The following is a 72,089-nucleotide window of genomic DNA, read 5'->3' as shown; positions in this document are numbered from 1 at the left end:
TATTATTTTGAAATCGTAACCACATTCGTGTTTCCAATTTGCAAAATCAAAAAATAACAAAAAGGCAAAACCTTTAGGCTTTCTATTTTAGTCTTTTGTTTCGGTGAACCTAAAGACCGGTGAGATTAATCAAGTTCTTTTTCTTTTTTGGATTATTCATCACAAGTTCTTTTTCTTGTTTCATATATGCTTTTTTTTTTATACTTATTGTAGCGTATCCCAACATGTCTGTATTACACTATACTTATTTACATGCTTTATTGCATTATACCGTTATATGTTTGTATTATAATATATCGCATTAATTTACACGTATTTACATGTTACATGTCTTTATGCTTGCATAGTATACTTATTTGTTTTATATTGCATATTATACCTACGTGCTTCATACCTACATGTCTACATATACATATTATACTTGCATGGTTTGTTATACTTGCATATTTGACACTTACTTATTTTACTTATATGTTCTATTACTTTACTTTGTTACATGCTATATTTATATATACTTTTCCCATGGTAATGTTTCTATATTATCTTTTCTACCTGCATTTAGCTACTTCACTTAACGGAATTCATGGTTCTTTCTGGCCGGAAGTCCTTAGGAAGCAGCCTCTCTGCCCTCTAGTATAGGGAGGGACGACTTCTTCTACCCGCGGACCGATAGGTATCCTTGGGTGGAGGAATGACTTCCCTTTTACTCTAGGGTAGAGGAAATACTGTCTACATCTAACCTTCCCCATACTCCACTTTGGTAGAATTGTGTATTGTTGTTGTTGTTATTGTTGTAAATATAGGACCTTTATTATTCACTACCCCTAATATATTTATTGTGTAATGTTTGTTACAAAAAGGATATTGTATTTAATAGGTTTGAATTGAATTACGGACTATTTCATACTTCTAGTGTGTTGGAAATTAAAAAAGTCAACCTATTGTACTTATCCTTTTCCGTACATCTATTTCTACATTTCATTTTCACTTTCTTTTTGTCAAACCAAAAGTAAATATATATTGGACCATCTGTATTTCATTTTCTTCATTTTTGTCCTTCAATTCACACAAAAAACCAAAAATTTTGTTTATCACATCTACAAGCCTTTATGTAATTTAAGTTAATTTCTGTATGCTGATGAATGGAGAACAAATGATGATGAAGGTTTGACTATTCAAAGTCAAGGCCTCAAGGGGCCGGAAAACATTTTGTTGAATGATTTCTGTTAGCCTAGAGATTTATATTAGTCCATATGTTTTGGTTATTGGGATCAGCCCACTTGTTCTAGTTAGGGTAATCAGCTATTTATGCCATCCCATTGTATGCATTACAAATCAATAAACTGTACCCTACTTTCCAATCTAACATGGTATCATTCGCCAGGAAGTTTACTACCTTACCCTAACCCTAATCCGTCGCCTGCCTCCTTCTTTCTCTCCTGCAACCTTCTTTAATCTTCATCCTCTACCATGTCTACTCCTAACTATGATAAAATCTATACCGTCACCTCCATCTCTCACATCATACCCATTAAACTTGATCTCACAAAACTAAATTATTCTCATTGGAAAAGGCTTTTCACCACTCATTGTGCCGGGTTTGACGTGTTAAAGTTCATCCTTGGTACTTCTACAGATGCAGAAAAAGCCAGTCCGGAATGGCTTAAAGCCGATGCTGTGGTCCTCACGTGGATCTTTAATACAATATCCGAAGCCCTGCTCGAACGGGTCTTGAACTCAGAACCCGCCACTTCAAATGACGCATAGGTTTTTTTGGCAAATCTTTTTCAAGACAACAAGCTGTAAATCCATGGAACTAAATGCTCAACTTCGTGCCTTAGACATCTGTGACCAAACAGTTGAGGAGTATTTTCGAACAGTAGATCGAATTGCCACGCACCTTCGCAATCTCGGTTCTACTGTAAAAGACAACGATCTAGTGATGTATGTTGTTAATGGTCTGAACGAAAAATATCATCACGCTAAACACATCATATTACATCGCGAACCTTTTCCGAATCTAGAAACGGTTCGGTCAATGCTTTCCATGGAAAAATTGACTCTAAATCGAACGCAAAGATCCACCAATGGCATGCTTCTTAACTCCTCTCATCCGGCTGCTCTTGTGGCTCAATCACAGCCATCATATTCGCCTACTAACACTGAGATATGTCGCAACTTTTCCAAAGGGTTTTGTAGATTTGAAAATAAGTGCAGGTACATCCATCAAGGTAACCCTCGCAAGACTCAGTCTCATTCATTTAATTCAAGCAACAATAAGTCCAATGGTGTTAGTCAGGCCCAACTGTTACAGATCATTGCGGCCCAACAACACCAATTAGCCCAGTATGCTCATCCTTGTCGAGCTCCCTTCAATCCATTGGCTGCCACTTTTTTCTACGGGTCAGGCACAAAGCAAACAGCCCAACCAGGCCTGTTACCCACCCCACCAGGTTTCAATCGGCATGCTTTATTACCTGGGCTGCAACAGCAGCAAAACAGTCTTGGGCCGCAGGCCTTTTACACGCAGAACAGCAGCATTGGGCCTGCTCCATCTGCTCAGCCCGTTAACAATACAACTGGTCAGCCTACTCCATTCGGTACTGCAGCTCAGACATGTACTCTTGGCCCGATTATTATTGATCCTTACACTCAAACATAAGAAACGGTTCTTCCAAGCGCATTTAATGCTATGACTTTACAGGATTACGGGGCTGTCGGATGGCACATGGACACTGGTGCGTCCTCACACCTTACTTCCTGCATTAATAATCTAAATACTGTTTTTAATAATTGCAAATATTCATCAATTGCCGTAGGTAATGGGAATACAATTCCCGTCACCAATACCGGCCATAGCTTGTTGCCTAACATTCACTGGCCCTTACACTTAAATAATGTCCTCGTAACTCCCAATATTGTTAAAAATATTATATCTGTCAGACAATTTACTCGTGATAATCTTGTCTCTGTTGAATTTGACCCTTTTGGTTTTTCTGTGAAGGATTATCTGACGCATCGTCTCCTTCTCCGTTGTGATAGCACCGGTGATCTTTACCCACTTACGTCACCAACTTCTTCTCAGCAAGCACTCCTCACTAGCCCCACCACTTGGCATCAACGTCTTGGCCACCCCGGACATGACGTGCTTCGAAGACTAGTTTCTAATAATGATATTAAATGTAATAAAGTGTCATCCCCATTGTTTTGTCACGCATGTCAGCTTGGCAAACATGTGCGACTCCCGTTTTCTGTTTCTAGTTCTGATGTTACTGCTACTTTTGATATTATTCATTCTGATCTATGGACTTCCCCCGTACCTAGTCTTAGTGGTTTAAAATATTACATAATCTTTCTTGATCATTATTCTCATTATGTTTGGGTTTTTCCTTTACGCAATAAATCTTATGTACTTGCTACCTTTATTAACTTTCGCACATTTGTTCGCACCCAATTTAAACGTGAAATAAAATCCTTCCAATGCGATAATGGGGGGAATTCGACAATAACGCTTTCCATAACCTCTTACAAACCAATGGTATTCAGTTCCATTTCTCTTGCCCCTACACATCCCAACAAAACGGGAAATCCGAGCGCATGCTTCGCACAATCAACAACCTCATTCGCACACTCCTCTTTCAAGCACACTTACCACCAACCTACTGGGTCAAGGCCCTGCATATGACCGCCCATCTTCTCAACATACTCCCTTCTTCTGCAATACTCAACGAAATACCACATACTCGCCTATTTCAACAAAAACCTGATTACACCACCCTACGTGTTTTTGATTACCTTTGTTACCCACACCTACCCACCAATTACAAATTAGAACCGCGCTCTACTCCCTGCATCTTCCTTGGGTACCCCTCCAATCATCGGGGTTACCGCTGTCTCGACCTCACCAACAACAGAATCATTCTCTCCCGACATGTCATCTTTTATGAGACCTATTTCCCTTTCGGCTCCATGACGCCTACTCAACCACCGTCTTATGACTTTCTGGATCCTCTACCCAGCCTTTTCTCTCGATCCTTCCATTTTTCATCACCGAAGACTCAGCCTCCTCCCACTGAGGCTACCCCCACCACCCCTAATCCCTCACTAGAGACTCAGATTCCACCCACTGAGGTTTCTGCCACCACATCTAATCCCTCATCAGAGACTCAGCCTCCTCCTACTGAGGTTACCGCACCCACTCCCTCTCAGCCTGCTCCTACCATCCCGGGGCCACAGCCTCCTCCCACTGAGGCTACATCCACCACGACATCCACACATCCCATGATCACTCGCTCACGCAACGTCACCACCAAACCGGTGCAACGCCTCAACCTTCACACCTCCGTCATATCTTCAGTTCCTCGCACTTACCCTGATGCCCTTCATGACCCAAACTGGAAACAAGCTATGACTGATGAATATAACGCTTTAATTACTAACAGTACTTGGACACTTGTGCCCCGCCCATCGGACATGAACATCGTTCGCTCAATATGGCTCTTTAAGCACAAGTATAATGCAGATGGTATCTTAAGCAGGTATAAGGCTCGACTTGTTGCAAATAGTCGCAGCCAACAGGTTGGTATTGATTATGATGAGACCTTTAGCCCGGTTGTTAAACCGGCATCAATACGCAATGTCCTTAGTCTGGAGGTCTCGATACACTGGCCCATTCATCAGCTAGATGTCAAGAACGCCTTTCTACATGGACAACTCTCAGAGACTGTTTATATGCATCAGCCACCAGGATTTCGAGATTACAGATATCCTGACCATGTCTGTCTATTGCAGAAATCCTTATATGGCCTTAAACAGGCCCCTCAAGCATGGTTCCAGCATTTTTCTGGCTACGCTCAGAGACTCGGGTTCCACCAGAGCCGATATGATACATCTCTCTTTATCTACAGACAGAGATCCGATACTGCGTATCTTCTATTATATGTTGATGACATTATTTTGACTGCTTCTTCCACAGGATTACTTCAGCAGATAATTTCTTCCTTACACAAGGAGTTTGCCATAACAGATTTAGGTCCGCTACACTATTTCCTTGGGATTCATGATACCCGTACTACCTCTGGCTTGTCTCTCTCTCAGCGACAATATGCCATTGAGATTATTGAGAGGGCTGGTATGTCCTCATGTCACCCATGTCGGACCCCGATTGAACCGGGAGCCAAACTTACTAGCCATGGCCCCCTTGTCAAGGATCCGACCCTCTATCAGAGCCTTGCCGGAGCATTACAGTATCTCACATTCACCAGACCTGATATTTCATATGCTGTCCAGCAGGTTTGTCTTTTCATGCATGACCCTCGTGAGCAACACATGCACGCCCTGCGACGGATCATTCGCTACATTCAGGGCACTACTAACTTACGTCTTCAGTTATATGCATCATCCACCACCACCTTAGTTGCGTACTCTGATGCTGATTGGGCCGGTCGCTCCACCACCAGACGGTCCACCTCAGGCTACTTCATTTTTCTCGGCAATAACCTTTTATCTTGGTCCTCTAAGCGGCAACTCACGCCCTCTCGCTCCAGTGCAGAAGCGGAATACCGTGGGGTTGCCAATGCTATTGCCGAGACCTGCTGGTTTCGTAACCTACTTCGCAAGTTACCGTGTCCTCTCACCTCTGCCACTATTGTGTACTGTGATAATGTCAGCTCTGGTATATCTCTCCAACAATCCTGTTCAGCACCAACGGACAAAACACATTGAGATTGATATCCACTTTGTCCGCAACCTTGTTGCTCAGGGACAGGTTCGCGTTTTACATGTTCCGTCCAGATATCAGTTTGCAGACATCTTCACCAAAGGTCTGCCGTTTGCGCTATTTGACGAGTTCATATCCAGTTTGAGCGTCCAGAGTACTCCCGCTCCAACTGTAGGGGGATGTTAGCCTAGAGATTTGAAATGTCCCGTTCATATTGATTATAAACGTTCCATATTAATTGATTTCATTGTGAGGTTTTGACGTCTATATGAGACGTTTTTCAAAGACTGCATTAGTTTTTAAAACAAACCATAACCTTTATTTTATCGACAAGGTTAAAAAGTCACCACCTAGATTATCCAGAAATGATAATCTAAAATATCACACTTACACACTACCAATACATATTGGTTTACAATATTAAAATGTTACAACAAAGTAAATCTCGAATGCAGTTTTAAACAATATTATATAAGCATGCTGACACCAAATCTTGTCCATATTTTAGCATGCAACAGCGGAAGCTCTTAATAATCACCTGAGAATAAACATGCTTTAAACGTCAACAAAAATGTTGGTGAGTTATAGGTTTAACCTATATATTTATCAAATCGTAATAGTAGACCACAAGATTTCATATTTCAATATACATCCCATACATAGAGATAAAAATCATTCGTATGGTGAACACCTGGTAACCGACCTTAACAAGATGCATATAGAATATCCCCTATCTTTCCGGGACTTCCTTCGGACATGATGAATTCGAAGTACTAAAGCATCTGGTACTTTGGATGGGGCTCGTTGGGCCCAATAGATCTATCTTTAGGATTCGCTTCAATTAGGGTGTCTGTTCCCTAATTCTTAGATTACCAGACTAAAAAGGGGCATATTCGGTTTAATAATCCAGCCATAGAATGTAGTTTCATTTACTTGTGTCTATTTTGTAAAACATTTATAAAACTGGATGTATTCTCATCCCAAAATATTAGATTTTAAAAGTGGGACGATAACTCACTTTCACAGATTTTTACTTTTTCGGGAAGTAAGACTTGGCCACTGCTCGATTCACGAACCTATAACAAATATGTACATATATATATCAAAGTATGTTCAAAATATATTTATAATATTTTTAATACGTTTTAATGTTTTAAGTTTATTAAGTCAGCTGTCCTCGTTAGTAACCTACAACTAGTTGTCCACAGTTAGATGTACAGAAAAATAAAGCAATATATATTATCTCGAATCAATCCACGACCTCGTGTATACAAGCCTCAGGCTATATCACAACTCAAAGTATATATAATATTTTGGAATCAACCTCAACCCTGTATAGCTAACTCCAACATTACTGCATATAGAGTGTCTATGGTTGTTCCGAAATATATATAGATGGGTCGATATGATATGTCAAAACATTGTATTCGTGTCTATGGTATCCCAAGATTACATAATATATTAGAATACATGTATAATACAATATGAGTTAGTTAGGATATGATTAATATAGATTTGTTACCAATTTTCACGTAGCTACAACAAGAAAAATTATCCAATCTTGTTTTACCCATAACTTCTTCGTTTTAAATCCGTTTTGAGTGATTCAAGTTGCTATGGTTTCATATTGAACTTAAGTTTATGAATCTAAACAGAAAAAGTATAAGTTTATAGTCAAAAATACTGATTACAAGTTGTTTTTGTAAAGATAGTCATTTCAGTCGAAAGAACGACGTCTAGATGACCATTTTGGAAAACATACTTCCACTTTGAGTTTAACCATGTTTTTTGGATATAGTTTCATGTTCATAAGAAAAATCATTTTCTCAGAAGAACAACTTTTAAATCAAAGTTTATCATAGTTTTTAATTAACTAACCCAAAACAGCCCGCGGTGTTACTACGACGGCGTATATCCGGTTTTACGGTGTTTTTCGTGTTTTCAGGTTTTAAATCATTAGCTTAGCATATCATATAGATATAGAACATGTGTTTAGTTGATTTTAAAAGTCAAGTTAGAAGGATTAACTTTATTTGCGAACAAGTTTAGAATTAACTAAACTATGTTCTAGTGATTACATGTTCAAATCTTCGAATAAGATAGTTATAGATATATGAATCGAATGATGTTATGAACATCATTACTATCTCAAGTTTAGTAGGTAAACCTAATGGAAATGATGAAAAAATAACTTGAGCTTCAAAGGATCTTTGATGGCTTGGAAGTTCTTGAAATAGAATCATGACACAAAAACAAGTTCAAGTAAGATTATTACTCGAATTAAGATAGTTATAGTTATAGAAATTGAATCAAGGCTTGAATATGAATATTACCTTGATTTAGAAAGATAAACTACTCTAAATAACAAAGGTCTCTTGATCTTAGATGATTGCTTGGAATAGATTAGGAAACTTGGAAGTAAACTTGTAAACTTGGAAGTGTTTTTGATGTGTTCTTGAGTAATTGTTTTTATGATGATTATAGGAAATAACCAAAGCTTGTATTTGATGATTTTTGCTGGAAAAATAATAACTTAGACGTTCATGGAAGAGCGTGTGTGTTTTGAGAGAGAATTGGGAAGAAAATTGGAAGTGAAATGGAGTAGGTGGTGAGTGGTGAAGGTGAGTGGGGTTAAAAGGAGTTCTTGTTTTTGTTTCCTTGCTCATAAGTCATGATAGTTGTCTAATTATTGGTTCCACATGTTCGTTGACAATCTAGGGCTGCTAAGAACTGAATTATTATGTATATATACCAATAGTATATACGTCTAGGAGCTGGTAGTGTACGAGTACGAATACGGTTGCATACGAGTAGAATTGTTGATGAAATTGAACGAGAATGTAATTGTAAGCATTTTTGTTAAATAGAAGTACTTTGATATGTGTCTTGAAGTCTTCCAAAAGTGTATTATTACAACATAATACACTACATGTATATACATTTAACTGAGTCGTTAAGTCATCGTTAGTCGTTACATGTAAGTGTTGTTTTGAAACCTTTAAGTTAACGATCTTGTTAAATGTTGTTAACCCATTGTTTATAATATCTAATGAGATGTTAAATTATTACATTATCATGATATTATGATGTATTAATATATCTTAATATGATATATATACATTTAAATGTCGTTACAACGATAATCGTTACATATATGACTCGTTTCGAAATCCTTAAGTTAGTAGTCTTGTTTTTACATATGTAGTTCATTGTTAATACACTTAATGATATGTTTACTTATCATTTATGATATTTAAACTTAGTGTAACAATATCTTAATATGATTCATATGTATTTAGTAAGACGTTGTTATAACGATAATCGTTATATATATCGTTTCGAGTTTCTTAATTCAATAAACTCATTTTTATGTATATAACTCATTGTTAACATACCTAATGAGATACTCACTTATCATAATATCATGTTATATATATATATATATATATATATATATATATATATATATATATATATATATATATATATATATATATATATATATATATATATATATATATATCCATATATATGTCATCATATAGTTTTTACAAGTTTTAACGTTCGTGAATCACCGGTCAACTTGGATGGTCAATTGTCTATATGAAACCTATTTCAATTAATCAAGTCTTAACAAGTTTGATTGCTTAACATGTTGGAAACACTTAATCATATAAATATTAATTTCATTTAATATATATAAACATGGAAAAGTTCGGGTCACTACAGTACCTACCCGTTAAATAAATTTCGTCCCGAAATTTTAAGCAGTTGGAGGTGTTGACGTATCTTCTGGAAATAAGTGCGGGTATTTCTTCTTCATCTGATCTTCTCATTCCCAGGTGAACTCAGGTCCTCTACGAGCATTCCATCGAACCTTAACAATTGGTAACTTGTTTTGCTTAAGTCTTTTAACCTCACGATCCACTATTTCGACGGGTTCTTCGATGAATTGAAGTTTTTCGTTGATTTGGATTTCGTCTAACGGAATAGTGAGATCTTCTTTAGCAAAATATTTCTTCAAATTTGAGAAATGGAAAGTGTTATGTACAGTTGTGAGTTATTGAGGTAACTCAAGTCGGTAAGCTACTGGTCCGACACGATCAATAATCTTGAATGGTCCAATATACCTTGGATTTAATTTCCCTCGTTTACCAAATCGAACAACGCCTTTCCAAGGTGCAACTTTAAGCATGACCATCTCTCTAATTTCAAATTCTATATCTTTTCTTTTAATGTCAGAGTAGCTCTTTTGTCGACTTTGGGCGGTTTTCAACCGTTGTTGAATTTGGATGATCTTCTCGGTAGTTTCTTGTATTATCTCCGGACCCGTAATCTGTCTATCCCCCACTTCACTCCAACAAATCAGAGACCTGCACTTTCTACCATAAAGTGCTTCAAACGGTGCCATCTCAATGCTTGAATGGTAGCTGTTGTTGTATGAAAATTCTGCTAACGGTAGATGTCGATCCCAACTATTTCCGAAATCAATAACACATGCTCGTAGCATGTCTTTAAGCGTTTGTAGCGTCCTTTCGCTCTGCCCATCAGTTTGTGGATGATAGGCAGTACTCATGTCTAGACGAGTTCCTAATGCTTACTGTAATGTCTGCCAGAATCTTGAAATAAATCTGCCATCCCTATCAGAGATAATAGAGATTGGTATTCCATGTCTGGAGACGACTTCCTTCAAATACAGTCGTGCTAACTTCTCCATCTTGTCATCTTCTCTTATTGGCAGGAAGTGTGCTGATTTGGTGAGACGATCAACTATTACCCAAATAGTATCAAAACCACTTGCAGTCCTTGGCAATTTAGTAATGAAATCCATGGTAATGTTTTCCCATTTCCATTCCGGGATTTTGGGTTGTTGAAGTAGACCTGATAGTTTCTGATGCTCAGCTTTGACCTTAGAACACGTCAAACATTCTCCTACATATTTAACAATATCGGCTTTCATACCCGGCCACCAAAAATGTTTCTTGAGATCCTTGTACATCTTCCCCATTTCAGGATGTATTGAGTATCTAGTTTTATGAGCTTCTCTAAGTACCATTTCTCTCATATCTCCAAATTTTGGTACCCAAATTCTTTCAGCCCTATACCGGGTTCCGTCTTCCTGAATATTAAGATGCTTCTCCGATCCTTTGGGTATTTCATCCTTTAAATTTTCTTCTTTTAAAACTCCTTGTTGCGCCTCCTTTATTTGAGTAGTAAGGTTATTTTGAATCATTATATTCATAGCTTTTACTCGAATGGGTTCTCTGTCCTTTCTGCTCAAGGTGTCAGCTACCACATTTGCATTCCCCGGGTGGTAACGAATCTCAAAGTCGTAATCATTCAACAATTCAATCCACCTGCACTGCCTCATGTTCAGTTGTTTCTGGTTAAATATGTGTTGAAGACTTTTGTGGTCGGTATATATAATACTTTTGACCCCATATAAGTAGTGCCTCCAAGTCTTTAATGCAAAAACAACTGCGCCTAATTCTAAATCATACGTCGTATAATTCTGCTCGTGAATCTTCAATTGTCTAGACACATAAACAATTACCTTCGTTCGTTGCATTAATACACAATCGAGACCTTGCTTTGAGGCGTCACAATATATCACAAAATCATCATTCCCTTCAGGTAATGACAATATAGGTGTTGTAGTTAACTTTTTCTTTAACAATTGAAACGTTTTCTCTTGTTCATCCTTCCATTCAAATTTCCTCCCTTTATGCGTTAATGCAGTCAAGGGTTTTGCTATTCTGGAAAAATCTTGGATGAACCTTCTGTAGTAACCAGCTAATCCTAAAAATTAGCGTATATGCTTTGGAGTTTTCGGGGTTTCCCACTTTTTCAACGGTTTCAATCTTTGCTGGATCCACCTGAATACCTTCTTTGTTCACTATATGACCGAGGAATTGAACTTCTTCCAACCAAAATGCACACTTTGAAAAATTAGCGTATAGTTTTTCTCTCCTTAACAACTCTAGCACTTTTCTCAAATGTTCTTCGTGCTCCTGGTCATTCTTTGAGTAAATAAGTATGTCATCGATGAAAACAATGACAAACTTGTCAAGGTATGGTCCACACACTCTGTTCATGAGGTCCATGAACATAGCTGGTGTGTTAGTCAACCCAAACGGCATAACCATAACCTCGTAATGACCGTAACGCGTTCTAAAAGTAGTCTTTGAAATATCATCCTCCTTCACCCGCATTTGATGATACCCAGAACGTAAATCAATCTTCGAATAAACCAATGAGCCTTGTAGTTGATCAAATAAGTCATCGATTCTTGGTAGTGGGTAGCGGTTCTTGATGGTAAGTTTGTTCAACTCTCGGTAGTCGATACACAACCTAAATGTATCATTCTTCTTCTTGACAAACAAAACAGGAGCTCCCCAGGTGATGTGCTTGGTCGAATGAAACCACGCTCTAAAAGTTCTTGTAACTGACTTTGTAATTCTTTCATTTCGCTGGGTGCGAGTCTGTATGGAGCATGAGCTATTGGTGCAGCTCCTGGTACAAGGTCTATTTCAAATTCAACGAATCGATGTGTGGGGTAATCCCGGTAATTCTTTCGAAAATACATCGGGAAATTCTTTTGCGACAGAAACATCACTGATGTTCTTTTCTTCAGGTTTAACTTCCTCGATGTGTGCTAGAATGACGTAACAACCTTTTCTTATTAGTTTTTGCGCCTTCATACTACTAATGAGATTTAATTTCGCGTTATTCTTTTCTCCGTACACCATTAAGGGTTTTCCTTTTTCCCGTACAATGCGAATTGCATTTTTGTAACATACGATCTCTGCTCTCACCTTTTTCAACCAGTCCATGCCAATTATCACATCAAAACTTCCTAACTCTACTGGTATCAAATCAATCTTAAATGTTTCACTAACCAGCTTAATTTCTCGATTCCGACATATATTATCTGCTGTAATTAATTTACCGTTTACTAATTCGAGTAAAAATTTATTATCCAAAGGCGTCAGTGAACAACTTAATTTAGCACAAAAATCTCTACTCATATATCTTCTATCCACACCCAAATCAAATAAAATATAAGCAGATGTATTGTCAATAAGAAACGTACCCGTAACAAGCTACGGGTCTTCCTGTACTTCTGCCGCATTAATATTGAAAACTCTTTCGCGGCCTTGCCCATTAGTATTCCCTTGGTTTGGGCAATTTCTAATAATGTGGCCCGGTTTTTCACATTTATAACAAACTACGTCGGCATTATTTGTTCCGACCTTATTTGTTTCTTTATTTTTGTTGTTCTTTGGTCCGTAAACTTCACATTTTGCCGCGCCATGACCACTTCTCTTACACTTGGTGCAAACTGTTGTGCAAAACGCATTCGGATGGTACTCTGCACACCTGAAGCATGGTTGTTTCTGTTGTTTATTGTTATTGAGGTTGTTGTTGGGATTGTTATTGTTGTTGAAATGGTTGTTGTAGTTGTTATTGTTGTTGGGACGTTTGTTGTAGTTATTGTTAGGATTGCGGTTATTGTTGCGATTGTTGTTGCGGTTGTGGTTGTAATTGTTATTTTTGTTGTACTGGTGACTCTTGTCACCGTTTTCTTCCCAATTCCTATTGAGTTGTTTCGTGTTGGCTTCTTCGGCCTCCTGTTCTTTAATTCTCCCCTCAATCTGATTTATGAGTTTATGAGCCATTCAACTTGCCTTCTGTATGGAAGCGGGCTTGTGTGAACTCACATCTTCTTGAATCCTTACTGGTAACCCTTTTACAAACGCGTCGATCTTCTCTTCTTCATCTTCGAACGCTCCCGGACACAATAGGCACAACTCTGTGAATCGTCGTTCATATGTGGTAATGTCAAATCCTTGTGTTCGTAACTCTCTAAGTTCTACCTTGAGCTTATTGACTTCATTTCTAGGACGGTACTGCTCGTTCATCAATTGCTTGAATGCAGACCACAGTAGTGCGTAAGCAGCATTTTGTCCTACCTGTTCAAGATAGGTGTTCCACCACGTTAACGCAGTACCTATGAAGGTATGCGTAGTGTACTTAACTTTGTCCTCTTCAGTACACTTACTTATGGCAAACACCGATTCTACCTTCTCAGTCCACCGTTTCAATCCAATTGGTCCTTCGGTTCCATCAAATTCCAAAGGTTTACAGGCAGCGAATTCTTTGTAGGAGCATCCTACACGATTTCTTGTGGAATTAGTTCCATTGCTAAATCCGGAGTTATTGTTATTTTGCATCGCAACCTATACTGCGGCTATGTTTGCTGCAAGGAAAACACGGAAATCTTCCTCGCTCATGTTCAAATTCTGACGAGTCGTCGGTGCCATTTCCTTCAAAAATAGCCCAAAAGAATTAAGTTAATCATATAGAATTTTAAGAGTAGTCAATAGTATTTCGTAGCATAGTATGAACTCATTTATAAAAGCTTTTTCTTCATATTAGCGTTTTATAGTTTTAATTCGGGTAGTACCTACCCGTTAAGTTCATACTTAGTAGCTAATATACAATTCAAATACTACAATTCTATATGAAAAAACTGATTATAATAAAATTTCGCGTTCAAATTTTTATACAATATTTTACAAATTTACAATATCACTATTATACATATAGGATGAAATATAGCACATAATAACTTTGCTACTCGGCAGCTATAAAGGCAATTCTAGTTAATACGCAAGTTGTTCAGCAAAATAAATAAAGACACATAATTCATAAGTCCAGAAACAAGTCATGCATTCTAGTTTTACTAAGACGACTTCCCATCCTTGGTCCTGTGAAAAGTAACCGTTATGACCATTGGCTAGGCAGTATGTTGTAATGTCGTCAAAAGGACGAGGATTTTGTAATGTCCAACAGCCCATAATAATCTAAAAACCTTGTTTCTCACCCCAACTACTGAATCCGTCACTTGTGGGAAGGTTTTATTTAAAAGTTGTAATCCGATATTCTTTTTTTCACTTTGGTAAGAAGCGAACATCACTAATCTGTAAGTATAACATGCTTCTTTATGTTGCATGTTAGAAGCTCTTTCTAACTCACGAAATCCTATGTTGGGATATGTTGAGTCAAAATAGGTTCTTAACCCGTAGCGTAAAATTGCTTTTGAGTTCCCTGCATTTAACGCTTTAAAGAAAACACGGCGTAACTTACGGTCTCCCCAATGTGATATACCCCACCTATCAAAGGAAAGCCTTTTATAAACTAAGACATTTCTGGAAAGTCTTTCAAATGTTTGACAAGTTAATTTCGCTATAACTAAATGTGCTGATGAATTCTGACCGACTCTAGACAATATTTCCTCAATCATATCCTCTAGTAGGTCTTCTAAAATATTCGGTTGTCTACCCTTAATGTCCATTTTGTTTTTATACTGTAAAATAGACAAGAATTAGATTCGAAAAAGATAATTAACAAACAATACAAGCAATTTTTACATAGAACATAAAAGTACAAGCACACTACAATACATATAATACACAACATGATTACAACCCTCTAATCCGAATCACTGGTTTCATCTTCTTCGGACTTAGTTCGTTTTCCTAATTTTCTAGGAATATATGGTGTTCCTCTAATACGAGCCGTCGTTTTCCACAATGGTTTAGAAAAACCTGGTGGTTTAGAGGTTCCCAGGTTATTGTTACATTTTAGGAAATACGGACGTTGCCGATACATATAAAGTTCATCGGGGTTGGAATCAGGTTTCTCTATTTTTATACCTTTTCCCTTATTATTTTCTTTTGCTTTATTAAATTGGGTCGAGGTAATTTCTATAACATCATCGGAATCCTCATCGGGATCCGATTCATCGAAAAATTGGTAATCTTCCCAATATTTTGCTTCCTTGGCGGAAACACCATTGACCATTTTTGAGTTTGGTCCGTTGGTTGAGGATTTTCTTTTATTTAATCGATTTACTGTAGGTATCAATATTTCTTCCTCCGGAACCTCTTCTTCTTCCGGTTCTTCCTCTTCCGGTTCCTCCTCTTCCGGTTCCTCCTCTTCCGGTTCCTCCTCTTCCGGTTCCTCTTCGGAAATTTGTGAATCTTCCCAAAGTATATTCGACTCTTCATTATTATTAGGTGAGTCGATGGGATTTGTACTAGAGGTAGACATCTATCACACAATATTAAACACGTTAAGAGATTAATATATCACATAATATTTACATGTCAATAATATATATTTTCCAACAAAAAATGTTAAGCAATCGTTTTTGAAGAAAAACATAGTCGATGTCCAGACTCACTAATGCATCCTAACAAACTCGGTAAGACACACTAATGCAAAAATTCTGGTTCTCTAAGACCAACGCTCGGATACCAACTGAAATGTCCCGTTCATATTGATTATAAACGTTCCATATTAATTGATTTCGTTGCGAGGTTTTGACCTCTATATGAGACGCTTTTCAAAGACTGCATTCGCTTTTAAAACAAACCATAACCTTTATTTTATCGACAAGGTTAAAAAGTCACCACCTAGATTATCCAAAAATGATAATCTAAAATATCACACTTACACACTACCAATACATATTGGTTTACAATATTAAAATGTTACAACAAAGTAAATCTTGAATGCAGTTTTAAACAATATTATACAAGCATGCTGACACCAAATCTTGTCCATATTTTAGCATGCAACGGCGAAAGCTCTTAATAATCACCTGAGAATAAACATGCTTTAAACATCAACAAAAATGTTGGTGAGTTATAGGTTTAACCTATATATTTATCAAATCGTAATAATAGACCACAAGATTTCATATTTCAATATACATCCCATACATAGAGATAAATTCATTCATATGGTGAAAACCTGGTAACCGACCTTAACAAGATGCATATAGAATATCCCCTATCATTCCGGGACTCCCTTCGGACATGAAGAATTCGAAGTACTAAAGCGTCCGGTACTTTGGATGGGGCTTGTTGGGCCCAATAGATCTATCTTTAGGATTCGCTTCAATTATGGTGTCTGTTCCCTAATTCTTAGATTACCAGACTAAAAAGGGGCATATTCGGTTTAATAATCCATCCATAGAATGTAGTTTCATTTACTTGTGTCTATTTTGTAAAACATTTATAAAACTGCATGTATTCTCATCCTAAAATATTAGATTTTAAAAGTGAGACTATAACTCACTTTCACAGATTTTTACTTCGTCGGGAAGTAAGACTTGACCACTGGTCGATTCACGAACCTATAACAAATATGTACATATATATCAAAGTATGTTCAAAATATATTTACAACATTTTTAATACGTTTTAATGTTTTAAGTTTATTAAGTCAGCTGTCCTCGTTAGTAACCTACAACTAGTTGTCCACAGTTAGATGTACAGAAAAATAAAGCAATATATATTATCTCGAATCAATCCACGACCTCGTGTATACAAGCCTCAGGCTCGATCACAACTCAAAGTATATATAATATTTTGGAATCAACCTCAACCCTGTATAGCTAACTCCAACATTACTGCATATAGAGTGTCTATGGTTGTTTCGAAATATATATATAGGTCGATATGATATGTCAAAACATTGTATTCGTGTCTATGGTATCCCAAGATTGCATAATATATTAGAATACATGTATAATACAATATGAGTTAGCTAGGATATGATTAATATAGATTTGTTACCAATTTTCACGTAGCTACAACAAGAAAAATTATCCAATCTTGTTTTACCCATAACTTCTTCGTTTTAAATCCGTTTTGAGTGATTCAAGTTGCTATGGTTTCATATTGAACTTAAGTTTATGAATCTAAACATAAAAAGTATAAGTTTATAGTCAGAAATACAGATTACAAGTCATTTTTGTAAAGATAGTCATTTCAGTCGAAAGAACGACGTCTAGATGACCATTTTGGAAAACATACTTCCACTTTGAGTTTAACCATGATTTTTGGATATAGTTTCATGTTCATACGAAAAATCATTTTCCCAGAAGAACAACTTTTAAATCAAAGTTTATCATAGTTTTTAATTAACTAACCCAAAACAGCCCGCGGTGTTACTACGACGGCGTATATCCGGTTTTACGGTGTTTTTCGTGTTTTCAGGTTTTAAATCATTAAGTTAGCATATCATATAGATATATAACATGTTATTAGTTGATTTTAAAAGTTAAGTTAGAAGGATTAACTTTGTTTGCGAACAAGTTTAGAATTAACTAAACTATGTTCTAGTGATTACATGTTCAAATCTTCGAATAAGATAGTTATACATATATGAATCGAATGATGTTATGAACATCATTACTACCTCAAGTTTAGTAGGTAAACCTACTGGAAATGATGAAAAAATAACTTGAGTTTCAAAGGATCTTTGATGGCTTGGAAGTTCTTGAAATAGAATCATGACACAAAAACAAGTTCAAGTAAGATTATTACTCGAATTAAGATAGTTATAGTTATAGAAATTGAATCAAAGCTTGAATATGAATATTACCTTGATTTAGAAAGATAACCTACTGTAAATAACAAAGGTTTCTTGATCTTAGATAATTGCTTGGAATGGATTAGAAAACTTGGAAGTAAACTTGTAAACTTGGAAGTGTTCTTGATGTGTTCTTGAGTGATTGTTTTTATGATGATTATAGGTAATAACCTTAGCTTATATTTGATGATTTTTGCTGGAAAAATAGTAATTTAGACGTTCATGGAAGAGTTTGTGTGTTTTGAGAGAGAATTGGGAAGATAATTGGAAGTGAAATGGAGTAGGTGGTGAGTGGTGAAGGTGAGTGGGGTTAAAAGGAGTTCTTGTTTTTGTTTCCTTGCTCATAAGTCATGCTAGTTGTCTAATTGTTGGTTTCACATATTTGTTGACTATCTAGGGCTGCTAAGAGCTGAATTATTATGTATATATACCAATAGTATATACGTCTAGGAGCTGGGTATTGTACGAGTACAAATACGATTGCATACGAGTAGAATTGTTGATGAAATTGAACGAGAATGTAATTGTAAGCATTTTTGTTAAATAGAAGTACTTTGATATGTGTCTTGAAGTCTTCTAAAAGTGTATTATTACAACATAATACACTACATGTATATATATTTAACTGGGTCGTTAAGTCATCATTAGTCGTTACATATAAGTGTTGTTTTGAAACCTTTAAGTTAACGATCTTATTAAATGTTGTCAACCTATTGTTTATAATATCTAATGAAATGTTAAATTATTATATTATCATGATATTATGATGTATTAATATATCTTAATATGATATATATACATTTAAATGTCGTTACAACGATATTCATTACATATATGACTCGTTTCGAAATCCTTAAGTTAGTAGTCTTGTTTTTACATATGTAGTTCATTGTTAATACACTTAATGATATGTTTAATTATCATTTATAATATTTAAACATAATATAACAATATCTTAATATGATTCATATGTATTTAGTAAGACGTTGTTATAACGATAATCGTTATATATATCGTTTCGAGTTTCTTAATTCAATAAACTCATTTTTATGTATATCACTCATTGTTAACATACCTAATGAGATACTCACTTATCATAATATCATGTTAACTATATATATATATATATATATATCCATATATATGTCATCATATAGTTTTTACAAGTTTTAACGTTCGTGAATCACCGGTCAACTTGGGTGGTCAATTATCTATATGAAACCTATTTCAATTAATCAAGTCTTAACAAGTTTGATTGCTTAACATGTTGGAAACACTTAATCATATAAATATCAATTTCATTTAATATATATAAACTTGGAAAAGTTCGGGTCACTACAAGATTTATATTAGTCCATATGTTTTGGTTATTGGGCTCAGCCCACTTGTTCTAGTTAGGGTAATCGGCTATTTATGCCATCCCATTGTATGCATTACAAATCAATAAACTGTACCCTACTTTCCAATCTAACAATTTCTTCATCTTCATTTTCATTAGTTTCTCAACAAAAGATGGTTCCAGAAACACAAAAAAATGCAGCAAGTTGTGGATTTGAGTGGCTTGTCCTTAGTAGACACACTTCCAATTTCTTCTAATCTTAATTTAAGCAATATACATGTGTTGGATATCTCCAACAACAATCTTGAGGTATATGTATATATTTATTTATTACAGTAATAATAACGCATGCATGTATCTGTTTATCTCTCTATATGTGTGTGTATATTATATAGGGTTAAGACTACTCAAATGTCATATACTTTTTATTTTGTTCCAGTGTAGGCTATATACCCAAAAAAATACTATTATAGGCTATAAACTTTAAAAATATGTGTTAATGTAAACCAACTTAACTTGTTGACCTGATAAATCGATTTTGTAGATTAAGCTTCAAAAAAAGTATACTTTTTTTTTGTTCCAATGTAAGCTATATACCCCAAAAAAAATACTAATGTAGGTCACATACTTTCAAAAAGTGTATCGATGTAAACAAAAGGTGACCTGTTTAGCCGATAACAGGTTACCTTTTGTTTACATCGATACACTTTTTGAAAGTATATGACCTACATTAGTATTTTTTGGGTATATGGCCTACATCGGGACAAAATAAAAAGTATATGACCCTTGAGTAGCCTTAACCCTATTATATATGTTAAAAAAGATTTATGTGAAAATCTTCTATCTATACACTCTTATAAATCAAGGGAGTGAGTCCTAGGTGTCGGCTCCACAATAAAAGCTGACATATGTCCAATTTTAATTGATTAATAATATGAAAGGATGTTGACATGGAGTTCCATGTGTACAAAATTCAAATTCATTAAAAATGAATAGGCAGTTATCTCACCCATTTCAAACACTATTTTCGCATCAATCAACAATCAAATCCCTTTTTTCTCTCCCTCTTCAAACCGTTCATCTCCTAAATCTTGAAAACTCTCAATCCTTTTCAACAGCCACCAAATCTCACGAATTGAATCTGTAAAATAAAATCAAAAAATGAGGAAATTAGGGTTTGACAATTCGCAATCAGATCACCTGACCGATGAGGAAGATGACGGCGTGAAAAGATTCTCTCCCGAAAAAGATTATAAGCTATCAATTTATATGGTAACATAATCGATTTCCAGCCATCGTCATTAATCAAAGTGTACAAATGCTCGATTGACATCCTTCAGAATCATCATCATCTTAATCATATCCTCAATCATCATCAACTATCCTGAAAGACGATGGATCCTTGATTAAAGGTGAGTGTTGTTGTTTATGAATATGATTCGTTTTGGTTATCAAATTGATGGATTTCTCTTTTTTCAATTGGGTTTCATAAGTTGTTGAAAAGTTCGAATTTTAAATATTAGATATTTGTTTTTATAATTATTGTTTACCTTTTACTGGTTGGATCTAATTGGAAGTTTTACTTTCTTAACGATTATTTTCTGATTGTTAGATGACTTGACGATGATGATGTTTGAATTTTGGGTGATTGGTTACCTGCAAAACCCCACCTCCAAGTATGTCGACTGCTACTGCGACATTCAAGGTTTAATTTGTGATGTATGTTAAATTACTATTACGATTTTGTTGCAACATGTTTTAAAAAGTTTAAGATCTGAATTTGCAGGAAGGTTCGACTAGAGTCATGCTAGAAGCTAGCTATAGTAAAGAGTGATCTCTATATGTTTCTGCTGATTTCTTATTCCCTCATAGTTCTTTTCGTAAGCCGCATATTTCATTAAACACGGTTTATGTTTGTTTTCATAATTCATAATGTTGTATATCTAAATCTGTTTAAGATTCTTGATCATCATGGATTGAAGATGGAGGTTAGTGCATTATATCAACGTTTTATTACACTATATAATTATCTTCTGTCCAAGAAAAGATAAATAACAAATTAATTTTTTTAACCCGCTTTCGACCCATCCACCATACGAGAGTAGAAATTGCAATTGATCAATGGTTTTACTTTTATGTGAAGTTTTGTAGAACTTGGAAATGCAAATAATTGATGGCTTATTCCAGCTCCTTAGTCTTGATAGAGATGAAGTGATGATCAAGTCTATGTACTACAAAGTTTTGATATATTTATATTTTATAGAACTATTGGAGGACTTCTATATGAGTGCACTGTAGTGACCCGAACTTTTCCATGTTTATATATATTAATTGAGATTGATATTTACATGACTAAATGTTTCCAATGTGTTAAGCAATCAAACTTGTTAAGACTTGATTAAATGAAATAAGTTTCATATAGACAATTGATCACTCATGTTGACCGGCGATTCACGAACGTTACAAAATTGTAAAAACTACATGTTGTGGTATATATATAGACATATATATATGGTTGACATAAGATTATGATGAGTAAGTATCATACTAAGTATAATAACAATGTGTGATATACATAAGAAATGAGATTACTAAGTTAAGAAACTCGAAATGATATATATAACGATTATCGTTATGATAACGTCTACTAAATACATATGTATCATATTAAGATATTGATACACTATATTTAACATGATAAAATGATATTTAAATATATCATTAAGTGTGTTAACAATGAACTACATATGTAAAAACAAGACTACTAACCCAAGAATTACGAAACGAGACTTATATGTAACGATTATCGTTGTAACAACATTTTAATGTATATATCATATTAAGAGATATTCATACATCATAATATCATGATAATATAATAATTTAACATCTCATTTGATATAATAAACATTGGGTTAACAACATTAATTGAGATCGTTAACTTAAAGGTTTCAAAACAACACTTACATGTAACGACTAACGAAGACTTAACGACTCCATTAGAATGTATATACATGTTGTGTTTTGATATGTATTCTTACACTTTTGAAAGACTTCAAGACACATATCAAAATACTTCTACTTAACAAAATACTTACAATTACATCCTCGTTCAGTTTCATCAACAATTCTACTCGTATGCACCCGTATTCGTTCTCGTACAATACATAGCTTTTAGATGTATGTACTATTGGTATATACACTTCAATTATCATCTCTTAGCAGCCCATGTGAGTCACCTAACACATGTGGGAACCATCATTTGGCAACTAGCATGAAATATCTCATAAAATTACAAAAATATGAGTAATCATTCATGACTTATTTACATGAAAACAAAATTACACATCCTTTATATCTTATCCATATACCAACGACCAAAAACACCTACAAACACTTTTATTCTTCAATTTTCTTCATCTAAGTGATCTCTCTCAAGTTCTATCTTCAAGTTCTAAGTGTTCTTCATAAATTCCATAAGTATAGTTTCATAAAAATCAAGAATACTTCCAAGTTTGCAAGTCTACTTCCAAGCTTTCTAATCCATTCCAAGTAATCATCTAAGATCAAGGAACCTTTGGTATTTATAGTAGGTTATATTTCTAATTCAAGGTAATATTTATATTCAAACTTTGATTCAATTTCTACAACTATAACAATCTTATTTCAAGTGAAAATCTTACTTGAACTGTTTTCGTGTCATGATTCTGTTTCAAGAACTTTCAAGCCATCCAAGGATCCTTTGAAGCTAGATCCATTTTTCTCATTTCCAGTGGTTTTATCCAGAAAACTTGAGGTAGTAATGATGTTCATAACATCATTCGATTCATACATATAAAGCTATCTTATTCGAAGGTTTAAACTTGTAGTCACTAGAACATAGTTTAGTTAATTCTAAACTTGTTCGCAAACAAAAGTTAATCCTTCTAAATTGACTTTTAAAATCAACTAAACACATGTTATATATCTATATGATATGTTAACTTAATGATTTAAAACATGGAAACACGATGAACACCATAAAATCGGATATACGCCGTCGTAGTGAAACCGGGGGCTGTTTTGGTTTGGATAATTAAAAACTATGATAAACTTTGATTTAAAAGTTGTTCTTCTGGGAAAATGGTTTTTCTTATGAACATGAAACTATATCCAAAAATCATGGTTAAACTCAAAGTGGAAGTATGTTTTCCAAAATGGTCATCTAGACGTCGTTCTTTCGACTGAAATGACCACCTTCACAAAAATGACTTGTAACCTATAATTCTGACTATAAACTTATACCTTTTCTGTATAGATTCATAAAGTTAAGTTCAAAATGAAAACATAGCAATTTGATTCACTCAAAACGGATTTAAAATGAAGAAGTTATGGGTAAAACAAGATTGGTTATTTTTGCTTGTTGTAACTACGTGAAAATTGGTAACAAATCTATATTAATCATATCCTAGCTAACTTATATTGTATTATACATGTATTCTAATATATTATGTAATCTTAGGATACCATAGACACGTATGCAAATATTTTGACATATCATATCGACCCATCTATATATATTATTTGGAACAACCATAGACACTCTATATGCAGTAATGTTGGAGTTAGCTATACAGGGTTGAGGTTGATTCCAAAAATATATATAGTTTGAGTTGTGATCTAGCCTGAGACGTGTATACACTGGGTCGTGGATTGATTCAAGATAATATATATCGATTTATTTCTGTACATCTAATTATGGACAACTAGTTGTAGGTTACTAACAAAGACAGCTGACTTAATAAACTTAAAACAGTAAAATGTATTAAAAATGTTGTAAATAGATTTTGAACATACTTTGATATATATGCACATATTTTTATAGGTTCGTGAATCGACCAGTAGCCAAGTCTTACTTCCCGACGAAGTAAAAATCTGTGAAAGTGAGTTATAGTCCCACTTTTAAAATCTAATATTTTTGGGATGAGAATACATGCAGGTTTTATAAATGATTTACAAAATAGACACAAGTACATGAAACTACATTCTATGGTTGAATTATCGAAATCGAATATGCCCTTTTTTATTAAGTCTGGTAATCTAAGAATTAGAGAACAGACACCCTAATTGACGCGAATCCTAAAGATAGATCTATTGGGCCTAACAAACCCCATCCAAAGTACCGGATGCTTTAGTACTTCGAAATTTATATCATATCGGAAGGGTGTCTCGGAATGATGGGTCTTATATATGCATCTTGTTAATGTCGGTTACCAGGTGTTCACCATATGAATGATTTTTATCTCTATGTATGGGATGTATATTGAAATATGAAATCTTGTGGTCTATTATTATGATTTGATAATATATAGGTTAAACCTATAACTCATCAACATTTTTATTGACGTTTTAAGCATGTTTATTATCAGGTGATTATTAAGAGCTTCCGCTGTTGCATACTAAAATAAGGACAAGATTTGGAGTCCATGCTTGTATGATATTATGTAAAAACTGCATTCAAGAAACTTATTTTTGATGTAATATATTCTTATTGTAAACCATTATATAATGATCGTGTGTAAACGGTATATTTTAGATTATCATTATTTGATAATCTACGTAATGCTTTTAAACCTTTATCGATAAAATAAAGGTTATGGTTGTTTTAAAAATGAATGCAGTCTTTGAAAAACGTCTCATATAGAGGTCAAAACCTCGCGACGAAATCAATTAATATGGAACGTTTATAATCAATATGAATGGGACATTTCAGTTGGTATCCGAGCGTTGGTCTTAAAGAACCAGAAAATTGCATTATTGTGTCTTACTGAGTTTGTTAGGATGCATTAGTGTGTTTGGACTTCGACCGTTTTTTCTTCAAAAACGATTGCTTAACATTTTTGTTAGAAACTATATATTATTAACATGTAAATATTATGTGATATATTAATCTCTTAACGTGTTTGATATTGTGTGATAGATGTCTACCTCTAGTACAAATCCCATTGATTCACCTAATAATAATGAAAAGTCGAATATATTTTGGGAAGATTCACAAATTCCCGAAAAGGAACCGGAAGAAGAAGAACCGGAAGAGGAGGAACCGGAAGAAGATGAACTAGAAGAGGAGGAATCAGAAGAGGAGGAACCATAAGAAGAGGTTCCAGAGGAAGAAATATTGATACCTATAGTAAATCGATTAAATAAAAGAAAATCCTCAACCAACAGACCAAAGTTAATAATGGTCAATGGTGTTTTCGCCGAGGAAGCAAAATATTGGGAAGATTACCAATTTTTTGATGAATCGGATCCCGATGAGGATTCCAATGATGTTATAGAAATTACATCGACCCAATTTAATAAAGCGAAAGAAAATAATAAGGGAAAAGGTATAAAAATAGAGAAACCCGATTCCAACCCCGATGAACTTTATATGTATCGACAACATCCGTATTTCCTAAAATGTAACAATGACCCGGGAACCTTTAAACCACCAGGTTTTTCTAAACCATTATGGAAAACGACGGCTCGTATTAGAGGAACACCATATATTCCTAGAAAATTAGGAAAACGAACCAAGTCTGAAGAAGAAGAAACCAGTGATTCAGATTAGAAGGTTGTAATCATGTTGTGTATTATATGTATTGTAGTGTGCTTGTACGTTTATGTTCTATGTAAAAATTGCTTGTATTGTTTGTTAATTATCTTTTACGAATCTAATCCTTGTCTATTTTACAGTATAAAAACAAAATGGACGTTAAGGGTAGACAACCGAATATTTTAGAAGACCTACCAGAGGATATGATTGAGGAAATCTTGTCTAGAGTCGGTCAGAATTCATCAGCACATTTAGTTATGGCGAAATTAACTTGTCAAACATTTGAAAGACTTTCCAGAAATGCCTTAGTTTATAAAAGGCTTTCCTTTGATAGGTGGGGTATATCACATTGGGGAGACCGTAAGTTACGCCGTGTTTTCTTTAAAGCGTTAAATGCGGGGAACCCAAATGCAATTTTACGATACGGGTTAAGAACCTATTTTGACTCAACATATCCCAACATAGAATTTCGTGAATTAGAAAGAGCTTCTAACATGCAACATAAAGAAGCATGTTATGCTTACGGGTTAGTGATGTTCGCTTCTTACCAAAGTCAGAAAAAGAACATCGGATTGCAACTTTTAAATAAAACCTTCCCACAAGTGACGAATTCAGTATTTGGGGTGAGAAACAAGGTTTTTATATTATTACGGGGCTGTTGGACATTACGAAACCCTCATCCTTTTGATGACATTACAACATGCTGCCTAGCCAATGGTCATAATGGTTATTTTCCACAAGACCAAGGATCTGAAGTCGTCTTAGTAAAACCAGAATGCATGACTTGTTTCTGGACTTATGAATTACGTGTCTTTATTTCCTTTGCTGAACAACTTGCGTATTAACTAGATTTATTTTCAAAACTGTCCTGTATCATAGTGTACTATATTTCATGTTATATGTAATATAGCGAAGTTGTAAGTTTGAAGAATATTTGTATGTGATATATTATTATAATCAGTTTTTCATATGGAATTGTAGTAGTTGAATTGTATATTAGCTACTAATTATGAACTTAACGGGTAGGTAGTACCCGAATTTAAACTTATAAAACGCTAATATGAAGAAAAAGCTTTTATAAATGAGTTCATATTATGCTACGAGATACTATTGACTACTCTTAATATTCTGTATGATTAAATTGTTTCATTTGACTATTTTGAAGGAAATGGCACCGACTACTCGACACACCTTGAATATGAGCGAAGAGGAATTTCGTGCCTTTTTTGCTTCAAACATAGCCGCAGTACAGGTTGCGCTACATACCAACAATAACTCTGAATCTAGCAATACAGCTAATGGCGCAAGAAATCGTGTAGGATGCTCCTACAAGGAATTCACTGCCTGCAAACCTTCAGAATTTGATGGGACCGAAGGACCAATCGGATTGAAACGGTGGACCGAGAAAGTTGAATCGGTGTTTGCCATAAGTAAGTGTGCTGAAGGAGACAAAGTGAAGTACGCTACGCATACCTTCACAGGTATTGCGTTAACATGGTGGAATACCTATCTAGAGCAAGTGGGACAAGATGCTGCTTACGCGCTACCGTGGTCAGCATTCAAGCACTTGATGAACGAGAAGTACCGTCCCAGAACCGAGGTCAATAAGCTCAAGTCAGAACTTAGAGGGTTACGAACACAGGGATTCGATATTACTTCGTACGAAAGACAATTCACAGAATTGTGCCTATTGTGTCCGAGAGCATTCGAAGATGAGGAAGAGAAGATCGACGCGTTTGTGAAAGGGTTACCGGAGAGAATCCAAGAAGATATAAGTTAACACGAGCCTGCCTTCATACAAAAGGCATGTAGAATGGCTCACAAACTAGTGAACCAGATTGAGGGAAGAATTAAAGAACAGGCGGTCGAAGAGGCCAACGTGAAGTTAGTCAAAAGAAAGTGGGAGGAAAACGGGGATAAGAGTCACCAAAACAACAAAAACTATCCCAACAATCGCAACTATAACAAATGGCACAACAACAACAACAACTACAACAATTATCCCAATAACAATAACAACTGCAACAACAACAACAACAACAATCAGAAGCATCTATGCCAAAGGTGTGAAAAGTATCACTCGGGGTTCTGCACCAAATTTTGCAACAAGTGTAAAAGAAATGGTCATAGCGCGGCGAAGTGTGAGGTCTACGGACCTGGGGTTAACAGAACAAAAGGAACAAATGGTGTCAGAATGAGTAATGGCGGAGCAAGTAGTGTCGGAGCAAGTTATGCCAATGTAGTTTGTTATAAATGTGGAAAACCGGGCCACATTATTAGAAATTTCCCGAACCAGGAGAACACGAATGGACAAGGCCGCGGAAGAGTTTTCAATATTAATGCGGTAGAGGCACAGGAAGACCCGGAGCTTGTTACGGGTACGTTTCTTATTGACAATAAATCTGCATACGTTTTATTTGATTCGGGTGCGGATAGAAGCTATATGAGTAGAGATTTTTGTGCTAAATTAAGTTGTCCATTGACGCCGTTGGATAGTAAATTTTTACTCGAATTAGCAAACGGTAAATTAATTTCAGCAGATTATATATGCCGGAATAGAGAAATTAAACTGGGTAGCGAAACATTTAAGATTGATTTGATACCAGTAGAGTTAGGGAGTTTTGATGTAATAGTTGGCATGGACTGGCTGAAGGAGATGAAAGCAGAGATCGTATGTTACAAAAATGCAATTCGCATTGTACGAGAAGAAGGAGAACCCTTAATGGTGTACGGAGAAAAGGGCAACACGAAGCTACATCTTATTAGTAATTTGAAGGCACAAAAACTAATAAGAAAAGGTTTCTATGCTGTTCTAGCACACGTCGAGAATGTACAAACTGAAGAAAAGAGCATCAATGATGTTCCCGTCGCAAAAGAATTTCCCGATGTATTTCCGAAAGAATTACCGGGACTACCTCCACATCGATCTGTTGAATTTCAAATAGATCTTGTACCAGGAGCTGCACCAATAGCTCGTGCTCCTTACAGACTCGCACCCAGTGATATGAAAGAACTGCAAAGCCAACTGCAAGAACTATTAGAACGTGGTTTCATTCGACCAAGCACATCACCATGGGGAGCTCCTGTTTTGTTTGTCAAGAAGAAGGATGGTACATTTAGGTTGTGTATTGACTACAGAGAGTTGAATAAACTTACCATCAAAAACCGTTATCCACTGCCGAGAATTGATGACTTATTTGATCAACTACAAGGCTCGTCGGTTTATTCAAAAATTGATTTACATTCTGGATATCATCAAATGCGAGTAAAGGAGGATGATATTCCAAAAACTACTTTTAGTACGCGTTATGTTCATTACGAGTTTATGGTTATGCCGTTTGGATTGACTAACGCACCAGCTGTGTTCATGGACCTTATGAACCGAGTGTGTGGGCGATATCTTGACAAGTTTGTCATTGTTTTCATCAATGACATACTTATTTACTCAAAGAATGATCAAGAGCACGAAGAACATTTGAGAAAAGTGCTAGAAGTATTAAGGAAAGAAAAATTGTACGCTAAGTTTTCAAAGTGTGCATTTTGGTTGGAAGAAGTTCAATTCCTCGGTCACATAGTGAACAAAGAAGGTATCCAGGTGGACTCGGCAAAGATCGAAACCGTTGAAAAGTGGGAAACCCCAAAAACTCTGAAGCATATACGTCAATTTTTAGGATTGGCTGGTTACTACAGAAGATTCATCCAAGATTTCTCCAAAATAGCAAAACCCTTGACTGCATTAACGCATAAAGGGAAGAAATTTGAATGGAAGGATGAACAAGAGAAGGCGTTTCAGTTATTGAAGAAAAAGCTAACTACGGCACCTATATTGTCATTGCCTGAAGGGAATGATGATTTTGTGATTTATTGTGACGCGTCAAAGTAAGGTCTCGGTTGTGTATTAATGCAACGAACGAAGGTGATTGCTTATGCGTCTAGACAATTGAAGATTCACGAGCAAAATTATACAACTCACAATTTGGAATTGGGTGCTGTTGTTTTTGCATTAAAGACTTGGAGACATTATTTATATGGGGTCAAAAGTATTATATATACCGACCACAAAAGTCTCCAACATATATTTAATCAGAAGCAACTGAATATGAGACAGCGCAGGTGGATTGAATTGTTGAATGATTACGACTTTGAGATTCGTTACCACCCGGGGAAGGTGAATGTAGTAGCCAACGCTTTGAGTAAAAAGGACAGAGAACCCATTCGAGTAAAATCTATGAATATAATGATTCACACTAACCTTACTACTCAAATAAAGGAGGTGCAACAAGGAGTTTTAAAAGAGGGAAACTTAAAGGATGAAATACCCAAAGGATCGGAGAAGCATCTTAATATTTGGGAAGATGGAACCCGGTATAAGGCTGAAAGAATTTGGGTACCAAAATTTAGAGATATGAGAGAAATGGTACCTAGAGAAGCTCATAAAACCAGATACTCAATACATCCTGGAACTGGGAAGATGTACAAGGATCTCAAGAAACATTTTTGGTGGCCAGGTATGAAAGCCGATGTTGCTAAATATGTAGGGGAATGTTTGACGTGTTCTAAGGTCAAAGCGGAGCATCAGAAACCATCAGGTCTACTTCAAGAACCCGAAATCCCGGAATGGAAATGGGAAAACATTACCATGGATTTCATCACTAAATTGCCAAGGACTGCAAGTGGTTTTGATACTATTTGGGTAATAGTTGATCGTCTCACCAAATCAGCTCACTTCCTGCCAATAAGAGAAGATGACAAGATGGAGAAGTTAGCACGACTGTATTTGAAGGAAGTCGTCTCCAGACATGGAATACTAATCTCTATTATCTCTGATAGGGATGGCAGATTTATTTCAAGATTCTGGCAGACATTACAGCAAGCATTAGGAACTCGTCTAGACATGAGTACTGCCTATCATCCACAAACTGATGGGCAGAGTGAAAGGACGATACAAACGCTTGAAGACATGCTACGAGCATGTGTTATTGATTTCGGAAACAGTTGGGATCGACAACTACCGTTAGCAGAATTTTCTTACAACAATAGCTACCATTCAAGCATTGAGATGGCGCCGTTTGAAGCACTTTATGGTAGAAAGTGCAGGTCTCCGATTTGTTGGAGTGAAGTGGGGGATAGACAGATTACGGGTCCAGAGATAATACAAGAAACTACCGAGAAGATCATCCAAATTCAACAACGAATGAAAACCGCCCAAAGTCGACAAAAGAGCTACGCTGACATTAAAAGAAAAGATATAGAATTTGAAATTGGCGAGATGGTCATGCTTAAAGTTTCACCTTGGAAAGGCGTTGTTCGATTTTGTAAACGAGGGAAACTAAATCCAAGGTATATTGGACCATTCAAGATTATTGAACGTATCGGACCAGTAGCTTACCCACTTGAGTTACCCTAACAACTCGCAGCTGTACATAACACTTTTCACGTCTCAAATTTGAAGAAATGTTTTGCTAAAGAAGATCTCACTATTCCGTTAGACGAAATTCAAATCAACGAAAAACTTCAATTCATTAAAGAACCCGTCGAAATAATGGATCATGAGGTTAAAAGACTTAAGCAAAACAAGATACCAATTGTTAAGGTTCGATGGAATGCTCGTAGAGGACTCGAGTTCACCTGGGAGCGTGAAGATCAGATGAAGAAGAAATACCCGCATCTATTTCCAGAAGATTCGTCAACACCTTCAACAGCTTAAAATTTCGGGACGAAATTTATTTAACGGGTAGGTACTGTAGTGACCCGAACTTTTCCATGTTTATATATATTAATTGAGATTGATATTTACATGACTAAATATTTCCAACATTTTAAGCAATCAAACTTGTTAAGACTTGATTTAATGAAATAAGTTTCATATAGACAATTGATCACCCATGTTGACCGGCGATTCATGAACGTTACAAAATTGTAAAAACTACATGTTGTGGTATATATATAGACATATATATATGGTTGACATAAGATTATGATGAGTAAGTATCACACTAAGTATATTAACAATGTGTGATATACATAAGAAATGAGATTACTAAGTTAAGAAACTCGAAATGATATATATAACGATTATCGTTATGATAGCGTCCACTAAATACATATGTATCATATTAAGATATTGATACACTATATTTAACATGATAAAATGATATTTAAATATATCATTAAGTGTGTTAACAATGAACTACATATGTAAAAACAAGACTACTAACCCAAGAATTACGAAACGAGACTTATATGTAACGATTATCGTCGTAACGACATTTTAATGTATATATCATATTAAGAGATATTCATACATCATAATATCATGATAATATAATAATTTAACATCTCATTTGATATAATAAACATTGGGTTAACAACATTAATTGAGATCGTTAACTTAAAGGTTTCAAAACAACACTTACATGTAACGACTAACGAAGACTTAACGACTCCATTAGAATGTATATACATGTTGTGACGACCCGGAAATTTTCGACTAAATTTAAACTTTATCTTTATATTATTCGGACACAATAAGAAATGTTTGTTAAGTTAAATCTCAAGGATTTTAAACTATGTTTATACATTCATTTAAACCTCGACCAAATTCCAATGATTCACGAACCATTAAATGAACATATATGGATATGTATGTATATGTGTATATGTTATAAATTGAAAATGTCAACAAAGTATTTAAACGTATAATGCTTTATATGAACGTATTTGTTTCAATATGATTATCGACGAAATTAAAAAAATATATATTAAATGATTGAATTATCAGAAACATTGAATTATGATTACAAGTCTCTGTTGAGAGGTCCACTATGATTTGAGAAAATCTATTCCTCTTAACGATATTCGGAATAATTTGTAAAGCTATTTATAAATAAAAATAAAAAGTGTCATTTACGAAAGTTTGACAAAAGCTAGTGGAGAATTGGTTTCCATAATATTCTATTAATCTATTTTCAAACGTACAAAAACGTTTTCAGTTTAAAAAGAACTTTATTATTAAAACGTATATAACTTTTATAAATATCTAGAACCACTTTTGACAACTCATTATTTAACCAGTATAATAAATATAACGATATTTATATTTTATTTCATTAAATATATATAACGATTTAAATTAATATTATATATATTTATACGCGTATTATACATACATAGTTTTTATACTTTTACTATACTTTAACTTTACCTTTACTTTACTTTTACTTTACTTTAACTTTAATAATTCACTTTAATAATTCATACTTTAATAATTCACTTTAATAATTCATACTTTAATAATTCAAAAATCTATTATAAATAAAATTTAATAGATTTCATTATTTCATAGAAACTTGAAAATATATTTCTCTAAACTCTCTCAATCGATTTACATATATGTATATATATATATATATATATATATATATATATATATATATATATATATATATATATATATATATATATATATATATATATATATTTGCTCTGTATTATTTCAAGATATTATTAGTATACATAAAATATTACGACAGAGTGATGTTCGAGTGATTTCAAAATAGTTTTTTTGAATGAGTCGAAGCTAAGGAAATTATGGGTTATAGCTATGGAGGTGATGGGTATGGTTCATAGGTATGCTTGTGAGGTCAATCTAGTGTTTATCATCTCCGTTGCGTCTACATACTTTTCTGCAATATTGAATCTCAATATTGATACGTGAGCACTCATAACTTAACTTTTATATATCAATAGTGTATCCCTGACTAGTGCTCGAGTATATAGGATTATGCATGCTTGTACATTCGATATTGTCCTTAGATAGGTTTGTTGAATCCTGAATTAGATACATATGCTACTGAGATATGGTATATGATATGCATGTCATTGGAAAGCTAGTGAAAAATTAAGAACTTTTCATTTAGATATCGAATGATTTCGATGAACGGATTAGAAGCTATAGTCAACTGAATTTTAGTATTATTGTTAAAATGATTATTATTACTATCGTCGTTATTATTTTAATAGAAATATCATTGTTATTATAAAATATCATTATTACTATTATGTTAGTATTATCATTTTATCATAATAACATTTTTAGTAAATATAAATATTGTTATTTTTTTTATAGAATAATAATAATTATTATTACAAAATAATACAACTTTTACTTATTATTATTATGATCAATATTATTTTATCAAATAAATAGGGGATACAAAGATATTTTTCACCACGCGTAATATAATTACATTAATAATACTTACCACTATAGTTTTACGATATTAAGTGAACTTTATAAATTTTACTACTTAAGATATATAAAAGTATATTTTATCATATATAAACGTTAATATAAATTGTTATTAATAAATGACTTTTATTATTATAAAATCTAATAAATATATTTAAATATATAAAACGACTATAGTTAAGTTATATAATAAACACGTATAAATTTTAGAAGTCATTTTGGGTCAAGTTGACTTTTGTTGACTTTTGCATATTAGTCTCGAGCATTAGGATTGTGGTACACTATGACTTGACCAAAAATTGTTAGACAAATATTGACCAACATATAAATATATATAATTAATATAGGTTCGTGAATCCGAGGCCAACCTAGCACTTGTTAAATGACGTTATATGTATTTTTACTACGAAATACAGTATGGTGAGTTTCATTTGCTCCCTTTTATATATATTTTTGGGACTGAGAATACATGCGCTGTTTTTATAAATGTTTTACGAAATAGGCACAAGTACTAAAACTAATTCTACGTGGGTTTAAACCAGAAATATACCCTTAGCTTGGTAACATTAAACTACTTGTCTATGTACGGTAGGTGCGAATCCTAAAGATAGATCTATTGGGCCTGACAAACCCCATCCTGACTATGGGATGCTTTAGTACTTCGAGGTTATTTTAAACACACCTGATCTAGTGTACTTCAGAGGGTAAAACATGAACGTTAAGGCTTGTTACCGGGTGCCTACAACTTATAGAATACTTTTATACACTTGCGAGTGTACATATATTTATAAACGAAAATCTTGTGGTCTATTAATATATTGAAATGATTGTTATGATAAACCTATGAACTCACCAACCTTGTGGTTGACACTTTAAAGCATGTTTATTCTCAGGTATTAAAGAAATCTTCCGCTGTGCATTAGCTTATTTTAAGGATATTACTTGGAGTCATTCATGGCATAGTTTGAAAGACGTTGCATTCGAGTCATTGAGTTCATCAAGATTATTATTATGTCAATTGTAGTTGGATGTATTATGAAATGGTGTGCATGCAGTCAACTTTCATTGTAAAGAAAGTTTGTCTTTTAAAAACGAATGCAATGTTTGTAAAATGTATCATATAGAGGTCAAATACCTCGCGATGTAATCAACTATTGTGAATCGTTTATAATGTATATGAACGGGTCCTTTCAGTTGGTATCAGAGCGGTGGTCTTAGCGAACCAGGTCTGCATTAGTGTGTCTAACTGATAGTCGTTAGGATGCATTAGTGAGCCTGGACTTCGACCGTGCCTGCATGTCAAAAGTTTTGCTTATCATTTTTGTCGGAAATTGCCTGCTTATCATTCTTAGTCTAGATACGTCTTACTGCATTGATTGCATGAATAGTGTATAGACAAAATTCATATCTTAGCGTATCTGCTAATCCATATCTTAGCGTATCTGTTACTGTAAACTTTGCCTGACATATCCCGTAAATTCCTCCGTAATCTACGAAATCTTTTGCGCTATATATATAGATATTCTATTTAATTAGAATACCACCTGATAGCCGAAAAATCATTTCATATCGAAAAATCCTTTATTCAATCGAACGAAATGGAATTCGTCATTAGTTCAAGTCCCTCGAATTCCGATATGGAATCCCACTCAAGCTCCGAAAGCAGTGTGACCAGAATGGATCAACCAATTAGCCATCATCTATTCTGGATAAATTGGGGATAGGTTCGTAGCCTCCTCAATAATTGGAGACAAGATGAAGGTGATCCCTTCCATCTACCACATTGCCCTCTTGGCGATGAACCTGAAGCACTTACTGGTGAACCGGTCCGAAACACCATTTTCTCTCTCATTTCCAAAGTATCTCGTCACAATTATATACTACATCAAATTCTAGATTTTATTTATCCGATCGTCCGAACCGACAATCACCCAGTGTAATAGAAGAAGTCAACGAGCTTCGCGCTCGAGTAGTTGTAATAGAAGAAGTCAATGAGCTTCGCGCTCGAGTAGTGGCTTTAGAGAATATGGTGCAAGGGTTACAAACACCAACAGCAGCACCAGCATCATAACCAGTACCACCATCAGCAACACCAGCAGTACCATCACCACCACCAACAGTAACATCCGCATCTCACACTTCAACATCACAACCTATATCCCACGAGTACCAATGACATACACTCTATAGATACCAAGGAATACCAACAAAAACAAACGATGAAGTATTGATTCATAACTTCATTGGAGAAACATTTTGCGACGATTATGTAGTCTCTAAAGTCTTAGAGATTATCTATTCTAGCCCTAACCATAAATTAGATGAGTGAACCCAAATGATAGAAGGAAGAGTAGAAACCCTGAAAAGAATGATGTGTGGTTTACAAGCTAGACTTGATTTACCAACAGCATTAACAGTACCATGAACATCACCAGTACAGTCAGTGCTATCAGCATTGTCAGAATCAGCATCACCTATAACATCACAAACTCCGTCAGTTCAAGAATCACCGTGGACATCATTATAAATCAACAACAATATGTCATATCAATGAGTTATGAAGTATTAACTCATTTTCACTGAAGGATTTATATGTATATCTTATATATATAAATTTTTAGACCATAATAAATATTTCCGTACTAAGCTATTATGTGTGAATCTTAACTACTCGGTTAATTCATGTTACTAATATGCGATAATGTACGTCCTTCGTTCACAACTTAAACATCATTAACTACAATCTCTGCCTCAATTCAATAAATCCCAATTCATAATAAATCAAATGAATTATTCAAATATAAGTTTGATTTTTCACTTTCATCGTCGATGTACTCGAAACTTTTCGAATAACATTATTCGTACCTTGTGAAATTCACAAGAATTCCACAAACACCAACAAATAACGAAGTATTAATTCATAATTTCAATTTTATTGAATAAATACTCCGTAAAAGTTATGTAATTTCTAAAGTCTTTAGGGATTATTCAGTTCTAGTTTCAACCGTAAATCAAATGAGTTTAATTTAATATTAACTCATTAAATCTATGTTACATCTGAAGAAAATATGCACATATATATTTTCATAAAGACTGTAATAAAATTCTGTTGTACAAAATATTAATTGTGAAAATTTTTTCTAACGGGTAGGTAATACCCGAGAGATATATAAATTCACAATTAATATGTTACATTTTTCGAATCTGATTAAGCAAATCATCAACTATACTCCCAAAATCTCACAACAATATACATTCTTGTATAGAATTCAAAACAACCATTCTCACCCAAATTTGATTACACATTCTGATTTTGACAAATCAAAATCCAAGTCATGATTTAACAGAAGACATCACTCTTAGATTCCTACATCTTTCAAAGCTATACTTTGACTTCAAAACTGTGTTAGAACATCATATGTATATTAACGATTACAAACTGTATTCAAACTCTCCAAAGTTTTCGAAGACACTTCAAACAATGAACAATCGAGATGATGATCCAACCACATATTACCCACATTTATGTACCTAAAAAGCTCTCGAAGCCAAAGTCATAGTTCGACGCGTATCCGTGTCAGACCCTTTGGCATTTATTAGCTAAAATGACTTTTCAATTTCTTTTCAAAGTAGACAGTTTTGTCACAGCTCCAGCAAGTCAACTTCGACTTTTTAGTCGGACTAGTCTTATTATAACCTCGATAGATACGTTGCCCTTTTTTCATCGTTACTGGGGACCTTTCATATCTCGCCACCTTAGCAATAAACTTACCAACAACTTCAATTATCTTTGACTTTTCAAAAAATCATTATATTAATTGAAATCACATCATTTACTCATTCGCATCTTGTAACGATAATTGTCATACGAATCATCGGAAAACAGTAACCAGTATTTTGAAATCTCGCAGCATGTCTACGCCAACAGTTATATGTGTACGTAAAACGTCTATCTCCTGGACTTACATACTTTGAATGTGAAGTTCTGAAAAATATTTTGAACTGCAAACTAGTTCTTGAAATGCTGACGAAGCATCAAAAACTGTAAACGATCTTAACAGTAAAAACTTTGATGACAAAGAATAGTAAGGTGGTAAAGCTAACAAAAAGAGAAGGTTTGGAACTGGAAAACGGATTGAACAGACTATGAAGGAGGCTGTGGACAAATCACAAAGACTAAATATGCCTTCAAATAATCCAAATGATTCAGTGCCTGCTAAAGTCATTAACGAATACCTTACTCTTTATTCTAAACCTTTACAGACAAATCTTCATCATCATCCATCAATATTAGAAATTCTAAGATATTATCATATCTTTCATTATAAATATCCGCGATATTTCTGAAGATATTTTCACAACTAATCTTATCTGAAGTCATTTATCTCTTTGCGCTATCAGTGTTACATCATATAAGAAACTATTAGTTTCTATATTCTATAAACTTTCGAGTTTAAATTATGAATGTTTTGAAGTAGTGTTGGGAACTGAAGCATGAGTAAGTATAATATAATGACACTTGATCAACGTGATTATATTACAGTAAGTCATGCTGAGTTTCTAATGGGACATGACGATTCACAGACCATGTCATCATCATGTTCCATGTTACACGACTCTTGTATTCTATTTAATCTCTAAAAAATATCAAGAATATATTTTCTTGATGATTCGGTCTTTTCAGGGTATTCTGGTAAATTAACAAATCAAGATCGTGCCATTACCATTTCCTTCTTAGAACATTAACTATGTTCATTCTGAAATTCATATCTGCGAATACTAGACCATTACAAACGTTGCTTAATCGCAAGAAGAAGAAACGAAAGGACAAAATTCCAAAATAGAAATTGGAGTATAAATTGCGGCAAATAAAAGGGAGCATTAACTGTGGATGTCAATGATTATAGAAGACAAAAGCAGGGGCTTTGAAATATAAGGGAAGATATAAAACCCAACAACCACCCAAAAATTATAAACCGTATATATCGATGCATATAGCAATATAAAGACACGGAAGAACTAAAAACACTATAAAACCGAGAGTATAGTAGAAGTAAATAGATTCTTCTGGAGGCAGATGAAAAAGAAGAACGATAGATATGAAAGTGAGGAGTATATCGAGAATCAGTACTGGATGAAGCATATTGACAAATACTTTAAAATATGAGTTGAGGGAGAAAGAATAGAAGGTGTGAGTTGTAAGGAAACGAAGGAGGTGGATTTATAGTGTGACGATCGCTCCAAATCCATATGGACGAACACGTCATTCATTGATTTCATTGCGAGGTATTTGACCTCTATGTGATACATTTTGTAACATTGTATTCGTTTGAAAAGGTATTTCATAAATGAATATATAAATTCCAGGTTTTTAACATCTGATGATATCTACGTATAGATAATCACCATTTAAATGGTTTACAATAATACATCTGTTGACAATACAGTCAAAATAAGATACATGGTAATGGTTTGGTGAATGCAAGTTTCTTGTATATAGCATGTATGACTCCAAGCACATATCTTGTATCACGTATAAGCAAACAGCGGAAGACTTCTAGAATCCTGAGAATAAACATGCTTCAAGTGTCAACACAAAGGCTGGTGAGTTCATAGTTTTATTATTACACATAATCCGTATATCAATGTGGATTACAAAAGTTCAGTTGTTTTATTCAAAACGTTTATCAATAGATTTTACATAAAAGGTAGATCACAAGATTTCAGTTGTTTCATCCGAAACGTTTATCAATCAGTTCTACAAAATTGAGCACCCTGATAACTAAACTTAACGTATATATAATTTATACCCTTTGTATAATCATCTTAATAATACACGCAAACCAACGTGTATGCTTCTCAAATAGCATACGTCCGTTAAAAGGCTAGTGCTCTAGCTCGGACGGGGATATCAAGCCCTATGGATCCATATATAACTACTCGCGCCCACCAGTTCTTATAACCGGCAGTTACTAGTTACCAAAGCTAAGGGATTTTCGGTTCAAACTCGGTGTAGAATTTAGTATGTACTTGTATCCATTGTGTTTAAAATAAAGTGCATGTATTCTCATCCCAAAAATATTAGATTTTAAAAGTGGGACTATAACTCACGCATATAAATATTGTAAAACGGTTAATAAAGCATTTGCATGTATTCTCAGCCCAAAAATGTAATGAGTAAAAAGGGATCATATGAAACTCACACAAAATCAGTTTTAGTATTTGTATCCATTTAGTAAAACAGTTTATAAATCTGCGCATGTATTCTCAGCCCAAAAATATAATTTGAAAAAGGGATCATATGAAACTCACAGTTTAATATTGATATACAATATTGCAGGAAAGCACGTAGACGCATCGGAGATGATAAACACGAGGTTTGATTCACAAAAATACCCCCGAACATTACCCATAATTTCCTTGGCAATAACTCATATTTTCCTTAGCTCTTTCCCGCTCGAAAACATATTTTGAAAATTACTTGGACAGCACTCCGTCGTAATATTTTTTGTACATTATTATTTTTGTATCGCAAAAATAATAACACTAATAATAATAAAAAAATAATAAGATTAATAATAATCTTATTAATAATAATAATAATAATAATAATAATAATAATAATAATAATAATAATAAATAATAAATAATATTACGGAGTATATATATATTTGTGTATGTGTGTGATTTAAATCGAGCGAAACACCTGAATTTATAGTACCTGGCCTGGAATCTGGAGTCATGCGACTCGCATGGAAATGGCCTTCTGGCCATGCGACTCGCATGAGGACCAGGGACAGCTCACATTGTTTTGGCTCCTAGCTTGTCGACATAATATAAAATAAATATAAATATAATATATATAATTTAAATTAATTAATTATATATTATATTAAATTCACGTGCATAGTTGACTTGTAATTTTTGTTCCGATAAGTCGTACGTTGTCACTCGACTTATGTCCCGGTTCCGGTTTTTCGAACGCCCTTTCGTACGCTGAGAAAACTTGTACTTTACGTTTCGTGAATCGTACCTTTGTCAAAATATAGTCTTAAATCATCCATAAAATATACCACTGTAGCAAAGTTACTGTAGCAAAGTCAATTTTTACTGTAGCAATTCACTGTAGCAAAGTCAATTTCACTGTAGCAAATAGTGATTTTCAAAAACACTGTAGCATTTTGAGTAATGTGGCAATTTGAAAACACTGTAACAAATTAGTGTTTAACTGGTTCATCTTAAACGCTTTAGTTAACTTATCTAAATATCAATTGAATTAATAAACGAATGTTACTATCGTTTATTATATATATGTATATATCTTTTTAATATACATAAATCAGTTTTTAAATACACATTGGAAGTTATTTATAAATAAATTTTAATAATAAATATTTCAACTTATCATATACATTCAAATAGATATTTAAACCAATAAGTTTAATGTACGGTATCAAACAATTAATACATTGTTACCTTTTCATGTTATAGTATATATGTATCTATTTACATATAATTGTTCGCGAATCGTCGAAAACAACCGAAGGGTATTTAAATATATAAAAGTAATTCAAAATTTTTGAGATTCAGTTTTACAGACTTTGCTTATCGTGTTGGAAATGTTAATCATACAAAGATTAAGTTTAAATTTAGTCGAAATTTCTGGGTCATCACATATAGTTAAATACCCGACAGAGAAATCAAGATGGATTATCGTATTAATTCGAAGAGAATCATAATCTCATTAATCACCGAAGCATCAAATCCAACATAGATTACAAAGTTTTTCTTTAAATTCGGAGATCAGTTGTGATGACGTCAAAAGATATGACGAATCACTATAATCTTATTTCCTTCATTTACGATAACTTCCCTCACACGCTTCGAGTAATTGAATTATTTTATCCATACTTCTTAGACATGATAAAATTTCATAATCGTCATAATAACATTCTCATTGTTAGCCATAACGACCTCTATCAAATTTTGGGGACGAAATTTCTTTAACGGGTAGGTACTGTGACGACCCGGAAATTTTCGACTAAATTTAAACTTTATCTTTATATTATTCTAACACGATAAGAAATGTTTGTTAAGTTAAATCTCAAGGATTTTAAACTATGTTTATACATTCATTTAAACCTCGACCAAATTCCAATGGTTCACGAACCATTAAATGAACATATATGGATATGTATGTATATGTGTATATGTTATAAATTGAAAATGTCAACAAAGTATTTAAACGTATAATGCTTTATATGAACGTATTTGTTTCAATATGATTATCGACGAAATTAAAAAAATATATATTAAATGATTGAATTATCAGAAACATTGAATTATGATTACAAGTCTCTGTTGAGAGGTCCACTATGATTTGAGAAAATCTATTCCTCTTAACGATATTCGGAATAATTTGTAAAGCTATTTATAAATAAAAATAAAAAGTGTCATTTACGAAAGTTAGACAAAAGCTAGAGGAGAATTGGTTTCCATAATATTCTATTAATCTATTTTCAAACGTACAAAAACGTTTTCAGTTTAAAAAGAACTTTATTATTTTGGACAACTCATTACTTAACCAGTATAATAAATATAACGATATTTATATTTTATTTCATTAAATATATATAACGATTTAAATTAATATTATATATATTTATACGTGTATTATACATACATAGTTTTTATACTTTTACTATACTTTAACTTTACCTTTACTTTACTTTTACTTTACTTTAACTTTAATAATTCACTTTAATAATTCATACTTTAATAATTCACTTTAATAATTCATACTTTAATAATTCACTTTAATAATTCATACTTTAATAATTCACTTTAATAATTCATACTTTAATAATTCAAAAATCTATTATAAATAGAATTCAATAGATTTCATTATTTCATAGAAACTTGAAAATATATTTCTCTAAACTCTCTCAATCGATTTACATATATGTATATATATATATATATATATATATATATATATATATATATATATATATATATATATATATATATATATATATATATATTTGCTCTGTATTATTTCAAGATATTATTAGTATACATAAAATATTACGACGGAGTGATGTCCGAGTGATTTCAAAATAGTTTTTTTGAATGAGTCGAAGCTAAGGAAATTATGGGTTATAGCTATGGAGGTGATGGGTATGGTTCATAGGTATGCTTGTGAGGTCAATCTAGTGTTTATCATCTCCGTTGCGTCTACATACTTTTCTACAATATTGAATCTCAATATTGATACGTGAGCACTCATAACTTAACTTTTATATATCAATAGTGTATCCCTGACTAGTGCTCGAGTATATAGGATTATGCATGCTTGTACATTCGATATTGTCCTTAGATAGGTTTGTTGAATCCTGAATTAGATACATATGCTACTGAGATAGGGTATATGATATGCATGTCATTGGAAAGCTAGTGAAAAATTAAGAACTTTTCATTTAGATATCGAATGATTTCGATGAACGGATTAGAAGTTATAGTCAACTGAATTTTAGTATTATTGTTAAAATGATTATTATTACTATCGTCGTTATTATTTTAATAGAAATATCATTGTTATTATAAAATATCATTATTACTATTATGTTAGTATTATCATTTTATCATAATAACATTTTTAGTAAATATAAATATTGTTATTTTTTTTATAGAATAATAATAATTATTATTACAAAATAATACAACTTTTACTTATTATTATTATGATCAATATGATTTTATCAAATAAATAGGGGATACAAAGATATTTTTCACCACGCGTAATATAATTACATTAATAATACTTACCACTATAGTTTTACGATATTAAGTGAACTTTATAAATTTTACTACTTAAGATATATAAAAGTATATTTTATCATATATAAACGTTAATATAAATTGTTATTAATAAATGACTTTTATTATTATAAAATCTAATAAATATATTTAAATATATAAAACGACTATAGTTAAGTTATATAATAAACACGTATAAATTTTAGAAGTCATTTTGGGTCAAGTTGGCTTTTGTTGACTTTTGCATATTAGTCTCGAGCATTAGGATTGTGGTACACTATGACTTGACCAAAAATTGTTAGACAAATATTGACCAACATATAAATATATATAATTAATATAGGTTCGTGAATCCGAGGCCAACCTTGCACTTGTTAAATGACGTTATATGTATTTTTACTACGAAATACAGTATGGTGAGTTTCATTTGCTCCCTTTTATATATATTTTTGGGACTGAGAATACATGCGCTGTTTTTATAAATGTTTTACGAAATAGGCACAAGTACTAAAACTAATTCTACGTGAGTTTAAACCAGAAATATACCCTTAGCTTGGTAACATTAAACTACTTGTCTATGTACGGTAGGCGCGAATCCTAAAGATAGATCTATTGGGCCTGACAAACCCCATCCTGACTATGGGATGCTTTAGTACTTCGAGGTTATTTTAAACACACCTGATCTAGTGTACTTCAGAGGGTAAAACATGAACGTTAAGGATTGTTACCGGGTGCCTACAACTTATAGAATACTTTTATACACTTGCGAGTGTACATATATTTATAAACGAAAATCTTGTGGTCTATTAATATATTGAAATGATTGTTATGATAAACCTATGAACTCACCAACCTTTTGGTTGACACTTTAAAGCATGTTTATTCTCAGGTATTAAAGAAATCTTCCGCTGTGCATTAGCTTATTTTAAGGATATTACTTGGAGTCATTCATGGCATAGTTTGAAAGACGTTGCATTCGAGTCATTGAGTTCATCAAGATTATTATTATGTCAATTATAGTTGGATGTATTATGAAATGGTGTGCATGCAGTCAACTTTCATTGTAAAGAAAGTTTGTCTTTTAAAAACGAATGCAATATTTGTAAAATGTATCATATAGAGGTCAAATACCTCGCGATGTAATCAACTATTGTGAATCGTTTATAATGTATATGAATGGGTCCTTTCAGTTGGTATCAGAGCGGTGGTCTTAGCGAACCAGGTCTGCATTAGTGTGTCTAACTGATAGTCGTTAGGATGCATTAGTGAGCCTGGACTTCGACCGTGTCTGCATGTCAAAAGTTTTGCTTATCATTTTTGTCGGAAATTGCCTGCTTATCATTCTTAGTCTATATACATCTTACTGCATTGATTGCATGAATAGTATATAGACAAAATTCATATCTTAGCGTATCTGCTAATCCATATCTTAGCGTATCTGTTACTGTAAACTTTGCCTGACATATCCCGTAAATTCCTCCGTAATCTACGAAATCTTTTGCGCTATATATATAGATATTCTATTTAATTAGAATACCACCTGATAGCCGAAAAATTATTTCATATCGAAAAATCCTTTATTCAATCGAACGAAATGGAATTCATCATTAGTTCAAGTCCCTCGAATTCCGATATGGAATCCCACTCAAGCTCCGAAAGCAGTGTGACCAGAATGGATCAACCAATTAGCCATCATCTATTCTGGATGAATTGGGGATAGGTTCGTAGCCTCCTCAATAATTGGAGACAAGATGAAGGTGATCCCTTCCATCTACCACATTGCCTTCTTGGCGATGAACCTGAAGCACTTACTGGTGAACCGGTCCGAAACACCATTTTCTCTCTCATTTCCAGAGTATCTCGTCACGATTATATACTACATCAAATTCTAGATTTTATTTATCCGCTCGTCCGAACCGACAATCACCCAGTGTAATAGAAGAAGTCAACGAGCTTCGCGCTCGAGTAGTTGTAATAGAAGAAGTCAACGAGCTTCGCGCTCGAGTAGTGGCTTTAGAGAATATGGTGCAAGGGTTACAAACACCAACAGCAGCACCAGCATCATAACCAGTACCACCATCAGCAACACCAGCAGTACCATCACCACCACCAACAGTAACATCCGCATCCCACACTTCAACATCACAACCTATATCCCACGAGTACCAATGACATACACTCTATAGATACCAAGGAATACCAACAAAAACAAACGATGAAGTATTGATTCATAACTTCATTGGAGAAACATTTTGCGACGATTATGTAGTCTCTAAAGTCTTAGAGATTATCTATTCTAGCCCTAACCATAAATTAGATGAGTGAACCCAAATGATAGAAGGAAGAGTAGCAACCCTGACAAGAATGATGTGTGGTTTGCAAGATAGACTTGATTTACCAACAGCATCAATAGTACCATGAACATCACCAGTACAGTCAGTGCTATCAGCGTTGTCAGAATCAGCATCACCAATAACATCACAAACTCCGTCAGTTCAAGAATTACCGTGGACATCATTATAAATCAACAACAAGTATGTCATATCAATGAGTTATGAAGTATTAACTCATTTCCACTGAAGGATTTATATGTATATCTTATATATATAAATTTTTAGACCATAATAAATATTTCTGTACTAAGCTATTATGTGTGAATCTTAACTACTCGGTTAATTCATGTTACTAATATGCGATAATGTACGTCCTTCATTCACAACTTAACCATCATTAACTACAATCTCTGCCTCAATTCAATAAATCCCAATTCATAATAAATCAAATGAATTATTCAAATATAAGTTTGATTTTTCACTTTCATCGTCGATGTACTCGAAACTTTTCGAATAACATTATTCGTACCTTGCGAAATTCACAAGAATTCCACAAACACCAACAAATAACGAAGTATTAATTCATAAATTCAATTTTATTGAATAAATACTCCGTAAAAGTTATGTAATTTCTAAAGTCTTTAGGGATTATTCAGTTCTAGTTTCAACCGTAAATCAAATGAGTTTAATTTAATATTAACTCATTAAATCTATGTTACATCTGAAGAAAATATGCACATATATATTTTCATAAAGACTGTAATAAAATTCTGTTGTACAAAATATTAATTGTGAAAATTTTTTCTAACGGGCAGGTAATACCCGAGAGATATATAAATTCACAATTAATATGTTACATTTTTCGAATCTGATTAAGCAAATCATCAACTATACTCCCAAAATCTCACAACAATATACATTCTTGTATAGAAATCAAAACAACCATTCTCATCCATATTTGATTACACATTCTGATTTTGACAAATCAAAATCCAAGTCATGATTTAACAGAAGACATCACTCTTAGATTCCTACATCTTTCAAAGCTATACTTTGACTTCAAAACTGTGTTAGAACATCATATGTATATTAACGATTACAAACTGTATTCAAACTCTCCGAAGTTTTCGAAGACACTTCAAACAATGAACAATCGAGATGATGATCCAACCACATATTACCCACATTTATGTACCTAAAAAGCTCTCGAAGCCAAAGTCATAGTTCGACGCGTATCCATGTCAGACCCTTTGGCATTTATTAGCTAAAATGACTTTTCAATTCCTTTTCAAAGTAGACAGTTTTGTCACAGCTCCAGCAAGTCAACTTCGACTTTTTAGTCGGACTAGTCTTATTGATGTTTCGCGAGGTGTATATAAAATAGCTTATATTTTTACAAGAAATACTATTAAATACGATACAATTTTACACAAGATATTTATTTATTTAGAGAATGGATATACCTAAACCTTGCTACAACACTTATAGGCAGTGTACCTAATCGTACAGTAGTGTAGTTTTTAGTAAGTCCGGTTCGTTCCACAGGGAATCTTTTTAAACAAAGCTTAACGCTATATTAGTTTACTTTTATAAAAATACAAATATATATATAAGTAATATTATTATTATAAAGGGGGGTTTTTACCGTTTAATGACCGGTTTGTCGATTTTAAAACTTTAGTCGCAGTTAAAACCAAATGTAAAATAATAAATATAAATACAAGACTTAAATTAAAGCGTAAAGTAAATAACGATAATGAAATTGCGAATAATAAAAGTGCGATAAAATAAACTTGCGATAATTAAAAAGTACGATAATTAAAAGTGCAATTAAATACAATAACAATAAAAATGCGATAATTAGAAGTGCAATTAAATATAAAATAAATGAAATTAAATATGAAATAAAAGAATTATGCTTATTTAAACTTCCGTAATCATGATGTTTGACGTGTTGATTTTAGTTTTATGCCCATGGGTTAATTGTCCTTTGTCCTGGATTATTTAATATGTCCGTCTGGTTTTTGTCCATAACAGTCCATCAGTCATAAATATAAAGTGCGAGTGTCCTCGTCAAATTATCCTTATACCCGAAGTTAAATATTCCAACTAATTAGGGACTTAAACTGTAACAAGATTTTAATACTTTGTTTAATAATTACACCAGGATGTCGACTGAGTGTAACCCAAGGTTTTAATATTTTGTTATCAATTATACCAAGTGTCCTTGTACATAATTTCACCCCTATTTTAATTATTCTAGTGGCTATTAATCCATTCCCGTGTCCAGTTAAATGAACGATTATTCGTACATATAAATACCCTGCCCATCGTGTCCGATCGAGTGTATATGGTAATTTATAGGGACGCCCAATTGTAAATCTTTATATTAACATTAACAAACTATCATTTAGTTAAACAAATATAAAGCCCATTAATAGCTCATAGTCTAATTTCCACAAGTGTCGTTCTTTTGTCCAAACCCCAATTATGGTACAAAGCCCAATTACCCAATTTTTGTAATTAGCCCAACATCATGATTACTTCAGATTAAATAAGCATAATAATAACTTAGCTACGAGACATTAAATTAAAAAGGTTGAACATAACTTACAATGATTAAAAATAGCGTAGCGTTACACGGATAGAATTTCGACTTACACCCTTACAACATTCGCTAACATACCCTTATTATTAGGATTTAAAATTAAAATTAAAATTAAAATATAAATTATATATATATATTTACGTATATGAATGGAGAGAAGAGAAAGATGGATATATTTTTGTGGTGCACCAAAGCTCGATTTTTATAGGCATGTGGGCTGGAACTGGGGCTCATGCGATCGCATGGATTTATGCCTTCCAGGCCATGCGATCGCATGACCAGCTGGGGAGGCTCATATTTGGTTGTTTTCTTCTGCCGACGGTTTTATAAATAAATATAATATATTAAATAATTATAAGAATTATTTAAATATTATATTATATTTATGTGCATAGTTGACTTGTAATTTTTAGTCCGTTGCGTCGAGCGTTGAGAGTTGACTCTGGTCCCGGTTCCAGATTTTCGAACGTCCTTGCGTACAATTTAATATCTTGTACTTTGCGTTTTGAATCTTGTACTCTTGTAATTTCGAGACGTTTCTTATCAATAATTGGAACCTCTTGGATTGTATTTTGTACTTTTGAGCTTTTTGGTCGTTTGCGTCTTCAATTCGTCGAATCTGTCTTTTGTCTTCACCTTTTATTATTTAAACGAATATCACTTGTAAATAGAACAATTGTAACTAAAAGCTTGTCTTTCTTGAGGAATAATGCTATGAAATATATGTTTGTTTTTAGCATTATCAAATATTCCCACACTTGAGCCTTGCTTGTCCTCAAGCAATATCGTCTTGAAATACTAGAATCACTTCTTTATTCTTCACACTTTGTACATCAGTGATTTCTATATGGCGGTATAAACAATGGTAGTAACGATATGGTTTACAGTCCCACATGACTATAAAAATTTAGATCCATTAAGGAAATTGGATCTTTATGAAAACATTTGATCTTTTGAAAATTAAATCTAGTATTTACCCTAGATAAATTTTCTGGAATAACCCTTTGATAATGCTAAAAACGAACATATATTTCATAGCATTATTCCTCAAGAAAGACAAGCTTTTAGTTGCAATTGTTCTATTTACAAGTGATATTCGTTTAAATAATAAAAGGTGAAGACAAAAGACAGATTCGACGATTTGAAGACGCAAACGACCAAAAAGCTCAAAAGAACAAAAGACAATCAAAAAGGTTCCAATTATTGATAAGAAACGTCTCAAAATCACAAGAGTACAAGATTCAAAACGCAAAGTACAAGATATTAAATTGTACGCGAGGACGTTCGAAAATCCGGAACCGGGACCAGAGTCAATTCTTAACGCTCGACGCAACGGACTAAAAATTACAAGTTAACTATATATATAAATATAATATAATATATAATTAATTATATTAATTATATATATATTATATATATATATTTAAAACCGTCGGCAGCAGGAAACTCCAAGGGTGTAAACTGTAAATACCTCTCCGCGACTCGCGGAGTTTTAAGGGTATTTGGCCGCAAGTCGCGGAGCCCCAAAAATCAAGTCTGGCTATAAATCAACCCGAATTCTGATCAAAATCATCATCATTTTTTCTTCTCATTCATACGAAGTAATATATATTTATATTTATAATTTATATTTTAATTTTAATTATAATTCTAATAATAAGGGTATGTTAGCGAATGTTGTAAGGGTGTAAGTCGAAATTCTGTCCGTGTAACGCTACGCTATTTTTAATCATTGTAAGTTATGTTCAACCTTTTTATATTAATGTCTCGTAGCTAAGTTATTATTATGCTTATTTAAAACGAAGTAATCATGATGTTGGGCTAATTACTAAAATTGGGTAATTGGGCTTTGTACCATAATTGGGGTTTGGACAAAAGAACGACACTTGTGGAAACTAGGCTATGGGCTATTAATGGGCTTTATATTTGTTTAACTAAATGAAAGTTTGTTAATGTTAATATACAGATTTACAATTGGGCGTCCCTATAAATTACCATATACACTCAATCGGACACGATGGGCGGGGTATTTATATGTACGAATAATCGTTCATTTAACCGGACACGGGAATGGATTAATAGCCACTAGAATAATTAAAACAGGGGTGAAATTACATTCAAGGGTAATTGGTGTAATTGTTAACAAAGTAGTAAAACCTTGGTTTACACGCAGTCGATAACCTGGTGTATTCATTAAACAAAGTATTAAAACCTTGTTACAATTCAAATCCCCAATTAGTTGGAATATTTATCTTCGGGTATAATAATAATTTGTCAAGGACACTTGCAATTTATATTTATGACTGATGGACTGTTATGGACAAAAACCAGACGGACATATTGAATAATCCAGGACAAAGGACAATTAACCCATGGGCATAAAACTAAAATCAACACGTCAAACATCATGATTACGGAAGTTTAAATAAGCATAATTCTTTTATTTCATATTTAATTTCCTTTATTTTATATTTAATTGCACTTCTAATTATCGCACTTTTATTTATTGTTATTTTATTTAAATCGCACTTTTAATTATCGTACCTTTTAATTATCGTAATTTTATTTTATCGCATTTTTATTCGCAATTTCATTATCGTTATTTACTTTACGCTTTAATTTAAGTCTTGTATTTATTTAATATTTTACATTAGGTTTTAACTGCGACTAAAGTTTTAAAATCGACAAACCGGTCATTAAACGGTAAAAACCCCCCTTTATAATAATAATATCACTTATATATATATTTGTATTTTTATAAAAGTAAACTAATATAGCGTTGAGCTTTGTTTAAAGATTTCCCTGTGGAACGAACCGGACTTACTAAAAACTACACTACTGTACGATTAGGTACACTGCCTATAAGTGTTGTAGCAAGGTTTAAGTATATCCATTCTATAAATAAATAAATATCTTGTGTAAAATTGTATCGTATTTAATAGTGTTTTCTGCTAAAATTTAATAGTATTTTATACCCCTCTGCTTTAACATCAAGTATTTTTGGCGCCGCTGCCGGGGAACATCTTAAAAGCCGGAAGCGCAACGCTAATATAAAAAAAAAACAAGATTTTTAGTTACTTTTATTAAAAATTTGCTTTTGTAGAAATACGTTTTAATTATTCAAAAATATAAAAAACAAAAATATAAGCATTTTTAAGATTTTGTTAAATATTTAAGTTTTATAAGTTTCTTTATTTTTATTTTAGTTTATAAAAATATAAGTTTTAATTTTAATATCTTTTATTTAATTAAAAAAAACAGAAAACAAAATAAAAAAAAAAAAAATAAAGAAAAACGCGTAAAAAGACAAAGCTGTCAACTGAATTCTTGAACCCCGCGACTTGCGGGGTTTTCCTCTTTATTTGCCGCGACTCGCGGAGGGCTTCTGACACACGGACAAAAACCCTAATCACGGGTTATTTTTAATTATTATTATTATTAAAACCTAATTACTATTATTATTATTATTAGTTTTAATTTTACTTATACTTTATATTTATGTATTTTGTTCAATTAGTTTTAATAAAATTGTAAAATTAGTAGTTTAATAAAATAAATAATATAAAAATAATATTTTTATAAAAATTGTACTTTTTACAACTTTTTGTATATTTTTATATTTTGTACCTTTTTAATCATTGTAGCGTAATATTTGAATTTTTTAGCTCATATTTAATTTTAAACTTAGTTTTAGCTATAATTATTTTTACTCCTAGATTTTTAGGCTTTGCCGTAGAATTCCTTAAGTGCTTTTTCTTTAGACTAAGATTTAGGTGCTTTAGAATTTTGCGACGCCTTTTTAAGTTTTAGTTTCTTTTTAAGTTATTTCCATTTGGGATTTAGTTTTTCCTTGTAAGCTTTAATATTTTTACACCTTTTACTATGTATCAATTATCATTCCAATTAGTAATTTCAATTTGCGATTATAATTTTAAGTTAGTTGTAGTAATAAGGTTAAATTAGTTAAGTATTTTTAAGTTTTTATAAGTTTCTTTTATTTTTCCGTCACCTTTTATTTTTTTTCAACCATTTTTTTTTTTTTCGACCTTTTGCGACGAACTCTTTGTCTTTCTTATTTCTCGCCATTCTAGTTTTTAGGACTTAGAATTTTTTCTACTTCTTATCTAAATTTCTTAAAATTACGAAAATTTATTTTAAGTGGTTAAATTGATAGACATCAAAATTTTCTGGTTCGTAGTAATAGTTGGATTTGTACGTGGACCGGGTTATTGGAGCCAAACAGTCCTCAATTATATTGAGACCAAACGAATCCTGCCCCTCTGCTGCATCTTTTGGCTATTCGAAACGTGGGCAAAATCAGAAAAGTCTATTGATTGGATAACTTATTATAATTTTTCTTTCCTTTTTAAAACTAATAGGATATTCTGTGAATGCACCGAGCAAGACGTTCATCACCTTTTGTACGTTCACCACCTGTAACTCGATCAAGACATCGTTTAACAAATATAACCGCCGTTGATTTTTCTTTAGAATCGTCATCCAGTCGACCAAGTACTTCAGTTCAAATTTCCGATAATCCAGTTTTTGAAACAAACCTCACAATTGAGAATCCAGAAAATATTCAGGAACGGTTCGTAGATCCTGAACCACTAAACTTTCCTCCGGAACCACCAATCATTCAAACAGAGATTGTTGAGGAACGAACTATTAAATCAGAATCATCTAGTGATACCGATTCAACAAATTCAATTATGGAGAATCTGGAACCTTTAAGTATGGAAGACCGAATGAGAGCTAAACGCACTGGCCAAGGTCACGCAATTACTCATCCAGACATTAATGCGCCAGATTATGAAATCAAAGGACAAATTCTACACATGGTGACTAATCAATGCCAATTTAGTGGTGCGCCGAAGGAAGATCCAAATGAACATCTACGTACCTTTAATAGGATCTGCACACTATTTAAAATACGAGAAGTGGAGGATGAACAGATATATCTCATGTTATTTCCCTGGACTTTAAAGGGAGAAGCCAAAGATTGGTTGGAATCGTTACCTGAAGGGGCGATTGATACATGGGATGTTTTAATTGACAAATTTCTTAAACAATTCTTTCCTGCATCTAAAGCCGTAAGACTTCAAGCAGAAATTGTTACGTTCACACAGAAGCCAAATGAAACTCTATATGAGGCGTGGACAAGATATGGAAAATTGTTAAGAGGATGTCCGCAACATGGTTTAGACACCTGTCAAATAGTACAAATATTCTACCAAGGATGCGACATCACTACAAGAAAAGACATAGATATAGCAGCTGGTGGTTCTATTATGAAGAAAACCGAAACTGATGCTTACAAAATTATTGATAACACTGCTTCCCACTCACATGAGTGGCACCAAGAAAAAGATATCATTAGATCATCTAAAGCAGCTAGAGCCGATTCTAGCCATGACTTAGATTCCATTTCCACAAAGATAGATGCTGTGGAGAGACGAATGGAAAAGATGACTAAGGATATTCACTCAATACGAATTAGTTGTGAGCAGTGTGGAGGACCACATTTGACAAAAGATTGTCTAAGTATTGAATTAACAATGGAACAAAGAGAGAATATTTCATACATAAACCAAAGGCCTGGAAATAATTATCAGAATAATTATCAACCGCCAAGACCGATTTACAATCAAAACCAGAATTATAACCGAAATATTCCATACAACAACCAACAAGGTCCTAGCAATCAACAAGTATCCAATAATACTTATAATCAGCAAAGACCGAATTTTCAAAACAAACCACCACAACAAACCGATGATAAAAAGCCGAATTTAGAAGATATGATGACAAAGCTAGTTGAAACTCAAACGCAGTTTTTCACATCTCAGAAACAAACCAATGAACAAAATGCTCAAGCATTTAGAAATCAACAAGCTTCTATTCAAAATCTAGAACAAGAAGTAAGTAACCTAGCAAGGTTAATAGGTGAAAGAAAACCGGGAAGTTTACCTAGTGATACAAATGCTAACCCCCGGAATGAAACAGCTAAAGCTATTACCACAAGAAGTGGTACAACAATTAAACCACCTGAAATACCTGTAACTTCTGATGAAACTATTCCTACTCCACAAGAACCACAACCTGATCAAGATAAGGAAAAAGAACCGGTAGTTGAAAAGGTTAATGAAGATAACACAGTTAAGGCTAAACCTTATGTTAAACCATATCAACCACCACTTCCTTATCCGAGTAAAATGAAGAAAGAAAAACTTGAAGCCGAGCAATCCAAATTCTTGGATATGTTTAAACAGATAAATGTAAATCTTCCTTTCATTGATGTAATTTCAGGAATGCCAAGATATGCTAAATTCTTGAAAGATCTAATCACGAATAGAAAGAAAATGGAAGAACTCTCGGCTGTTACTATGAATGCTAATTGTTCAGCAGTGCTGTTGAATAAGATACCAGAAAAACTATCTGATCCAGGAAGTTTCACAATTCCATGTTTTCTGGGTAGTCTTAGTTCAATAGAAGCATTGGCAGACTTAGGTGCTAGTATAAATCTAATGCCGTATTCACTATACGCTAAACTAGACCTTGGAGAATTGAAACCAACCAGAATAAGCATACAACTAGCCGATAGATCAATAAAATATCCTAGAGGGATAATGGAGAACATGCTAGTTAAAGTTGGTACTTTAGTATTTCCAGTAGATTTTGTTGTTTTGGACATGGAAGAAGATTCTCAAGTTCCTCTCATATTAGGAAGACCATTCTTAAACACGGCTAAAGCAATGATAGACGTGTTCGGTAAGAAACTGACCCTAAGTATAGAGGATGAGAGTGTTACCTTTTCAGTTGATAGAGCAATGCAACAACCACAATCTGCAGATGATACATGTTATTATATTCAAACTATAGATGCACATGCAGAATTATTAGAAGAATTTCCAGAATTACAAGGAACGGGAGAATGTTCTTTAGGAGAAGGTAATGAACCAATTGATGAAGCTGAGATGTTAGCTACACTTATAGCTAATGGATATGAACCAACAACAGAAGAAATTCAAATGCTAAAAGAAGAAGACAGATATCGATATAAATCATCGATAGAAGAACCTCCGAAATTAGAGTTAAAGCCACTTCCAAACCATTTGGAATACGCTTACTTACATGGTGAATCTGAATTACCTGTAATAATATCGTCTTCTCTTACTGAAAATGAGAAATCACAACTCATTTCTGTGTTGAAAGCTCATAAACCAGCCATTGCATGGAAGATTCATGATATTAAAGGAATAAGTCCTTCGTATTGCACACATAAAATCCTTATGGAAGAAGGTCATAAAACGTATGTGCAACGCCAACGAAGACTAAATCCTAATATGCAAGATGTAGTTAAGAAAGAGATTATTAAACTGCTAGATGCAGGTTTGATATATCCAATCTCTGATAGTCCATGGGTAAGCCCAGTTCAATGCGTGCCTAAGAAGGGTGGTATGACTGTCATTACAAATGAGAAAAATGAGCTTATTCCTACTAGGACTGTAACAGGATGGTGTGTATGTATTGATTATAGAAAATTAAATGACGCCACCAGAAAAGATCACTTTCCCTTACCTTTCATAGATCAAATGTTGGAAAGATTAGCCGGAAATAGTTACTATTGTTTTCTAGATGGATTTTCCGGATATTTTCAAATTCCAATAGCACCCGAGGACCAAGAGAAAACCACATTCACGTGCCCTTATGGTACTTTTGCTTACAAACGCATGCCATTTGGACTTTGTAACGCCCCTGCAACCTTTCAAAGGTGTATGATGGCGATTTTTCATGACATGATAGAAGAATGCATGGAAGTATTCATGGATGACTTTTCAGTCTTCGGTGATACATTTAAATCATGTCTAGTTAATCTGGAACGAATGCTAATTAGATGCGAAAAATCAAATCTAGTACTTAATTGGGAGAAATGCCATTTCATGGTTAAAGAAGGCATCGTTCTTGGACATAAAATTTCAAAAGAAGGAATTGAAGTGGATAGAGCTAAAGTAGATGTAATTGCTAAACTTCCACATCCCACCAATGTTAGAGGAGTTAGGAGTTTTCTAGGGCATGCCGGTTTTTACCGACGTTTCATAAAAGATTTTTCTAAAATTGCCACTCCTATGAATAAACTCCTAGAAAAGGATGCGCCATTCATCTTTTCAGATGAGTGTATCAAATCTTTTAATATTCTTAAAGAAAAACTCACTAATGCACCGATCATGATAACACCAAATTGGAATCTACCATTTGAACTAATGTGCGATGCAAGTGATTTTGCAATGGGAGCCGTTTTAGGACAAAGGATTGAAAAACGATTTCAACCTATATATTATGCTAGTAAAACATTACAAGGAGCACAAACGAACTATACAACTACTGAAAAAGAACTCCTTGCTATTGTCTTTGCTTTTGACAAATTTCGATCATATCTAGTTCTAGCAAAAACGGTGGTCTATACCGACCATTCTGCTCTTAGATACCTATTTTCAAAACAAGATGCTAAACCAAGATTAATCCGTTGGATCTTACTCTTACAAGAGTTTGATATTGAAATCCGAGATAAAAAGGGAGCAGAAAATCTCGCCGCTGATCATCTTTCTCGTCTTGAAAATCCCGAATTAGAAGTTCTGAATGAATCGGCCATACAAGACAACTTTCCTGATGAATATCTATTGAAGATAGATTATAAAGAAATCCCATGGTTTGCAGACTATGCAAACTACTTAGTTTGTGGATTCCTTGAAAAAGGATTATCGTACCAAAGACGAAAGAAATTCTTCAGTGATATAAAACACTATTTCTGGGAAGATCCACATCTGTTTAAAAGTTGTCCCGATGGAATAATACGCCGATGTGTATTTGGAGATGAAGCTAGTAAAATTTTAAACCATTGTCACACAGGACCAACAGGAGGGCATTATGGGCCTCAACTAACAGCAAGAAAAGTTTATGAAGCTGGATTCTATTGGCCTACAATTTACAAAGACGCACACCTTCTTTGCAAATCCTGTGATGCATGTCAAAGGGCCGGAAAAATAAGTCAACGTGATGAAATGCCACAAAATGTCATCCAAGTATGTGAAGTATTTGACATTTGGGGTATTGACTTTATGGGTCCATTTCCAAAATCTCATAATAATCTATATATACTCGTAGCCATTGATTATGTATCTAAATGGGCGGAAGCACAAGCTCTCCCAACTAACGATGCACGAGTTGTAGTCAACTTTTTGAAACGTCTTTTTGCAAGGTTTGGAACACCGAAAGCTTTAATAAGTGATCGGGGTACTCATTTCTGTAATAATCAACTTGAGAAAGTTCTTAAAAGATATGGAGTAACTCATAAAATCTCCACCGCATATCATCCACAAACAAGTGGACAAGTTGAAAATACCAACCGAGCTTTAAAACGTATTCTAGAGAAAACCGTAGGATCAAATCCGAAGGAATGGTCCATTAAATTGGAGGATGCACTCTGGGCTTTTAGAACAGCCTACAAAACTCCAATTGGAACCACACCTTTTAGACTTGTTTATGGAAAAGCATGTCATCTTCCAGTAGAAATTGAACACAAAGCATTTTGGGCTTTGAAGACATGTAATCTTGATTTACATGAAGCCGGACGTCTACGATTAAGTCAACTAAACGAATTAGAAGAATTAAGACATGAAGCATACGATAATTCGTTAATCTATAAAGAAAGAACGAAGAAATGGCATGATAAAAGAATCAGAAATTCAAAAGAATTTAAAGAAGGAGACAGAGTTCTTCTTTTCAATTCACGATTCAAGCTATTTCCTGGAAAATTGAAATCAAGATGGTCTGGACCATTCATAGTCAAAAGAGTTTTCCCATACGGAACGATAGAATTAATAAATTCAAATGGGATTGAATTTAAAGTTAATGGTCACAGAGTTAAACATTACATACATGGTCCGATGGAAGTCGACAACGAAGTTAATCACAATTTCGACACCACAGCTAACTAAGTGTGGGGAGAATCAAGTCTTTAAAGGATTATATATATTTCTGTTAGAGTTAGATTGTCTGTTTTCGTGTAGTTCTCGAAAATGGAACACGTATGGTCTTTCCCTAGCAGACCCTAAAGAACTAGTCTTCTCCCCCCCATTCTGAATTTTTATTTTCTTAGGTTTTTACGAAATGAAGACTGCCTGTGAACTAAACCATGGTCTAATGCTACACGCTTTGATCACTAAACGTAATAATGACATACTCCCGAGTGAAATAGTATCAGTAATCAGAGAAAGAATGGACGGAGTTAGAAAAGGATCCAGATGCGAAGATAATAAGTTACAATTTGGTAAAGGAAAATCAAAATCCGCAGCAAAAAGAAGAGCACGACACCTAGAAAAATGTCACAAATGCGGAAAATGGTCACATGGAGGTAAATGTTCAAATAATCAAACCTATTCCAATACCGAATTTGTTACTTTATGCAGAGACGGACCGTTCATATGTTTAGAAGAAAAGACAATGAATGCTCGAGGTTACGCCTATGCAGCCATGGAAGACCAATTAAACCGACTATCTTATGAATATAATAGATCATATAACTAAGAAATCTATTTCACAGGTATGTCTGTACAGTTTTTATTTTTATTTTTATTTTTAACCTTTTGATAATAAACGCTAATTTGTTCGCTAAAAAGTATTAAATTGGTATTAAATAAAATTAGGTTTGGCGACCGAAATTATTGATATCGTTCAAAAATTTATTACATCACTGCGAAATTTAACGTTTATTCTTAAGGTATAAATATCTTTAATCAATCAAACCAAAATATTTCAAAAATTCGTCATGAGTTAAATTAGGTCTTGGAACCGAAATTACTTTACCGAAAAGAGGGGCGCATATTTTTGATAATATTTGATTGATTAAAGTGGGATAAAAGGACAAAAAGATTTTTAATTTTATTTTTACCATGTTTTTAAAATTAATATTTAAATCTTAAATTAATATTGTAAACTTTGTAAAAACAATATTTTTAAAATTGTAAATATTTGAAAAATTAATATAAGTTTGGTGTGAATTTATAATATGAATTTTTAAATTAAGTTTGGTGTGAATTTTTAATTTTTAAAATATGAATTTTAATTTTATGCATTTTAAATTTTGAGTTTGGTATGAATTTTTAATTTTAATTTTGAATTTTATATTTATGTTGTGTGAATTTAAAAACAAAAATTTACTTTATCTCATTAAGTTAAGAATATGATTTTTAAAATTCGTCGTAAGTTGAAGACTAGGTCTTTGAACCGAAATTGCTTTCCCCGAGGGAGGGACGAGAACTTTTATTATCATTATTTTTAATCTTATTGATTTAAAGTATGCCAAAAACATTAAAAAACCCAAAAATCTTAGCTTTTAAAACAATCGCTACAAAAAGACAAATTTTAAAATTTTGTCGAGGGACGGACTAGGACATCGATCCGAAACGACCTCGTCCTAAATAACAAGGGAAACAAAATTTTAAAATTAATTTCTTAATTGTTTTATAAGTTAAAGATTATAAAAAAAAAAAAAAAAAAAAAAAAAAAAAAAAAGGGTAAACTCCGCGACTCGCGGAGTTTGCAGTGTAAACCTCCGCGACTCGCGGAGGGTCCAAAACCCAGAAAAAAAATAAAACAGCTGCTCGATCAGTTTACCTCCCCCACACAAAAACAACCCGAACAAACTGCGAAAAAGAACCCGAAAATACACCCAAAAACACTCCAAAAATCTCAATTTTTAACCGTTAATCACCAAATTTTTTGCTAAAATCATGTTGAGAAGGATGATATCTAGAAACTACTCAAGAAAAACGGTAAATTTCTACACCTAAACACCATTTAATTCGAATTTTAGTGTTCTTGAGCTAATTTTTACCCAATTTGATTTTGATGCTTTTTAGTGTAATTAGACTTAAATTGTTTATGTATTATGCTTGTATAACCTAGATTGATGCTGTTTAACATGATTAGAAGCCTTAAACTTCAAATTTTGAATAATCTAGGGTTTGTGTTCTTGAGCAATTTGGGGCTTTTTGATATAAACAGGTTATGGCCGATTTTTGTCATGAATTGTTGCTAAATTGAGTAGTGTAACATGTCTAGGTAGTTAAATGATCCAAACTTTGAGCCTAAACATGATTTTGAGAATTAAAGTGGACTTTTTCAAGTCCAAAATTCATGAACTTGATTTTTGAAAGATAATGCCATTTGAGACTTGTTTATTTGCTAGTAATGATTATTTTGACATGTTATTTGAGTTGAATGTTTATGAACTTGGCGAAAATTTTCGTATATGCTTATTTGAAAAAGTGTAGATTTGATAAAAATGTGAAAATAAGCTTAAGTTTGATGTAAATTGATAATGTCATTGTAATTATTTTGATTGATAATTTTGCTGACACTAATGCATATTTGGATGCACAAAATTTGTGTTTGATGTGTTTTGCAGAATGAAAGGGGTGAATCTTCATCCCAAGCCCGTCATGCTCCTGCTGAGAACTTGGAACAACAGGAGGTAGATAACTACTACAAGCAGGATGTACCTCATCCAGTCATGACCTTTTCAGATATGCACTTGGAACAGTTGCACCCGAACCTGCGATTTGACAGACTTTGGATAGATTATCCAAAATATCAACGGGGTTTGCATACTCTTCATTCCAAGGTTGTTGAGGTACCGAGGGTCATAGAATGGGGACCCTTGGAAGCTGTAGAATTGGCCGGGCCAATTAGGGAATTACTGGTACAAAGGTATGGTAATTCTTCTTTTAATGACTGGATATGTTTATTCACCATACGCAGACCTGTATATAAAGTATGGTGTGAAGAGTTGTTATGTAGTATAGAGTTGAATGATCGGGTAGCTAGTTTAACCGATCGTTCTTTTATTAGATTTTTGTTAGGCAGTTCGATGCGCCACATGTCTTTACTGGACATGGCTCAGGCTTTACGTATATACACGCCTGAGGAATTAGCGTCTGCCGATTGTAGAGGATTGATACTAAACGGTAGGAAAATAGATGAAAATTTTGATACACACGGTGTGTGGAGTCAAATGACAAGCCATCACCGTTTTAAAGGGGGAAACTACTCTTATTTGGATATAGATAGAGCCGAATTAAGAGTAATACATAGGTTTTTAGCTAATTCGATTACACAAAGGGGTAAAAACAAAGAAAAGGTAAATGAACAAGATTTGTTTTACCATATGTGTATTCGAGACCCACACAGTGCTGTAAGTATACCATATTGTGTGGGTTATTATTTATCAGCTATGGTTCGAAGGATGCGTCCACATAGCATAATAGGAGGTGGTATTTTTATTACTTTGATTGGTGAATATCTCGGTGTGGATATAAGTCGGGGGGGATTATTAGTAGAAGAGCAGGAACCCCGCGACACTATAGGTTTAAATGTATACCATGGTGCGAAAGTGTTGAAGCGGCGAAATAACGCCGCAGTACGATACAATGGTAGACATCCACAGGTAGAGAGAAACCAGGAACAAGGTAATGTAGGAGGGGGGAATGAGATGCAAGAAATGCATAGGTTTATAGCTTCTCAGGAATACGAAAATGCTAGACAGAGAGCATTTGAAGATTGGCAAGTTCATCAGAACCAGATCATAGCGCATTGCCAACATATAGGTAGAAACTATATTCCTACTCCGAAACCCGTCTTACCTCCTTGGTCGATAGAGATGCAGCCACCATATCCTACGTATGACCCTGCCGAAGCATTCTATAGCACTTATGGTTATGCGTGGAACCCCTATTGGTACCAATATCATCCTTAGTTTACTTATTTTTATTTTTATTTTGTAATTTGTAATTATTGATATATTTAATATTTTTGTTAATATTGTAATCATTTTTATAATTATCTAACTTTTATTCTTAGATTTTAATAATTTTTGAATGTGGGGTAATAAACCAAACTTCAAAAATATGTATATATGTTTGCAGTTTATCTTATGTACACAACAGGGTAAAACAACGCATTTTCAAAGACTGGCATTAAGTTCAGCAAAAGCAACTAATTTTGACGACAATGATGCAAAATATATGTGAAATAACAACAAGACGGAATGAACAAATGACGTGCACCATTTATCATTCAGCAAACAAACGCCAATATATTTGGAAACTTTGGTAAAAATTTAATCATTTTCACACAAATCACCCTCAATAATTTAAATTGTTACTGATTTCTTGCAAATGAGGGCATTGCAAGATCTTAAGTGTGGGAAGGGGTTAAATTCTTTCGGATTTTAAAAATTTTTATTAAACACTTGGTTACCATTAAAATACTAGTAAAGCAGTAGTTGTATTAGAATCTAGTGCTCTCTGATAAAAAAGAACAGCACTAGTCTTATATACTGACTACCCAATTCTAGTAAAATTTTTCAATTAAATGAATTCAAATCATGTTTATACATATTTATGAACGATAAAACTAGGTTTTAACACCGAAATTATTGTTACCTCGGAAAGGACATAAATTGAGAAACAAACGAAAATGTTAAAATTCATTTAAAATGGAATAGAGGACGATAAAAAGAAAAATAAAAACCAAGTGTGGGAAAATTTACCAAGCTATTTTAAACATATGTCACATATATCTGTAACAAATAACTGAAAATACTTTTGCTTTGAACTAAACTAAACTGTTTTACCCGATGAAAGAAAAGAAGAGATGGATCTACACGATGAATCAATTCCATCATTAAAAGGAAGTAAAGTCTTCCGAAAAAGACACGCGCTTCTTGATTTAGGTCATGAAGTTGTCGTCCAGACCAGCTGTAGGTTGACGAAAAATCTAGAAAAGTCATCACTAAAATCAGCAGGAAATCCACGGACCTCAGCATTAAACAGGGTCGCCAAGTGGTCAGATTTATCCTAACCATGAGAAGGATTTATCTCGTACAATGGGGAGGCACCGTGCAAATTAGCTGGATAAGACTAATGAATCAGATCCCCAGAAAGGATAATCTCCTTAAAGATTAAAAATCAGCTTTTAAGACTGATATTACTCAATCCTAGAGATTGACCTTAAAGAGTGAGAATTCAAACTCATGGAATTCGATGATATCTAAACTCGAGCTTAAACGAGAAAATATTTTGATCAAAAATACAAACCGATTTGTTTTCTGAAAACCCTATTTTCAATGCGTTCATTACCATTGAACGTAAAATCCTAGGAATTCACCTGGAATTCATTAGGTCACCTGAACTAAATCGGGTGTCAACCGTAAGAACGGTGGTTGCATAGTGGTCAAAGACATGACCTTGTGCCAGACCGAAAAAATTATAAGGGTGAGCTTTACTATTGCTCCTACCAAGGATAGTAATTGCGTCCGACACGTTATAGACCATAATCAAAAGCATGTCACGGGACATTGCCTTAACAGTTGCTTGTTCAACGCTTTCCTTTACAACCGGACGGTAGTTTGCCGAAAGGTAATATACGGAACAAGTAAACTGGACGTGTTGCTTTCCAAATACAAGATTAGCAAGTGGGTGACACAAAACCGCAAGTTTTGAGCTAAAATTTTCAAATCTGAAACCCACCAAACCCACAAAAATATTTTGCAAACACCGGTAAAGGGTTATTCCGAAAAACTTATCTAGGGTAAAAACTAGATTTCAAAAGATCAAATGTTTTCATAAAGATCCAATTTCCTTAATGGATCTAAATTTTTATAGTCATGTGGGACTGTAAACCATATCGTTACTACCATTGTTTATACCGCCGTATAGAAATCACTGATGTACAAAGTGTGAAAAATAAAGAAGTGATTCTAGTATTTCAAGACAATATTGCTTGAGGACAAGCAACGCTCAAGTGTGGGAATATTTGATAATGCTAAAAACGAACATATATTTCATAGCATTATTCCTCAAGAAAGACAAGCTTTTAGTTGCAATTGTTCTATTTACAAGTGATATTCGTTTAAATAATAAAAGGTGAAGACAAAAGACAGATTCGACGATTTGAAGACGCAAACGACCAAAAAGCTCAAAAGAACAAAAGACAATCAAAAAGGTTCCAATTATTGATAAGAAACGTCTCAAAATCACAAGAGTACAAGATTCAAAACGCAAAGTACAAGATATTAAATTGTACGCGAGGACGTTCGAAAATCCGGAACCGGGACCAGAGTCAATTCTTAACGCTCGACGCAACGGACTAAAAATTACAAGTTAACTATATATATAAATATAATATAATATATAATTAATTATATTAATTATATATATATTATATATATATATTTAAAACCGTCGGCAGCAGGAAACTCCAAGGGTGTAAACTGTAAATACCTCTCCGCGACTCGCGGAGTTTTAAGGGTATTTGGCCGCAAGTCGCGGAGCCCCAAAAATCAAGTCTGGCTATAAATCAACCCGAATTCTGATCAAAATCATCATCATTTTTTCTTCTCATTCATACGAAGTAATATATATTTATATTTATAATTTATATTTTAATTTTAATTATAATTCTAATAATAAGGGTATGTTAGCGAATGTTGTAAGGGTGTAAGTCGAAATTCTGTCCGTGTAACGCTACGCTATTTTTAATCATTGTAAGTTATGTTCAACCTTTTTATATTAATGTCTCGTAGCTAAGTTATTATTATGCTTATTTAAAACGAAGTAATCATGATGTTGGGCTAATTACTAAAATTGGGTAATTGGGCTTTGTACCATAATTGGGGTTTGGACAAAAGAACGACACTTGTGGAAACTAGGCTATGGGCTATTAATGGGCTTTATATTTGTTTAACTAAATGAAAGTTTGTTAATGTTAATATACAGATTTACAATTGGGCGTCCCTATAAATTACCATATACACTCAATCGGACACGATGGGCGGGGTATTTATATGTACGAATAATCGTTCATTTAACCGGACACGGGAATGGATTAATAGCCACTAGAATAATTAAAACAGGGGTGAAATTACATTCAAGGGTAATTGGTGTAATTGTTAACAAAGTAGTAAAACCTTGGTTTACACGCAGTCGATAACCTGGTGTATTCATTAAACAAAGTATTAAAACCTTGTTACAATTCGAATCCCCAATTAGTTGGAATATTTATCTTCGGGTATAATAATAATTTGTCAAGGACACTTGCAATTTATATTTATGACTGATGGACTGTTATGGACAAAAACCAGACGGACATATTGAATAATCCAGGACAAAGGACAATTAACCCATGGGCATAAAACTAAAATCAACACGTCAAACATCATGATTACGGAAGTTTAAATAAGCATAATTCTTTTATTTCATATTTAATTTCCTTTATTTTATATTTAATTGCACTTCTAATTATCGCACTTTTATTTATTGTTATTTTATTTAAATCGCACTTTTAATTATCGTACCTTTTAATTATCGTAATTTTATTTTATCGCATTTTTATTCGCAATTTCATTATCGTTATTTACTTTACGCTTTAATTTAAGTCTTGTATTTATTTAATATTTTACATTAGGTTTTAACTGCGACTAAAGTTTTAAAATCGACAAACCGGTCATTAAACGGTAAAAACCCCCCTTTATAATAATAATATCACTTATATATATATTTGTATTTTTATAAAAGTAAACTAATATAGCGTTGAGCTTTGTTTAAAGATTTCCCTGTGGAACGAACCGGACTTACTAAAAACTACACTACTGTACGATTAGGTACACTGCCTATAAGTGTTGTAGCAAGGTTTAAGTATATCCATTCTATAAATAAATAAATATCTTGTGTAAAATTGTATCGTATTTAATAGTGTTTTCTGCTAAAATTTAATAGTATTTTATACCCCTCTGCTTTAACATCACCCTTCACCGGTGTTTGCAAAATATTTTTGTGGGTTTGGTGGGTTTCAGATTTGAAAATTTTAGCTCAAAACTTGCGGTTTTGTGTCACCCACTTGCTAACCTTGTATTAGGAAAGCAACACGTCCAGTTTACTTGTCCCGTATATTACCTTTCGATAAACTACCGTCCGGTTGTAAAGGAAAGCGTTGAACAAGCAACTGTTAAGGCAATGTCCCCTGACATGCTTTTAATTATGGTCTATAACGCGTCGGACGCAATTACTATCCTTGGTAGGAGCAATAGTAAAGCTCACCCTTATGATTTTTCGGTCTGGCACAAGGTCCTGTCTTTGACCACTATGCAACCACCGTTCTTACGGTTGACACCCGATTTAGTTCAGGTGACCTAATGAATTCCAGGTGAATTCCTAGGATTTTACGTTCAATGGTAATGAACGCATTGAAAATAGGGTTTTCAGAAGACAAATAGGTTTGTAATTTTGATCAAAATATTTTCTCGTTCAAGCTCGAGTTTAGATATCATTGAATTCCATGAGTTTGTAATTCTCAATCTTTAAGGTCAATCTCAAGGATTGAGTAATATCAGGCTTAAAAGCTGATTTTTGATCTTTTAAGGAGATTATCCTTTCTGGGGATCTGATTCATTAGTCTTATCAAGCCAATTTGCATGGTGCCCCCCATTGTACGAGATAAATCCTTCTCATGGTTAGGATAAATCTGACCACTTGGCGACCCTGTTTAATGCTGAGGTCCGTAGATTTCCTGCTGATTTTAGTGATGACTTTTCTAGATTTTTCGTCAACCTACAGCTGGTCTGGACGAAAACTTCTTGACCTAAATCAAGAAGCGCATGTCTTTTTCGGAAGACTTTACTTCCTTTTAATGATGGAATTGATTCATCGTGTAGATCCATCTCTTCTTTTCTTTCATCGGGTAAAATAGTTTAGTTTAGTCCAAAGCAAAAGTATTTTCAGTTTATTTGTTACAGAAATATGTGACATATGTTTAAAATAACTTGGTAATTTTTCCCACACTTGGCTTTTATTTTCCTTTTTATCGTTCTCTATTCCATTTTAAATGAATTTTAACATTTTGGTTTGTTTCTCAATTTATGTCCTTTCCGAGGTAACAATAATTTCGGTGTTAACACCTAGTTTTATCGTTCATAAATATGTATAAACATGATTTTGAGTTTATTTAATTGAAAATTTTGAAAATTTTTACTAGAATTGGGTAGTCAGTATATAAGACTAGGGCTGTTCTTTATTATCAGAGAGCACTAGATTCTAATACAACTACTACGTTACTAGTATTTTTAATGGTAACCAAGTGTATAAAGATAAAAATTTTAAAAATCCGAAAGAATTTAACCCCTTCCCACACTTAAGATCTTGCAATGCCCTCATTTGCAAGAAATCAGTACAATTTAAATTATTGAGGGTGATTAGCGTAGAAATGATTAAATTTTACCAAAGTTTCCAAACCTATTGGCATTTGTTTGCTGAATGATAAATGGTGCATATCATTTGTTCATTTCGTCTGTTGTTACATCACATTTATTTGTCATCTTGTCGTCAAAATTAGTAGCTTTTGCTGAACTTAATGCCAGTCTTTGAAAATGCGCTGTTTTACCCTGTTTTGTACAATCGACAATATACATACATACAAATATAATCATGCATGGCAATTTGAAATGGGACTTAATATCCCACTTTCAAATTCTAAATATGAAATATTAGTACACAATAATAATAAAATAATAAAAATTACACAAATATATCCAATAACATAAGTTTAAACATGAAAAAGTCAAAAGATAAAAACATAAAAATCATAAAAATAACCAAATGGAACTAAATCAGTCTGGATAGGGGTTCCAGTTCATCTCATCGGGTGGGTTCCATTGTTGGTTATAGGTGTTCTGATAGGCTTGGTTATAGTCATACCGGTTAAAGGGTGGTCGGATATCGGGGCTATGTGGCGGAAAATGAGCAGGTCGAGTAGGTACATAGTTATTTGGTACCTGATACGATAGCTGGCTCATGATTTGGTGCTGATGAACTAACCAGCTATCATGTTGACGTCGCCTATAATCCTCGTATACTCGCTGGGAGTTCCACTGCTCATACATACTATGTCTGGCCGCGTTCGTCATTGCTTCCTCATCTATACGAACGTGGACGTCAAGAATAGCATCTCAAAAGACATCCCTAATGTCTTCCGCCTCCTCCATTTCCTCGTCTGAGCCTCTCTCTACCTGAGGATGAGATCCCTCATAGGGTACTGCCTGGTTACGTCTACTTTTCAATACCTTAGCACCCACATAGACTTTCAATCCTAAGGGCTCAACCTGTTCTCTACAAATCTGTAATGGACCCCCTTGGTTCCTATCAACACCTAAATACTCTCCAATGAGAGTAACAAAAATACCTCCTCCTATTATACTCCCGTCCTGCATTCCCTCTACCATTTTAGATAAATAAAAAGCAACACAGTAAGGGATATTGACAAAGCTTCTAGGATCCCGAATACACTTTAGGCAGAATAAATCATATAAGGTAATTTTTTCTTTATTATGACCTCTTTGTGTAATCGAGTTAGCCAAAAATCTATGAATAATACGAATCTCGGCTCTGTCAATATGTGTATAGGAGTGTCCTCCTGCTCGTGTAAAAACATCAAAATGTGACATACGCCTCTAAATGGCGTCAGCGTCAAAGTTACTATCTACCCGTTCACCATAATGAATCAAGTTTGTACAATCGGGTAATAGCAACTCACCAGGAGTATATATCTGTAAGGCCCTGGCCATGTCCAGCATGGACATTCTGTACATCCTACTGCCAAGGATAAACCTAAGAAATCTTCTATCATCTATTCTAACTATATTTGTATCAAGTGATACAGTACTTATCAACTCAACACACCATTCCTTATATACAGGTCTACGAATGGTGAAAAGACGTTCCCAATCTGTAAAAGAAGAACTGCCATACCTTTGAACTAAAAGCTGTCTAACACGGTCAGCTAGATGGACTGTTTCCAAAAGGGCCCAATCAATTACCCTTGGCACCTCTACATTTTTTGTTACCAATTTGAATTTGTTCCTTTGATATGTCTCGTAATCTCTCCATCTTCTATCAAATCTCAGATTAGGATGTAGAGTGTGCTGATCAGGCTGTTGTTGTTCCTGTTGTGGTTCTTGTTCGTGTTGTATTTCTGGTTCTGGTTCTGGTGCTGGTGCTGGTCGTCTAGATGATGATGCTCCTGAACCTCCAGTATCGGCTTTCTGCAAAACACATTAAACACAAAATTTGTGCATCCAAATATGCATTAGTGTTAGCAAAATAACAACTTAAAACAATCACTATAACATGTTAAATCAAAATTAAACTTATACACATTTTCACAATTTTTCTCAATTCTACACTTTTTAAATAAGCACATAAGAAAATGTATACAAAATTCATAAGCATTTAACTCAAATAACATGTCAAAATATTCATTACTAATAATTAAACAAGTCTCAAATGGCAAATATATCAAATTAATCAACTTCATGAATTTTGGACTTAAAAAGTCCACTTTAATCTCCAACAATCATGTTTAGGATCATTGTTTGGATCATTTAACTATCTAAACATGTTACACTACTCAATTTAGCAATAATTCATGACAAAAATCGGCCATAACCTGTTTATATCAAAAAGCCCCAAATTGTTCAAGAACACAAACCCTAGATTTCTAAAAATTTTGAAGTTTTTGGCTTCAAATCATGTTAAATAGCATCAATCTAGGTTATACATACATAAAATACTAACAATTTAACACTAATTACACTAGAAATTAACAAAATTGCATTAGGTAAAAAATTGGTAATTATCACAAAAACTAGGAATTTATAGAGTTTAGGGGTGTAATTTTTACCAATTTGCTTGTGACGACCCGGAAATTTTCGACTAAATTTAAACTTTATCTTTATATTATTCTGACACGATAAGCAATGTTTGATAAGTTAAATCTCAAGGATTTTAAACTATGTTTATACATTCATTTAAACCTCGACCAAATTCCAATGATTCACGAACCATTAAATGAACATATATGAATATGTATGTATATGTTTATATGTTATAAATTGCAAATGTCAACAAAGTATTTAAACGTATAATGCTTTATATGAACGTATTTGTTTCAATATGATTATCGACGAAATTAAAAAATATATATATTAAATGATTGAATTATCAGAAACTTTGAATTATGATTACAAGTCTCTGTTGAGAGGTCCACTATGATTTGAGAAAATCTATTCCTCTTAACAATATTCGGAATAATTTGTAAAGCTATTTATAAATAAAAATAAAAAGTGTCATTTACGAAAGTTAGACAAAAGCTAGTGGAGAATTGATTTTCATAATATTCTATTAATCTATTTTCAAACGTACAAAAACGTTTTCAGTTTAAAAAGAACTTTATTATTAAAACGTATATAACTTTTATAAATATCTAGAATCACTTTTGACAACTCATTATTTAACCAGTATAATAAATATAACGATATTTATATTTTATTTCATTAAATATATATAACGATTTAAATTAATATTATATATATTTATACGCGTATTATACGTACATAGTTTTATACTTTTACTATACTTTAACTTTAATAATTCACTTTAATAATTCATACTTTAATAATTAACTTTAATAATTCATACTTTAATAATTCACTTTAATAATTCATACTTTAATAATTCACTTTAATAATTCATACTTTAATAATTCACTTTAATAATTCACTTTAATAATTCATACTTTAATAATTCACTTTAATAATTCATACTTTAATAATTCACTTTAATAATTCAAAAATATATTATAAATAGAATTCAATAGGTTTCATTATTTCATAGAAACTTGTAAATATATTTCTCTAAACTCTCTCAATCGAATTACATATATATATTTACTTAGTATTATTTCAAGATATTATTAGTATACATAAAATATTACGACGGAGTGATGTCCGAGTGATTTCAAAATAGTTTTTTTTGAATGAGTCGAAGCTAAGGAAATTATGGGTTATAGCTATGGAGGTGATGGGTATGGTTCATGGGTATGCTCG

Source organism: Rutidosis leptorrhynchoides, chromosome 1, assembly GCF_046630445.1.
Source record: "Rutidosis leptorrhynchoides isolate AG116_Rl617_1_P2 chromosome 1, CSIRO_AGI_Rlap_v1, whole genome shotgun sequence".
NCBI lineage: Eukaryota > Viridiplantae > Streptophyta > Magnoliopsida > Asterales > Asteraceae > Rutidosis > Rutidosis leptorrhynchoides.
Note: the sequence above shows the minus strand (reverse complement) of the source record.